Raw genomic sequence first — 59311 nt, forward strand, 5'->3', positions numbered from 1 at the left:
CACACACACACACACACACACACACACACACACACACACACACACACACACACACACACACACACACACACACACACACACACACACACACACACACACACACACACACACACACACACACACACACACACACACACACACACACACACACACACACACACACACACAAGCAGTTACTGGTGCGTATTAATAATGCGTATTAATGAAAAAAATTGAAAATCAATCAAATAAATAACTTTAATGAACAATATGCTCTGAGGACTACAGCTTTCAAAGATCTGCTTCAATATAACATTCACCATATTTAAACACAATAACGTGTGTGAGGAGTGCATGTATGCACATGTCTGTGGGTGCGCCTTTGTATGGATGTTGTTGTTGTTGCAATCTACATTGTATCTAAGTGAATCATTTAAAACAATAACTGTAGGGGTGTACGTGTGTGTGTGTTTGTGTGTGCGTGTGCCTGCATTCGTCTGTGGGTGTGCCTGTGTGCAGTTGTTGCAATCTACATTGTATCTAAGAGAAACATTTAAAACAATAACTGTGAGGGGTGTACAGTCACAGAAGTCTCAGTTGTGAGGACTTATCTTCAATTATTTTCTCCAATTTGCAGAGCTCTTCTTTTTTTTCTTTCCGCCTTCTGCGAAGGGTATTGGACTTGATTATCAGTTCAGCCATTTTGGACCCAGCCTTTCCCTCAGCCTGCTCGGCCAACTTGTCCGCGTCCTTTTCCAGTGAGTGACAAACACGGCGAAGTACCTCTTCCTGTCTTCTGAGGTCCAGAAGCTCCTCCCCCACTGCCTTCCTCCTCAGAGCATGGGCAGCACTCTCTCTCTTTTTCTTTTCACTGTCAAGGTACAGTCTGTACTGGGATCTAGCTGATGAGGCAGAGGCAAGGAGCTCCTTTGTGAGGGGCACTTTCAAAACACCACCACAACTGTTGATCCTGTCACAAACTAGTCTCAGTGATTCCAGTGTGCGGTCATGGAGATTGCATGTCTCCACCTCTTTGTTCACTGAAAATCCTCTTTCCACAGTGGCTTGGCCATGGGAAAGAAGGAGGAGACTCTGGCAAAACTGCAGCAAGTCAGGGTAAGGCCTGCTGAGGGTTGTGTAGAAGAACACATCAAGGCGGTCCTTCAGTGGCTTGAAAGCCAGGAAACGTTCATCCCGTCCTTCCACAGAGGTCAACGATTCGAACTGTTGAATGATAACATCACCTACAATATTGACAAAAACATAATCATTAATGACATTTAAGTACATTTCAAAGTAGAACACCCTTAGAACATGGCCTTCATTTGAATGACCTTCCCTGTCCCTAGACATACTGTATTTTTTCTTACCAGCTGGAATGCCACCTGTCAATCTCTTTCCCTGAAGGAATGTCTGCACTACACTCTTCATTTGCTTGATGCACCACTCCGGTTCTTGGTGGATTTGTGTGGGATCAAGGCATGCAATGTGCCTAACCATTGGAACCTTTAGGGGGGATTTGTCTTGCAATTTCATGACAACCTTAACAAGGCACTGCAAACATTCTTTCCTGAAGGTTAGCAGAGAGAGCTCCCCTATCTTGCCTCCTGGTTTGCTCTGAAGGGCCTAACAAATAGAGAACATTAATGTTCATACAAGGATATTTATTTGTCACATATATAGAGATACTTGTGTAAAACCTGTGGGGAAAAGATGTTGGTTGTCTGCTCTCTGGGTGTGTGTGTGTGTGTGTGTGTGTGTGTGTGTGTGTGTGTGTGTGTGTGTGTGTGTGTGTGTGTGTGTGTGTGTGTGTGTGTGTGTGTGTGTGTGTGTGTGTGTGTGTGTGTGTGTGTGTGTGTGGGTGTGGGTGTGGGTGTGTTTGTGTGTGTGGGTGGGTGGGTGGGGGAGTGATGGGATATGTGAGTATAGTTCAGGATGAGTTCAGGATGCATAAACATTCACTGCTATGATTGGAAATTAAACTATGACAAGTTACACATTTAAAACAATCCTAACAATTTAACCAGAGTGAGAAAGAGGTTTGGTATATCCTCATGGCTGTGGTTCAGTTTAAGCCTCAATGCCAAAGGCCTGGTGGTGAAGACCACTGAAGTTTGAAAGATAACCATTAACAACCACACAATTACGATAGCTATATTGCTTACCACAGAGGTGGTTAAATAATGCCCAATGTTACTCATTCATTTTCTACCCTAATAGTTCGAAGTAACTATTTATTTGTGCCGACAGCACATTTCATGTATGACATTGAAAGTATCTGCAGTAATTACCTTGATGGCAGATTCAGCACCCAGGCCGATGTCCACATTTTTCAGAGCCACCCAGTTCTTCTCCTCAGACACCTGGATTGTGATAAGTTGCAGTGGGCTTCGGTCCTGTATAAGTTCCCTTTTAACAAATCGCCGCAGTAAAGCCTTAAAAGAACAACAAAAACTGTTAGCAATCAAGTCACACCTGTCAACTGATACAGTTTAATCACATTCAAATAAAGACAGTTACTCTACAGGAATTACATTTCTTACCATCAGGAGTTCTTTCAGATCTTTAGCAAAAAAGGGCAGCACAGGCTCGTCGGTCTGATATTTGGTCAGGAAGGGGTTGAAGCTTCGTGCAACTGACAAGAAGAACTGGAGCTTTGGAATTATCAAATTATCATCCCGTGCTGCCAAAATGATATCATATGACGCCGTGTTTGGGTTTGTCACCTTTTTCTTCTGAACAGCATCAACATATGTTAAAAGCACAGGCCAAATGTCGACAGCTCTCTCAGCCACAGGGACATTTTCCACCCATCTGTGGCCACAGAAAGATCGGGGAAAGGTAGAAGATCCTGTGGTGGCGGTGTAATCTTCTCTACGGGCAGGAACATTGTGGAAGATGTAGTGCATAGCTCGCAACAGTTTGTCTACCTGCCATGTTGCGAATCCTGCCTTCATGGCATTGTGGAGGGTGTGCAAGCCACAACTGCCAACACTGATGAGTTGTGCATCCCCATGAAGCTCTGAATGTTCGTTCTGAAGGAGCTTCAGCAGCTTGAAGTTGACATTTGGGCCATCCATACTGACAGACAGCAGGTGTCTCAAGTTGAGTTGTGCAACACATTCCTGTGAATTGTCACAAAAAACAAAGTTTATTGAAAATTTTAATCTGTCCTGTGGTTTTTGGTTATTCATAAAATAGACAATAGATAGACAGTAAATACAGTGCCAGTAAGTATAAGTCAAACGTGTTTCCCCCTTTGTAGTACCAGTATGCATCTTTCAGAAATATTAACCAAATCCTTCATCAAAATGTGACCCTGCAAGGCGAAACCAGTCGCTTTGGTAAAATGTACAAAACGAAGTTATTGTTCTCATATGAACGGCCATAAACTAAGCTTTCCAACGATATGTATATTGAGGCTATTGCTAGAACAATCGTTAAGATAACTGTATCCAAAGTGGCATGGTTCTCCTGTCATGATAATGCTAGAAGAGGAGAAAATCACCTTTTTAAGCGGCGTTGACAAATGGTATGACTGCTAATGTGTTGCATCTTCACCGGGCTTAACAGTCAAAACGTATGTTTTTCCGTGATTTGTCCACGATATGAAATGATATGTAGACTGTATACTGTCAAATTATGCGAAAACATGAAATTCAACATTTTAACCCGGATGTTTGTTTACCGTGGATTTTCTCAAAATAGCATTGAGCGCAAAGCGACTGATATCGCCTTGCAGGGTCACAAAACACACCCGACACACACGTCGTGTAGGCTAAAGCTTAGGCTAACTATGACATAAACATTTTCAAATGGGCATATAACGACAATAAGAAAGAACAAACAAGAAAATATCAACTCACTTTAATGCTTTGCAGCAAGTCTTCAGCCCTTGCATGTCCAAGAAACTGTGACCCAAAATATGAAGACGTCACGCGGTCATCTCTCCAGAACCGAACGTGAATATCCATTTGCTTCTTCTTGGCGGACTGGTTCAGAGACTCGTCAAACATGACAACATATGGCCCAGAAGCATTGATGCTATTTATAAGAAGCTTCTTAAAATGTGGAGCAATGCCAAATCCAAGGATATACGATGTCTTATCTTTGCCACAAACAAAACTTTTGGCTATGTCGGAGTCAGTGAACATGTTTTCGAACAATTCCCCAATGCCCTCATTCGAATTGAATGAATGATGGTTAGCTGCTGTGTTCAGGCACCAGAGAACCTCAGCCCTGAGGGCTGATGTTTGTGGCGGTAACGTCTGCTGTTTGGCTATCGCAGCCGTGGTGGTGCTGGTGGCACTGGTTTGCTGCCGAGGTGGTGCGACTGTTGCTGATAAGTTGGCATGATCTGCCGCGATCTGTGTGGTGCTGCTGCTAGCATCGCAAAACAACGAAATCGGCAGCTGTCCCCCCCTCACCCGAAGCCGCTGCTGGTGTATAGCCGATCCACTGTGGGACTTGATAGCAGTAATGCCGTTCCAGGTAACATTTATAGTTTTTTTGCAGACACTGCAAAATGCTTCACGGTCATTTCCTATGACGGGTTTAAGCCAGTCTTTATATAAGGGGTCATCAACCCATAATTGCGAAAACTTGCACTTCCCCATTTCACACTAAATTTGCTCGAATTTGCTAACATCAGAAAAAGTAGATTGCAACTGTGGCAAAAGGCGGCTCTGCTAACGTCAATTGTTGGAAAAAGGCGGAAAATGTTGTAAGCGTCGCTGATAGGCTATGAAGTCCACACAGGTTACCTCTACGTCATTGCTATCAACTACGCCTCACTCAGGTCCTGTTAGCACCGTATATATTTTTAAACTACGTAGGCTAGATGAAATTCAAACATGCAGACACAAATCATAAGCAAACAATGGAAACTCATTATATATTGAGGCAGAGTTTTAAAAAAATTACTACCAAGTCAAATTGCGTTTGTTACCTTTTACTACCTTTCAAGGGCCTTAATTTGGGTAGATTCTTTTTACTACCTTTTACTACCGCGCGGACACCCTGTATACACACATTGTACATTTTTGTTAAAGAAAACAACCACCCTGCCAGATTAATTATTTTTCCAAATCACACAAAACACTGATTGACATAAATCAAAGACAAATCAGCTAAAATAACTTCTCAGGAAACCACAATTAACATAAAAATCCTTAACATATTTAAAACAAAATTTGAACAAAAACGAGGTATTAGCTTTGTATAAAAATCAATCATTGAAAATGTCTGGTGTCCATCTTTGGTTGTGAATTTCTTCTTCTTGGTCAAAGGCTACATTTCAATATGACAGCCAACAGAAATGTAAATGCGTTCGTCTTGCTGATTTCATTGGTTGATTTCCCAGTCAACCACAGCCTCTGGAACAAAAGCAGTTCTAAGGTAAAAATGAAAGTTAATTATGTCAGCGGAACTGCGGAGGAATTATCATTTTGGATCAGTGCGTCCACACCTCATTGGCCCACAGGTGATTGTGGCGGAGCCAGGAACGAGCGGAGAAAACGTCCAGAGTGAAAACCTGATCCTGAGACGAGTTAACGGCCGTGTAGTGAATGACCAGCTTGGGCAGCGTCCTGCACGCTGCGGAGAGGAGGCGGCTTCCTGCGGAGAGGTACTCGCTCTCACAGTTCTGAGTCCTGGAGGAGGAGGAGGAGGAGGAGGAAGCAGCGTCAGGTACGTACAGATCACATTACATGTCACTTGTAGACACTTTTATCCAAAGCGACTTACATACTTCCATACTGTGGGCAATCCCCACAGGAGCACTTTGGGGTGAAGTGTCTCAGGGACACAACGACATGCTGACTGCAGCGGGGTTTGAACCTGTGCTCCCCTGATCCAAACACCAACGCTCTATCCACTGCGCCACACGCCTCCACATGATGCAACCAGCGACCTCACACACAAACACACTCATTAACTGTTCTTATCTTAAGGCCTGTGTCCACATGACTATTAACATTTGATTGGATGGATGGACGGATATTTTATTTATCGCAAGTTAGGAAATTGTTTTGTCCCCAGCAGCATTTTGACAGTCAACCAGGGGTCGGCAACCTTTTTCATATGAAGTGCCATTTTAAAAATAAATTGTTATCAGCGTGCCAACGATCGAGAATTATCAACGGTGGGGGGGGGGTTGAGGAGCTTGACGCTCGTCAACTATCAGCCTCGCTGCGGGGACGCAGTGTGTGGACCTGTCAGCGCAACTTACATGATGCCGAATTTAACAAACACATTTAAACAATTGGTTTAAACGGCATAATAATAAGGACGATCGTCCGTTCTGTGATTTTCCAGAGCACACATGTTATGATATTAGGGTCATGCAGAGTGAGATGAGGTCGCTGTCCCTTTAAGAGAGAGAGAAAGAGGGGTATGGCTTGTGCATGTGTGTTTGTGGATGGTAGAGCGACAGTGAGGGAACGTGTGTATGTTTCTGGAAGTGAAACGAGGCAGCAGAAAAACAGAGGTCTGTGATGTATTTTGTGAAACAGAAGAACAGCTAAATAAATGCAACGGCCTCCCAAGAAGAGCTCGCCTCTCTCCAGTCATTTAAGCTAAAGTAGGTTATTGAACCTGAAGCTTGTTGCTTCTGCCCTCCTCGACTACGGTCTGGGAGCCGACAGGAAAGTTCAACACACAGATGGCCAGTCCGCCCCTTTGTAGCTTGTTATTTCGATGAGAGATGAGCAGATCGCCACTGGGCTTTCAACTAAATACACAGCCACGCAAAAACTGCGGCATTTGTACAGCTCCTTATGGGTACTGCAATTAGTGAAGTGCTTTCCTCCGTGGTGAAACGATCAGCACTGCACCACGGAGGAAAGCGGCAGAAAGTCACCTGGAGTTAAAGAGAGCGGGGCTGCGTTACGTGCATGGCTTCCTTCTGCAGGTAACGGGGAGACGCGCTCTGGCGGCGGTCTCGTTCAGGATCCGAAAATACAATTTAAATATTTTTGCACACTTATTCCACTTATTCCTAGTGTGCCACTGGTTACGGTGCCGCGTGCGTGCCAGGGGTTGCCGACCCCTGATCTACAAGAATTACATCATTTAAAAAGAATGGAATAAAATGCGATAAATATTACAAAATGCAGCAACAGCTGGCCGATCTGCTCTATCAAACTGGCTTTTCCGTCTGAGAGACACGGCCGAAAACAAGCTTCACCTCCATTTTCTAAAGTGACTTCAACAGCGTGTTTCTGAAAACCATGAGCGCTCAGAAAAGAAGACGCTGGGAGGAGGCGGTGGGTTGCAACGGTATTGGCTCTGTTCTTACTGGTGAAGATGCTGGCGCTCAGAGGAAGTTCTTTGTGCATTTCTTTTGCAATCTGTCTATGCTTTTAATGGTTTTTAAAAAGTACTTTTTGTTGAAATGTGCTATTTAAATAAACCCTTCTCGTCTTACCTTTTGAGGGTGATACTGAGACAGGAAGTGGAGGTCTCTGATAGGTGCAAGATGTCCGTAGCCTTGACCGTGACGAACATCTCCAAGCAGAGAGCCAGCTCCACCTCCCCCAGAGAGCAGGGCACCATCAGGGCCATGAAGCCCGTGGACACCTCCGGGTAGTAGCCCGAAGTCAGGGAGTCTGAAGAATAAACACAGGGATGCAACGGTGAATACAAAAGTTTGAATGTAAAAGTAATTAACTCGGCTAATCATTTCCACATTAGAGATAATAATAATAAAGCTTTATTTATATAGCACTTTTCATTCAACACATGCAGCTCACAAGTTAAAAATAAACAACAAGAAATTCCCCTCAGATTATTTGTTGAGAACTTTACGGGTACATGCAGCAAAATATAAAATTGTATCAGGTTAATAGACACAAGGAGGTCAAATGAATGATAATACAAATAAATAAATAATGGTTTCTCTCCGACAGGTAACACACGACAACTGAATCGACACAACAATATAAAATATACTGTCGGTTTTCCGCCTTGTTGACTGCTATCCTCATACAACATATAAAGACGATATTTATCTGTTATTTTATTTATAATGAAGAGGTCTTTCTTAACCTGGCCCTGAAGGGGGATAAAATAACAAACAATTATAAATAACTACAAAAAACATTGGTATGAGTATCGAAAAAATCTGCCGAATTGTTACTATCAACATCGCTAGAATCAGAGCATCCTGAATCCATAATAATATTTAAACAGAGCAGCCAATAAACCGGAGGGCAGGACTCACGACTGAAGGCTCTCCGCGCGCGGGGCCAGAGGTTCTGCTTTCCCAGTTTGTTCAGGAGCGTTTGCAGCAGAAGAGGATCCACGGACAGTTTCTTAGTGAGCATGAATTCCGCGGTGTCTGAAGCTACGGGGAGAATCTGTCGGTCCACGCACACTTGCAGGTGAGAGTTAAACAGAGGATCATACTTGGTGATGCCGACCATGTCTGAGGAAAAACAAAAAATATAAAAGAATATAATCTTAATTAGGGCTGCAGCCAGAAACACATGGGGATACATCCTTTAGCTTTGCATCAAATCTAACTGCTGCACTTACCTTAGATCAGAGGTCGCGCTAACTGAATATTTCCCGATTTTTTTTTAACAATGACGGAAAAATCTGAAAGCAGTGTTATGCCGTGTTATGCATGCCCGCCAAAAAGGAAATGATACCGTTTCCAAACCAAACTTTGCCGTACAGATCATTGAAATGTCTGCAAGTTTTACGCTGTGCGTGCTCCCGCGAGGTGCAGTGGGCATGCATAACACGGCGCTAACAGTTCACGAGCGCCCCCCCCCCCCGTTGACAGTTCACGAACGTGCTCTCTCTCTACCCCCCCCCCCCTCGTCAGAGTTGTGTAAGGGCCGACGGGTAATGGTGCATTTTGACGGAAATGTAACGATCCTGTCCGTCAAAATGGCGGGCAGCGAAAAAGTCTAGCGCAACCTCTGCCTTAGATACTTTAAAGTCTGCTCAATATATTGTTATATACATATCCTATAGAGAGGCGAAGTCCCTCCCTTTTCGGGGGACCTCCATGGGACCTTATTTCGGTAAAATTATGTATTGAAGTCAATGGGGAGAGAAAGATTATCTTTCGATCCCGTTTGAATTGTGCCACGAATTACACGTATGATGTTTGTCAATTTAAAAACAGAATTTTGCAAGTCAAAAAAATAAAAATGTGTCCTAAAACTGTGAAGTAACACTTTTTTTGTGTGAAACGCTCAATGAACTACATCTCCCGTCTCGCACCACACACCATGACGGCCGTCACGTTGGTACATTTCACTTCTTTCTTTCAGAATGAAGCGAAAAGTATTAAAAGAGGTGAAAATCACTAAGTCTGGGCATGTTGAGAGCTGTACATACACACAAGGGGAGTTAGTCGGTTCCGTAAGAGCCAGGATGCGGGACCGAGATTCTGGGATTTGTAGTCTTTCTAGTTGCGTATTTTTCATAGTGTTATATTTCAACAGTTTTACGACAAACTGTGACTTTTTTTTTTTTTTTTTTTTTTTTTTTAAAAATGGAAATTCTTTTTTAAGATTGACAAACATCAGATGTGTAATTCGTGGCACAATTCAAACAGGATCGAAAGATACGTTTTCTCTCCCCATTGACTTCAATACATAATTTTTCCTAAATAAGGTCCCATGGGTGGACCATCTGTTCATTTCAAAGGTCATAGGACTTGCAAATAATTATAATAGCTATACATTTTTGCTGCCAGCCTGTTTGTCTTTAAATTTATAAAAGGCAAATTAGAATTCAATATTTGAAACACAGGCTAAATTAAGTTAGGAGCAGAAACAATATAACTTTGAAACAACAGAATAAACACAAAGTAAACATATTCGTATCTTACAGGAAACAATTATTATCAGAATTCCTCTAATGTAAATATAGAGACTGACTGTATACCGAGGATGACTGAACATGTGTTTGGGATAGATACATATATTTCTCCCTTGCTGCGTTGTGAACTAAGAATCAGTGTTGAAATCAGCAGGAGAGCTAGCTAACGTTAGCCGTTAGCAACCACTGAGCGGTGGTTCCTGTTAGCTCTGTTATGTTGCTCTCACCGTTTGGCTCTTTGAGTCCAGGCAGATTACAGAGGACCTCCAGCGTGTCTCTGTGAGAGGTTTCCCCGGCCAGACGCATCAACACACGACTTCTACTCTCCAGATCGGCAGGGTCACACGGCCACAACGACGAACACAGGAACCATTTGTTTTCTGAATTCAAAGACGCAGAAGAAATTAATTAAAAAGACTAAATTCTTAACATTTTAAAAACATATTTCTAAGGCTAAAAGCACACAAAATAACAATATACAGTAGGGTTAAAGTGTAGAGCTGTAGTATGCATCTTTTCTTGGCGTAATGTTATATCAGGCTAAGCTACATCCAACTAATTAAATACCTGAACTTTTGAAATAACATTCATCTGGCTGCAACTAACAAATCATTTATCCAATATATCATATTCCAATCACTTCTATATAGACTCTTATTGCACTATTTTTCTTTTTGTATTTACTTGCACTATCTTTTCGGTTTTTATTGTGTTGCACTGTTGGAGGAACCTGTGACCTAAAATGTTCATCGTCATAACTACACTGTAGCTATGTACGTATGACTAATAAAAGCCTTGGACCTTGAACTCAAATTCAGAGTCAAAATAATGTTCAAAAAGGTTTTTATTTTTGCATAGAACAGAATCCATCTCCAAAAAAACCTTTGTGCATGACACTGACTGCTGTTGAGTAGAAACAACGGTTACATTTTGATGCATTATGGGGGGAGCTGGAGCAATCATAGAAAACCTATTAACTCTGGGGTCAGTTACCTCGCAGTGTGTTCAGCGCTCCCTCCACGCTGCCACTCAGGAGGAGCAGCTCAGCCGCCACGGTAACCAGGGAGCAGCGCGAGGCTCCATTCTCGTTCCCGAAAAAACCCTTCAGTTTGGAGTAGTCCACTTTGGAAGAGGACAGCACATCCACCACCCTCCGACCCTACATGAAACCACACAGACATGGCGATACCAAATGGCATTTACAGACAATGGTGCATCTTGAATTATACAAAAATAACAACAATACTATGTTGTGTGATTAGAAAGGTAATCCTGTTTTTGTCAATCGGCAGTATTACTTTAATATCAAACCATAAAGATTGTACTATGATAACAATAAAAAGCTGATTTAATTTATTCAAATGTTTGTTTTGGTGTAGTTTATCGAGCGGTGCAGTGATGATGTATTTTGGTAGGCCAAGGCCCGGACCACTTATTAACACCACTTTGAGATTTTTGAAGCGTACTGTATATGCAAGCCAGAGATGGACTTGTGTCAGCGTGATGACGTTTAGTAGTTTTATTCACTACGATCAGCCGTTTTTATGACACTAGAAGCTTCGGACATTGACGAGTGGAGTATTTACTGAACGTGTAAATCTGTTCAGCTTGTGTTGACCGCAGACCTTATTTCAGGCTTCCAACCACAAACACATACAAAAAAACAATGATTTTGAGACGAGGGAACCGAAAGGGGTGGGATGCTAAGTATTTTCGGGGTTTTAGGACTTATTACTGCAGCACTATATTTAGATCATAGCTAGCTCCATAAGTAAAGACATTCCCTGTAACATGAAGACCGATTTACAGACGCACACATAGGAGATAGGAGGGGGAAACAAACTGTTTATTTACCTTTGACCATTGTTGAGTTTTGTGGTATCTCAACATGAGCGAGACCCCAATTCTGCCCAAAGAATTCCCGACCAGGTCATCTCCCCCCTTACACACTAAAAATCACATAATCAGGATTACTATACAGAAGCATGTTGGGAAACAAATGCATTCAAAGTAAAAGTTTTTACCCGACTCAGCGAAGGTAGCAAAGGGCAGCGAATGCTTGTCTTTGCTCTCAGAGAGCAGCGCGGTGGCGATGCATCCGCTGATTCGCCCCAACTCGTAGGGATGTCTGGACACCTGACAAATGGAGCGGAAAACATTCCCCATCCTCCTCCAGTCCTCCAGCTTGGCACACAGCTGACAGACAGAACAAAACAAGACAAAGGCAGACCTGAATACTAAACCATTTCCTCCTCGGAGAAATTGACAAAAGTAATATCGTGAAGAGAAGCACTGACCTCTATTTCCACAATGGAGTCGTCCACATTCAGGCACTCTGGGAAGGGTGCACTCGGGGGTACCCTTTGTAAATAAGTATAAAGAGGACAAGATGACGGCAAGTCTACAAATGAGAATGGACTCCTTTATCAAAAGGATGCCTAGCTAGTTGAAAAGGGTTGTTTTAACTTAATTGAGTTTCAAAAGAAGACATTATGGAAAACGTCGCTGTGAAAAGTGATCCTGCTCTGCTGAAGATGTCACTCCTCGTGTAAAATGCTTTTATTTATTTGTATTTACTTTACTATTATTAATTTTATATTATTTCCTTATGTTAAACTTGTAACTGTTTGACTTTATTTCATATTCTGTTTCACCATATTATTATTTGTCATTTGAATGGAAAAGTCCTATGTCAGGATATGTCTTGATTTGTAAAAATGAAAATAAACAGTTCAAAAAATATATATATAAGTATAAAGAGTAATTAAGTGACTTATTTGTCAAGAATCAATCAATAAAGAATGGAGAATGGATGATAATTGATTATTCTAGTGCGATACATGTTGAGCTTCCACTTACTTGTGGTTACCAGGCACTGAAACAAGTGAGTTTGGATTGACCGTCTGCTGGAACTCAGGAGTGTTTTTACCGCTGTCGAAGCTGTTGAAATGCAGCACCAAGCCGGCACTGGCCATCTGTCAATCAACAAATATGCACAATTACATCTTCATAGAAAATTTTAAAAAATGGATTTCAGTGCCTTACAGTGAGGTTAGGTGCGTGTGAGCTGAAATACCTTGTTTGTGAGCTGCCTGAGTTCAGGTACAACACCTGTGACACTCTTTTCTTTCACAATGTTGAAGAGGGCCAACAGGAACTCAGAGCCAGGCTAGAAAGAAAACACCCCTAGTTTTTATCAATAATTGGGATTTAACACTTTCAACACAAGGCAATTCAAAGTGCTTTACAAAAATGAAAAACATTAAGAGCATTAAGAAATAGTGCAGCAGAAACAAATGCTAAAATGGCATTTAAAAGAAGCTAAAAGAATACACTTAATAATAACAAGCTAACGTAGAATAACACAGACTAAAAAAAGTGACAGTGCAGTTTAAGATATGAATAGGTTAAATAAAGCGACAGCCAGAAGAAAAATCATCGGCCTGGATTTTAAAATAGTGAGAGTTGCAGCGGACCTGCAGGTGTCTGGGATTATATTATATATTCCAGATATTCTGAACATAATAACAGAAAGCAGGCTGTCGCAGAATACGTGAGAGTTCAGGGTGGTACCATTGAGTTCTTCTCTATATTAAAACAGAACATGCCCTGCCCTCTGGTGGATTACATGCCACACTGCAGGGTGACATTATTGTTAATAACATGGATGAAAACCACACTGACCACGATCTTGTGAGCCAGGCTGACGTTGAGAACCGAGAAGACCTCTGACAGCATGCCGGCTTTGAGCAGAGCCCAGAGGAGGGTGAGGAGCACGGGCTTGGAGAAATACATTCCTGGTGGGTTGTTCCGGAAGTATCCTGTATACACAGCTCCTAGAGACAGAAACACATGGTTTATATATTCAATATTTCCCAATGAGAAGAAGGATTATGATGTTGACGGCTAAACGCTTTGCCATCTTATGAGGCTGCACAGAACGCTTCTAGTCAAGAAAATCGTTCAACTTCTTATAAAAGGGCACTGGTGATGTCACTGTTGAAAGTAGAGGAGCTTGTTTTAGCAGTTTCTGTCTATCGTGGGCTTTATAGGGGTGAGAATCACCAGGCTCCCCACGACACGATACTATCACGATACTTAAGCCACGATACGATAGCAATTCTACAATGTGCTAAGTATTGCAATAAGATATATTGCGCATATATATTGATATATATGTTTAATAATAGGGATGCTTTGATCGCCAATTTTGGGGTCGATCGCCGGAATCAGTATCGGCCGATACCGATCCGATCGAGTGGGCGGGGCCAATGGGGATCTTCCATTTAAAGTGTTGTTTAAAACTCAGTTAATGGGGCTCATTCACTGGAGCTTCCACAAACAACAACCAACATAATTATTACATTCAAATAAAGTACATTATTCCAGATTACATTAACCTTGGATAATAAAATAAAATAGCTACGTGTGATATTCTAACCTGAAGTGTGTGTTTTGTTCGCTCACCGCTGCATGTGATCATGCAGAGCTGTGTGTCGACTCATCAGCGGCAGCTGATCTCTCTCTCCCGTCAGATTAGACTACACTCGAGTTTATGTCCATATCGATCAGATCCAGCTAGTTCTAGCTAATGATAGGACTACCTGCTTATTAAAAGACATCTAAACAATAAGTGTCGCTATGCAACCGGGTGAGGCCACAAAGTATAGCGCAGCATTATGTATTTGTTTACATGCCCACCGGAACCCCGAGGCATTAGCAACAGATCAACGCACAATCAACCCATACAGCACATCTCTTTCTCCACATTAAGTGTTACACATTAGAATTGACTACTCTTGTCTGTCACATACTCTTCTTGTCTGTCACATAAGTGGCGCAACTGAAGCGGTATTGCGCTAAAAGGGAAATTATTTTGACCGAAGAGATTTAGATTTGCTTGCTAACGGGAACACTGACGTCACCATTGTGTGTGCTTCGCGGATGCACTCGGCAGCTCGGGTCTGCTCAGTCAGCTTCTGGATGAGGAGGCATTCTTTCGACCAACTTACAGTAGATAACATTACAAACATTTTTAACAGGGGCCATAATAGTGTAAATAATGTTTGTTTTGGCACTTACAACTGAATGTAATGTTTTCTACTTTTTTACATCTGTTGAAGGCATTTGCCTTCAACAGATGGAAAGTGTCTTGACCAACAACTTAATATTTCTTATAGCTATGCAGGGCATGCAAGCGAGCAAACAAACAAGTGAAATGAAGAATAAAATTGAAATTGTACAATATAATATTGTGGTGGTTCATCTTATAATTCAGTCTAGAGAATGCTCCAGACAGCATCTAAGACCTGCAAAAATCTAAATGTTCTTGGGGGAGGCCCCCCAAACCCTTCGTGCGTCATTTCGTCCGCGCGCATTTGTCAGGGCAATCTCTATTGGGCTCAGGGCCATCTGTAAATTAGCTTAGATGGCCCACTCCCAAAATCCTTAATGTCATGCACTGCTAACTCTTAGTGTGTGCTTCGCTCCGCTCACCGGTCCGTCACAGCAGGTGGAGCTGCAGGATTTCTGCTTCGCACACGTTGCATACCGCTATTTTATTGTCATTTTCGGACACCTTAAAATACTGCCAGACTGGTGAAGCCATTTTGGCGAGCTTGTTTTGCCGCGCACAGAGAGAAGTGCCATGTATTCTACGTCATGCGATCGGCTCTCACGATCTTCATTTTTAGAGAGATCGATCGGCAGAGAGTGAGTATCGGCCGATCGATCGGAGCATCCCTAATTAATAATAATAAATGTTATTTGCAAAGCACCTTTCATTGCCACAATTAATCCCAAAGTGCTACAAGGGGCGTAATAGAAAAAAGAAACACGTTTAATCGAAGGCTTTTAAAAAATTTTTTAAATAAAAAGGTTTTTAGGCCTTTCTTAAAGATTACACGATATATTGGGTTCCAGTGTCTTTAACATGTGACAAAAATAATTCGTTCTCCACAACGCTGTAGGTCTTTGCACATGAAGTAGGTGATGATTGAGTTATTTTCTTAGCTCACTCAGAATTTGAGGGTATCTTTGCCAAGCTAATTTGCGATATGAATAGTTTATATAATAAAATATCGATACTTGGCTTCAGTGTATCGACACTATATAACCACGCAAAGTATCGCGATACTATTCTGTATTGATTATTTCCCCCACCCCTAGAGCTTTACATGTCAGAAGGACTCTTTCATAACAAAGACACTGAATGTTGCTGCTGTTGTGAAGTGTTATACTTTAGTAGCCGTGTGGATCATCCTCTTTGCTCTACAGCTGTCAGATTTAGTGCTAAAAAGCTTTGCATTTTGTATGAGAGCAAGCATCTATCTCATGATGAAACTCATAATACATAGGCAAAATGTAGGAGAGGTAAGGCAGAGTCCTGCATCGGGTCGGGTACCCGACAGGGTGACCCGCAATAAAAGTGATTCGCGGGTGGTACCTTGTCAAACACTTTTTTCCGGGTTCGGTTCTGGGTAAAACAAAGATGATGCGGGTCGTTTTGCGGGTGTTGCATAATAAATATATTAAAATAATAATAATTTAATTTAATTTAATGTTTAAATCCTCAGACCTCTCCCCCGCATAATCATTCATAACCTTTGCACCGCATCAATCTGCTGCTGAGCACGTCACATTCGAAATGGCTGAGGTGAATCTCTCTAGCGGAGAATACAGCATTTTCAATAACACTTCCTCAAGAGCGAAATCCAACGTCTGGGAGGCTTTTGGTGACACCCTAGATGGAGAAAAGAACCAACATCTCACGCTTTTTGAGCCAAATATGCAACTGCGTGTGTTAATAATTGCACGTTTTCACTGCTCATAGGATATGCGGGTTCGGGTCGGTTTGCGGATCTTGTGCCGACGGGTTTGCGGAACTAATTGGCAATATGTGCGGGTGGCGGGTTCGGTATTGCACGTCGCGGGTGCGGGTCTTGAAAATCAGACCCGTGCAGGACTATGAGGTAAGGACATTCAAACAGAGTGACTTGCTTCGAAGTGAATACCGCAAAAACTGCCAATTGGGGTCTAGGTTAGTAGATAGTTTGAAAACTCACCTGCTTTCTGAAGGCACATTGGGTTTTTGGCGAAACGCGTCACAGTTTCAATGCACAACTAAAAAGGGGAAACAAGGGCAGGGATTCAATACTTCTGAAATCAAGTGTAGAAAAAAATACAGCTATGGCTCAGCAGAGGGTGATGTTGCCTCTGTGATCAACACCTAGAGTTTTAACATTTAGCACATAGTCTGTTGTCTTTGTGCATGTCAATGATCTTCAAAGCCTAGTTAACGCCTGCCTTAAATACCTCGATTGGACTTCTGTAACATAGAAATATAACGAAAAGAACTGCAGCAGCACAGGCAGTATGAGAAAAATGAAGACCTTCTTGAATATTAAAGCATGTAAACGTGTCCCAGTAGACACAAAATACAAATATGAGCCTGAAAATAAGCATTCAAGGCCCCCTTGAATTACTCTTACACTTTCCAGTATGTTGCTTTTACCCATCAGCTCCTTTTACCCACCTCATGACTTTCTGCTTAATAGTTGTTTTTTCCATTTCTATTGCATCAGCCATTTAACTGACTCATCATCTACTTTAGTTGATGACAGGAAAGAAAACACTACAGACTTGTACAATCTTCCAGTGTGTTCACAGTTTATCATGATGCTGGGAAGCTGAGAGGATATTATTTTCACTTAGGGCGTACCTTCTCGTCGCCCGCCCTAGGCACATGTTGGAAGTGACAGACCTTGAATCGACAGAACAGCGAATCACTGAAGTACTGTCTGCAGTACTGAGGGTTTAGAGAAAGAGACCAGTCACATATTAACTCAATTACAATTAAAGCTGCGCCAGGGCACTTTACAGGTCTTGATTAAACATCATTAACAAACCAAGCATAATACATCTCCCGTCACAAGGCAATTATTCAACTCATACTTAACGCTACATAATTCATTCCAAATCAGCTGGAAACCATCTTGTGCTACTTTATAATTGAGAAATGTGGCAAAAAAGAAATCTTTAAATCACATCATAAAGAACAGATGTTATACCAGACGTGTGTAATGTATGCAGCCAGATTGTGTCCCCCTGCTATCCCTAGCATTAAGTTAGAGATCCTAAAAACAGCGCAGTTCTTTTTTTTTTAATTTGTACTATTAACATAATTTTTTAACTGAAAATTAAATCACCACCTGGGATTAACGTGTCTAAACAAACTACCCCGCCAACGGAGCCCCCCTGAAATTCAAGGTGTCTAATTTATTTTCTTATTAAATCACCAAATTGCAACTAATCTATCTGCTGTCACTTTTCACATTGAACATGTGCTCATTTATTAAATAAACTAAACACTTTCATTGTAAGTTGTGAGTTTAGTGTTTTTGACCCTAAGAAACACTGATGCATCAATCAATAACAATAATCCTCTCTCTGCTCCATAGGATTTAAATATATATCCCGCCCCCCTCGCACTCAGGCAGCACCCCCTCAACGCAGTAAACCTTGGGGAAACACTGTTGTTTGTGAAGCATAGATTTTTTGGTCAGTTTCTTGGGAATAACACCCATGGTTATTTACCCATGACAATTCCCTGTGTTTTGTCTTTATATTTCTGTTGTAACGGCCCGTCTACACTACAGGCATCAACAAATGCTTTCAACGCTTCACCCATTCACTTGAATGGGGTGACGTAGAAGATTTTTAATCTTCGCCGAACTGCATTGTGGGGAGCATGGCATGGCTTTGCAATCATCACGAGCATCTATCGGCATCAAAAGTTGAACAATGTTCAACTTTTGAGGCTCGATGCTTGGCATCAGCCAATGAAATCCTGTTTATGCAAATCCCGCCAGTGCAAGCGCAGCCAATCAAACCGCGTGCAAGCTGGGAGAGCCAGACCGCAGTTCATTTCCTCATATTCCAAACGAGATATTACGGTAGCAAATCACCCGGTTCTTTACGACCGGAACTATTTACCGGGATACAAACCGGAGGAACCAGGCATGGAGGGAGGTGGCAGAGACAGTGGGTGAAACTGATCGTTTTTTCGCCTGTTTGGAGAGTTTATATCCAGTTTACTTCGTTTTAACATTGCTATTGCTTTGTATGTCGGGGGCGGGAGATTCATGTGATTGGTTGCTCGCAAAAAATCGCCAAGCTTCAGACACGCCCAGCTTCAAGATTTTTTCATGCCTGTAGTGTAGACGGGCCGTAAGTGTCTTGTCTTTTCTTTCATATGTTATTGTGTGCTTTATTACATGTACAGCACTTGGGCTCGACCAAAATTCGTTTTTAAATGTGCTTTATAAATAAAACTTGATTTGATGCTTAGGCCAATAATCATGTGTATAAATGAGGCCTTACTGAGGGAAGATAGTGACCGTTTTTCACGTGATGGAGCACTTACAGACTTAGATTTGTGGCACCTGAACTCTGTCTTGTTGGGTGGGTTTTTGACCAAGGGCCCTGTGAAGAGGAGAGTCAAACACAGCAGCTTTCACTCTGAATCAGCAACACTGGACTGCAGGCCAATGACAAAATGAGGAGTTATCAGTGCAAGCAAGATACACGTTGTCATTCTCTCCTCACCAATTCTTGCAGTCATGAGTGGAGGGAAGTTGTTTTGCAGGGACTTCACCGTCTGGATGGGCTGGCTCCTATTGCAAGACATAGTGACTGTACAAAACAATACAAAATAAAAAGGTGGGCTGAATATGTTGTGTGAGAATGTGTGCAAACCGCTACCTCTCCAAAACTCTGTTTACAAGGTTGTTGTTGTTGTTGTTGTTGTTGTTGTTGTTGGCATCAGGGAGACTCTGTTCGGAAACACAGAAACAGATAGGACGCTTTTAATAGCCAAATCAATTATAACAGTTTCTTAAAAAAGCTGCCCCAGCATAACGCGATGGGGAGACGGGTAAAACATGTTTATTTCATGGAGAAAATCAGAGAAAACACTTTTCCTTTCACATATGAGTTTGCTCTAATGTTCTTTTTTTAAATTTGGATTGTACTACCAACAATAACCACCACCATAAATCTTCCCTGGTTGGTTAAATACATTACGACGTATTTTTGTGTAACAATCTTCCTGAAGAATTTGTTCTCAATTATGCAAATGATATATTTAATATGTGATACATTTCAGTAACACATTTCTTGTTTTTAGTTTGTTGCTGATGATGAATGATGAAGTCAAAGCTTTTCTTTTGAGGGCATTATGGATATAGCTGTTTGTACAACTCCATAAATATGAACATACCATTCCCTAAATATGCAATTAATGCTGAATTATGGTGAATTTTGGAGATATGTACGGATTGAAATAGACAAAAGAGTAGAAAAATAAACACCTAAATATGTCATTTAGATGTTTTTCATTCAGATGCTTTGAAAAAAAGACAAGCAATGGAAGCAGAGCTCTCAAAATTGATCCTGGAACAGGATATTAAAACATCCTGTGAAGTCCCATGTGAATTTAGATACTTCTATATTGAAAATGTGCCCGACACTTTTTGTTATTTATTATTTGTAAATAATGATGGGTCTGCTCCTCTTTTCATTCTGGACTTTTACCTGAGGGAAGGCACAGAGAGCAATTATGCAGGAGAGAAACCCTGTTAATGTTTATGTAGCAATGCCTGATACATTGCAATAAAGTGGTGAACGACAGTGTTTACTTACCACTATAGAACACTACATTAGACAGTACCTTGTTTTCAGTCGAAGGCAATGTGCTGCTTTGCGTGGGGGGCGTGTTTCTGCTACGCTGAGGTCTCCATGTCCTGCTCTCTTGTTCTGTAAAACACAAAAAAAAAACACAACCATAGGATCTGTTTAATACAATTCTACAACCAAAAACTAATTCTTTTTCTTAACATAAGGTTACTCTTTTTTGTTATTTGTATTATCGCATAAGTCCCTGAGCAGAATTCAGAATGAGAAGTATATATATAAAATGTGTATTTTGCTGTGGTAATTGTTTTAAATGTCGTGTTTTGGTTTCAAATGATGGATTATTGCTCTGCATTTTCTGACTGGCGTACTGGTCTTACCTGTGGCATCAGTACTGCCATCGTAGATATCAACTGAGCTCGATCTGAAACATAAAATACATTTTTTATTGAATTTGCAATGAGCAATGCAACTCAGTAAGGATATGCTTTTAAACAAGAGACCTTACTTTTCTTTAAACTCCAGTGATGGTCCATCTATCCTGGGCATCAGTGTTTTCACCACGCCAACAGGTCTGTGTTTAGGGGCCTCTGTGACCCGGGTGGGGCCCAGCTGCAGCGCTCTCTCCTGGGGCAGCTTTTCGAACAGCTCGAAGTCGTCCTGGATAATATCGACAATTAGGATGTCCTGTTCGTAAGCTGTGATATCGTCCAGAACGCTCGGCTGAGTATCCTCTTCCACACTTTTATCCCCATCACTGCCTGCTACTTCAGATGGACTAGATCCTTCTTCTCCAATAGGACTTGGCTGTCCTTCATCACTGAGAGGCCCGTCATCGTCTTCATCACAGCTGCGAGAAGAGCAGGGTTCTGTCAGAGCTCCTGAGGCAATGCTCGCCTTTCTCTTAGCCTCGGAAGGAACTTGATCTGATTTGTTGTTACCCTGTTCCACATCATCTTCATTGTCGGTTTGATCCCGGCTTTCCTCTTCATTACCATCCTCCACCTCTTCATTATTGTATGGCGAAGACTCCACTTCCTTTGGAGTAGTTTTAGAGACTCCTTCCAAGTCTTCCCTATTATGTTCAAGATCATCCTTTGAGTTGTCATTATTGCAATTGACAATTTCTGGCATGTGACATTCAGGTAACACTTGATTGAGTGAGTCCATGTGTTGGTCCTCCTTTGCGTCACCTGGGCAGTCTTGGCTTTGGGGGGGCAAAAGGCTTTGTCGTGATTTTCCTTGGGGGGAATTGATAGGAGAGAGAATCTGTGTAAACATGAACGCATTCGAATCCGTTTCGTGTGTGAGGAGTTCTTCGTCACTCTCTTGCTCGACTTGAGGAAGGAGGAGGGAAGATTGACAGGAATCAAAGAAGTCTGAGTTATGTGAAGGAGCAGAGGGTGAAGTCCATGATTTTATTTGGGTTTCTTCACAGGTGAACAATTCTTTATATCCAGCTTTGACCATACTTTTGATTGAGGACATCCAAGCAGAATAAGCTGATTCAACACCTTCGACTTTGTTCAGTAGGAACGATGAAAGTGGGAGCGAGGAGGTTGTGGCTGGAAGGCTGCTCGGACCACTGTGTGAGAACAGAGATGACACGGGAGATAAAGTATTGGCAGTGTCACAGTCACTCAGGCAAAGAGCTGATGGGGAAGGGGTCAATGTGGAGCTGTCCGGTTCAGGTCTATCAACTGGCGAAGATGCGGCTAAGACTATGTCAGTTTGAGTCTCTATTCCTCTCTGACTTGGGTTGGAAAATGTAGCCTTATCCAAGGAGAGACTGGGTTCTTCGGCTTCCATAAGGTGAAATGCAAACTCCGTAGATAAGGATGACATATTGTCATGTGTTTGCCTATTCTTCTCCTTTAAAATGCTTTCTCCATTCCCTTCTCGCTTGTCTTCCTTTTGAATGGAAACATGATGCGCCGGTATTGAGGAGGCCTCTGAATGTGGGAGTTCATCATTGGTCCATTTGCTGGATGGACCTGGCTCAATTGGATCGGATGGAGCGTTGCTGTTATTTTGAGCCGATAGATCAATAGGCTCTGCTTGACAGTCTGTGGCATGTGGTTTTGGGATCAAGCGACTGGTAGGGAAGGGCCAGGACATAAAAGTGCGTGCACAAGAATATTGTATGTTCCTGATATAGGGCCTCGCTCTCTGGCAGGTAAATGAGTCTAGTTCCTCCGTTTCAACCTCGTTGGTCTCACTGAACACTTCTGATGACATTTCTACTGCATCCGAGTTGGTGGGGTTGTCTTTCTCATCACAAGGTCTATTGTGGACATTGTTTTCTTTCTCAGCGGAGCCAGAACAGCTGCTGTCACAAACTGCACGCTTTACACAGGGCCGACTTTCAACAGACATCTCTTTGTCTACAGAGTCTGTTTCCGCTTGGTCTTCGCAAGTGACATTTTCGAAATCCGGAGTAGATGGCAACGTCCCATCTTTAACACCATGCCCTAGCTTCAGCCTTTTGTCCCTGTGGATTTCCTCTCCTACTAGGTTGGATCGAGAGCTAGGATCCTCTTCAACATCTCTAACATGACTGCGAGTCTTGAACTGCCCGTTTTCTGTGCGTTCACGTAGTGAGGAAAAAGAAAGACTTTTACTCTTCAGGGAACGAAATCTCTTGTGACTGGATACTTTCTTCGCATTTGTGCGATGGCTCTGGTGTTCAGTAGGACTCAAAGCACGACCGACAGACTGAACTTCTTTAGCCGAAATACTTTCCTTGATTTCTTGCTTGTTATGCCCTAAACACCCAGGCTCAAATGAAAATCCAGCTCTCATTTCTCGCTTTTTAGCAACGTCACAAAGCATCACCTTCGGGTACTGGTCTATCCGTATGATAATCTTCTTAGAGGTGGCCGTGGCTTTTTTATTGTTCTCAACCTTAACCGTAGGATGCTCTGGCCCACAGCTACTCCTTTTTTGCCAGTGCTCACCCAAAGTCGTATGATGACGGGACATGTATTCGCAGTCATCACAGAGGCTGCCAACTGAGGATTTGGCAGCCTTTCCCAAAGACCCATCTGAACCAGCAAGTCCGGCAGGGCTTGGGAGCGTAATTTCATCATCATCTGTAAAAAAAAAAAAAACTTGTTAAATTATGCAATGCATCAGTCAACATCTGGAATTATTAAGCACTAAGAAAATCCCCTCTCTCACAATTTAAGTGGGTTTTTTTTTTGTTCCACAGATTTAAACTAGGTCTGAGTGATCTAAATATCATTTTATTTTCTAACAAATACGTCAATTTTGATATTGTAGAGTTGCCCATTGACGGTGAATCAAAATGAGTACTGTAACACAGCTTTTCAAAACACAACATTTAAGATATTCGGATATTAAATATCTAAGAAGATTTCTAGTATGATATGACGATTACGATAACATATCCAAATATATTGCTTAGCCCTTTTATAAACCTACCAATGTTAGCATCATCGGATCATTTGAGCCATTGCCTGCGAGACAGTAGGTGAAACAAAAAGCTTAGGGGAGCTTTACTTTGTTTACTATCTTTTTTAACCCTTCTGTCGTGTTTCTGGTTGTTTCTGGTCACATCTGACCACTTTGCTACTTTCAATCTTAAAAATTGTGTTTTACATTTAATTGCAAGGCACTTTAGTTACACCTGACGTAAATTCACAAGCTACCCTGCAGTATACAACGTCATTCAAACCAGCTGCACCTTTACCAGCTTTGTTAAAACACATTAATAATGCATCAATAATTATAATCAAAACACATAATATATATTATTCTGAAATGGAAAATGTGCATAATGAGTACTTTTACTTTTGGGACTTTAAGTATATTTTTATGCTAGTACTTTTGAGTAACATTTTGATAACAGGACTTGTAACAAACTGAGTATTCCTACACTTTGGTACTTCTACTTAAGTACTTCTCCCACCTCTGGCTAAAACAGACCACCGTGAACACAACAGTAAGGGGGGGAGAAAGAAGCAAGACAGGAGGGTTAAAAATCAGTATAAAAATATGGGTTGATTACCTCAATTTTTTATGTTTTAATATTAGACGTCACTTATCTAATGACAGAAAACACTTATAGGCTAGGCAAGTAGCTCATTTTTAGAGATTTATTTTTTGAAGTAGGTAAAGCTGTTTAATACATTTAGTGGAGTCGAAGAATAAAGTAGCAATACATGGAAATACCTAAGAAAAGTACCTTAAAATTGTACTTAAGTTACTTCCCATCTCTGTACGATGGGATTCACATTAGTCGCCTTTAGCTTAGCATAAAACACGTTCTAAAAAACGCATGCAATTAGCACATTAGCTAACAGCCTTTTCCTGCCAAAACAACCCCAATTAACACACATTTACTAGATCTCAATGCCAGTTTCTGTGCACGCTTAGTGATGGTCAAACAACTCTCTCAAAGTGGCCCTTACTTGACAGTTCCGCGGTAATGGAGGACCGTGTTCCTGTCTGTGCAGCAGCCGGATCTGGATCACACAAGGCGGACTTGGCCTTCTCTTTACACCTGCTGTCCCTGGCTCTTCTACCAACGCGAGTTTTCCCATTAACACCACCTTGTGTAGAGTTGCACCTTCCAGATTTTACTACACCTGACTTTTTACTCTTTGTAGCCTCGTTATTCAATTCCTTTTTGACCGACATTTTGCTTTTTTTGCCTACACTTGTCTTCTTACTCTTTGTAGCGTGGCTAATCAAGTCCTTTCTGCAAGACATGTCCTTTTTGGTTTGACCACCTTTTTCCTGTCTGCAGCCGTGCAAACGCACCAAGTAAACTTCAATCTGAGGTCGCAAAGCTGTTTAAAAGTGTGCACCCCGAGCTTGCTCTTGCTCCTGGTGTTTGGTTTACTCTTTTGAAACTTGCCTCTGGTGCACGGTACCTCTTGATCAATAACGTTCACGCTACCATCCGCTTTGGATCTCCATTTTGACTTTTGCGTTCCTACGCACGGCTCCTCCGGTTCTCCTTCGATCGTTTCAGTCACGATTGCGGGGTTTGTTAAAGACGATGGCACGGATGCATTGTTGTTTTGGAAAGAGTTACTGTCTTTAGGTTCAGGAACAAGTTTGTTTTCCTCTGGTTTCTCAGATGCAAAATTATTCTTTAAGTTTCGTCGACGCCGCGGCCCCACCGTCAGACTGAAGTTTGTCAACGAGGTTCGGTTAAGTTTTTTCCTGCTAGAAGAGGGTGACATGCTTATAAATAAAAAAAAACGACTTATCAAAGGGAGATAAATGATATATCTAGACCTGGTTACTTTGAAGGGTGCGGCGAGTAAACATGCGTGACAACGTCAAACATGCTCCCGTTCATAGCGTCCATTTTCTGTGATGCACACCCAAATTAATTGACCATATACCGCTCATTCTGCGCGTGCGCAAGATTGCTCATGGGAAACGTGAAAAATTGAAGTTACAAGAACATGACATATATTATAGAAGCCATACAAGTGGAAAATGTTCAGAGTTTGTAATTTCATGAATTATTTTAGGTATTGTAGGTTGCTTTGGTGTCATGGGAGTGAAAACACACAACACACAACACTAAGGGAAAACCCCTAAAAAAGAATAATAGGGCCCCTTTAAAGAGGTTTTCTTCTGATTAATTCAAAGAACAAAACCAGTCATATTTAAAAAAAACTTATATTTAATTTCTTTATTTGGGGAAATACTGTTAACTACAAACATATGGTATTATCCATGTTAAATGTGAGTTTAACATTTTTATTTGGTATATTTACTATACTCTTTTGGCAATTCATAATTTGACAGGATACAATGCATAGGAAATATACATCACACAGATTTGGACTAGTACTACAATTAATTAATCATCATTACATACAACATAAGAAAGCATATACAATGAGGAAGTCCTTTGAGACTGAGGTCAATCCTGTGAGGATGTGAGGGGTGAGGGTGGGACCCTGGTGTTGGGAAGTAGCCGGTCCTTGGATTTCGGCGGCCTGATTCACAACACCAGCTGTCCCGCCCCACCAGAACCAGCAGATGGCGCCCCGATGGTGGGAGAAGTTCTCCTTTCGGAAAGCAGAAAAGTGTTTCCATCTCATTGCATCCTCCCCGGGGGAAGAGTCTCCCTTTCCTCCTTATCATCGCTACATCTGGGATAACTGTGAGAAGAGAAAATGCAAATTAGAGTCAGAGGAAACCATCGGAGGTTAGGAGAGAGGCAAGCTTTCTCTAGGCTCCTCACGATGACTTCTCCTCATAAATCCAAAAACATGAGGGATTTTGGGAGTCTGTGCACCACCTCTCTACAACTGACAGGCATTAGACCACCCCCTGCTTCTGCACTCCAACAACATCCTCTATGCAAATGTTATAATCACACCAGAGCAATGAAGGATGTGCGTGTACGTACAGTGAAGAGGGATATAAGCTTTTACTTAGCATATGAAATGAGTTGGGATTAAAAGAGATAAAGAACGAAGTGAGGAGCAGAGGGAGTGTTATGAGAGAGGTCACTCATCATTTTGCGTCTTTGGAGCAATTTAAAATCTTCCTGACTGCTCTCACAGGGCTTGGAAAAGGCTCAACAGGGCCATAAAAGAACGTCGGCAGTTCCACCAATAATCGTGCACTTCAAATGTAAAGTCAGTTGAATGACATACGTTAAAATTACAAGCCTTTCTTTACAGACGAGGAAGAATGACCTATTAACCCGGTGAGCCAAACCAGTGAAGTTTACACTACAAATCATTAAGTCGTTTGATTACAGCCACTTCACTGATGCTCATTTATAAAGCATTGGGACAGACTAACTAACTGGAAGTATGTTAAAGGTTGCAATTAATCACTTTATGTTATTACTTTGATTCTCTTCTCAATAAATCATTAAATATTTAGTCTCCATAATGTCAGCCCATGGAGAATATATCACAGAAGACAAAGACTAACATGACATTTTTGAATTTCAGAAGCTCGAAATACATGATGCGTTTCATTTGTGTTTGAAAAACGACTTCAAAGCATTAATTAATTATCAAAAAGGTGAAATAATAAATGTTATTTCAATCAACTCGCCAGTTTCCAGACGAATCATTTATCTCTTTATTAAAGTGTTTTATTTATGTGATCATGGGCGGTTCTAGGGGGGGGGGGGCACAATAGGCCTGGCCCCCTACATAAGAACATTTAATGATTATACAATTAGGGGTAGAGTCGCAGCAAAGACTGTGCTGATAAAAGGATTTGTTTCCAATAATTTAATTTAAAAAATATTTATATTATAAAGTCATTGGCACAAATTCTGTTACTAAAACACACCATTAATAACACCAATAATGTTATGTTCTTTTTGTGGGCTATGACTCCATACTGAACTAAAAAAGCTCAAATCTTGAACTCTGTCTTTGTCTATTTTGCATTAAATGTGGCCCTATCATAAACCAACCGGCCCCAGTATGCCCCCCCACCCCCCCTGAAAATCGTTCGGGTGGCCACCCTGAATAAGACGTGTTTTTTTTAAAAGTCAGTCTGACTAGCAGTGCCAAGTGGTTACTTAGTGAACAGAAAAGCAGAATAATAGAGAGGAAGCGCTGCCTATCACTTACGGTTAGACGTTGACAGAGACACATGGGGGGGTTAAGTGAGAATACAGAAATGCTCTCAGTAGGTGATAGGAGGTAAATGTCAATTTCCTCCAGGTGTGCGTCCGACAGATAAATATGTGTGTGAGAAACTGTGATTTCCTTTGTCTGCTCTGCTTCTGTTTGGCATGCACAGCGCTGTAGGTGCACAACGTTTTTTCTTCCTCTCTCCATGTGTGACTGTCCGACGAAAAAAACCTCCCTGGAGAAAAAGGTGTGTTTGTTTTTTATATGAATACTTTCAGGCGTTACATTAGAGTGGCCCCCTTCTGCAGATGATTCCAGCAAATGTGCATCAACGTTAAAAAAAAGAATCCCCTAATGTGCAAGCTTTTGCATATATATTGTTTTATATATATTATATTGCAGGGAAATATTTTTTACTTTAGTCGAAAAAGAGGGTACATTTCATACGAATGGGTTCAAAATATGTACATTATTTAAATAACAGGATAGGTGTTTTAAAATGTAAACGCTTCATCTCGAATCGGATCTATTTAACTGGAAGAATACATACTAAGGAGGCATAGAGAAAACATTGAAGGGTAGGAGATTATTACTAAGAAGTTCAAGCAAAAATAAATAAATGTTCAGACTCCATTGTTCGTTTACGTAGAGTAAGCAGCCCTTAATTTATTCTGCTTCTCCGCTGCTTCGAGCCCTAATACCAGACATTAGACTGCAGGGGTGGAACTATAAGTGTCTGTGCATTCACTTCCACTTCTTTGTCTTTCAGTGGACCGGTGTGAAGCTGACGGGAATGCAGCAGCTGAATTCCTTTAAATAGCCCTGGCTGCCTCATCATATGGTTGCTATGGCAGCCAGACCTTAGTTTCAAGATAACGTCCACGAGCGCCTCGAGAAAAAAAAAAAAAACCTCCTCCACCTGAACACTATGGATCCACGCGAGCCGCTCGGCAAAAGAGGAGACTTGCCGAAGCGAGACGGCGACTTAATGGCGCGTATAAATAATGTTATGTGTGTCTACATGTGTGAGAAAACAATCAATATTGGAGACATATGCATTTGTGTGTGGGATCAATCTGCTGTCATTGCAGCTTCCCTTAGTGGGGGAATGAAAGAAAGGAGAACAAAATGTGTTTGAATTTGGTAATTTTAGATTTAAAGAGGTAAATGTAAAAAGGAAGTGCCGTATTAAAAGTCAAACGTATCAAGCTTTCATTAAAAGAAAACATATTGGACTTAAGAAAATCTATACTGCATTAACATTGTGTCAAAATGCACAAATTATAGCGTTAGGATTATCTCATGATTTTATAAGATAACATTTAAAGCAGGTAGAGCTACGGTGGAAAAATCTGAAACGAGATCAAAAGTGAAACAGATGAGTGAACGGCTGTTACAAGAAATGATGTGATACGGGAGAAACGGGAGAGGATGAATGATCCGAGACATTTCTGAGGGAATGAAGGAATTGAAAGAAAGCTAAAGACAGGAGGGTATAATAGGAAATGCCATCTTTTCAAAAGCCATCTCCCTGACTTTTCACCAGCTCTTTCCCATCCCCTCCCCTCAGCCCTGCCATTCCCAGCCCCCCCCATCCTTTGTCCTGCTCCTCTCTTCAGTCTTTTTTTTTTACCCGAGCTCTCTATTAGTCGTATGTTTTGCTGAGGGACAGTCAGGACTTCAAACAGCGAAGGATTGTTGTAAAGCTGGTGCGAGATCTACATGGATCCCTCCAAGTGCACTCAGGAAACTATTGTGAGGCTCAAAGGTTTGAAATCAATTACAGGGGGAGGAGAGGGACACGCAGACTTTTAGAAGGTTTAACAAAGCCACGTTTAAAGAGCTTCATAGTACTACCTGGAACGCAATTGAAGATCAGTTTAACGGCTTGAATATAGAACAAGAACGTGTGAAATGGGGTTTTTCTGACTGAAACAAAGTCATTCAATGTCAAAAAAGGAGGTACATGTAGAAAAGCCTAAAAGTGTGATCATTTGAAAGCACTGCCAATCCTTAATATTGTGTACAATGTGCAAATTGTGGCATTAGCAGAATGTTATATTGTTTTAATGTATGTCAAATTATGCCATTTACTCATTTCTAATGATGCCATCAGTACATTTGAAATTACTTAATACAAAAATGGCACTGTGGGTTAAAAATATAAAACATGACTCCTTAAATGTAATTGATGTAAAAAAAAATTAAGACATTGCACACAGTAGGAGAACATGCAATATATTGGAAAGCATTAAAGGCGCAAGATTTCAAGTGAATAGTATTTCAATCAGATATATTTATAACTTACCTTAGGAAATCTGAGTCTATCTAAATCTTTATGGGATGAGTTTATTCTTCACAAGCATCGTCTTTGTCTGTTTTTCCCCGAACCCTAAAAAGGGAGACAAATCAAATCAGTACAAGGTAGCCATGTGAAAAATCCATACACAGCTATTAATGTTTTTTTAATTATTTACTGAGACATTATGTCTGGGAAAGAGCGAGGAGAAGTCAGAAAGAAGACGGCACCCTCCATTTCCTCTTAAAACACAGAGGTAGGCTGATTACATTTGAGAGAGTTGGGCGCGCCTCAGCATCTCCTAATGCGTCTGTAAATCGAGTTGGAAAAATGACGACGTCTGTTGTCTGCACTTGGGATGGAAGCCAGGGAGGCAAAAAAGCTTTGACGTGGAGCACTCCCTCCCATACTCTGTGTTTCATACCCGCACTATTAACCAGCAGACGTGCACTTGTGTCAATCATTACTCTCCTTTCATTGCATTTGCGGCGAGCAAAGACAGAAACGTACAATACTTTCCTTTCCTCTTTTCACTTTTGTGCCGCATCGCCTTTTAATCAGCTGATGAATGCCTGTGTTAATAGATACGAGCAGACTTGTACATTATTATGTTCATTACCATTATCTGGAGCAACACAGTGGAGGCTGAGAGGTGTTAGTGAGTGCATTAATAGAAATGACTCTGTGTTTTGTTTCCATTATTAAAGGAGCAGGGGTGGTCGGCTTGGAGAGCAGCAGCGATAAGGACGCCGGCTGAGCATTTGCCAAGCATCCATTTGCTCTACACTCGGGTCTAAAAGGCCCTCTGCCAAAAACAGGTACACACACACACACACACACACACACACACACACACACACACACACACACACACACACACACACACACACACACACACACACACACACACACACACACACACACACACACACACACACACACACACACACACACACACACACACACACACACACACACACACACACACACACTGCTGTCCTCATTTTCCCTTTACTCAAAAGGTGGACATCAATATCTATCCAATTAAATGGGTTAACAAAACAAGATTACTTCTCTACTCCTGCCTTTTTAACTTCATCGCTTTTAGGGTCTTATTTCTAAAGTGACGTTAGCATATCGGTTTATAACAGAAGCTCTTTTTAAATGGGACCCAATAACAATAAATGGGCCCCTGGTCGCTCTGCTTACTGTGAGCTTTCTGCGATGATTACCCAGAACAAATGTAGGGATATAAAACCACACATAATTGAAATCAAAATACATTTATTAAGATCATATTCTGTACTTTGTTGAATTGTCTAGACTTTTTAATGTCTTTTTTTCTAGTTTTTATGGGGGAAATGCCTGCCTATAGCTGTGCAGTTGGCCCTAGTCCACTGTGTTTATAGACATTGAAGAAATGGCTCAAATCTATCATAAAGGATTATTTGAAAGTGAGAAAGAGAAAAGAGTGAAGCATTATCCTACCCAATCAATAGCAAGAGGTACATACACATACGTGCCCTTTTCACTGTCTCTCACACAAACACACACCTACATGTACACATCCTTAGACGCGGCCATTAGGATCCGCTGTGTAAACGTCTTTCCTCCCTGCCGTATCTCCACCATTCGGAGAAACGGTGTGACCACGCTGCTGCAAATGCATTCGAAACAGCGGCTGAGATTTTAATGTGTAAGCCTGACACACACACACACACACACACACACACACACACACACACACACACACACACACACACACACACACACACACACACACACACACACACACACACACACACACACACACACACACACACACACACACACACACACACACACACACACACACACACACACACACACACACACACACACACACACACACACACACACACACACACACACACACACAGACACTCACTCCCGCTCTCTTACATGTGCATTCGAGCCGCACACCCACACAGCTGAGATAAGGCCTGAGCGCTGGTAGTCATTTAGTTCAGCTTTGTCTTTTTCAAAGCGTCTCCCCGATGAACTGCTTAAAATGCTAACACTTGCAGTATTTGAATTATTAGCAAAATGGCAGTTTTTACTTAATCCAGGGATGCCTATAATCTGTGTGAGTGTGTAGTCTAATGTGAATGGGAGAAAAAAGGGTATGTAAATGGCAGAATGCTGTTTGTGTTTCTGTTTGTGTGTGTGTTTAAAAAGGTACGATGCTAAACTATTTTATCGTACGAGTGACCTTAAAAAGAGTCATTGATCTCTTTGTGTCAACGCGAAAAAACATTTTAAATCAAACAAACTAAATGGCCATCACTCGATATCTACTCTAAGATTACAATGAAACTTTGGCTTTTGTGCAACGACATAAAATGTCTCTTGACTTGTCCTATCGATCGTGATAAATCAGGAACAGGAGCAGTGTTTTAACCCCCCCTTCTCTCCCCCTCTCTTTCCCTAATGTAAGTATATTATTTGATTGTCTGGCCTTTGGTTTGAGTGCAGATCTATACACTTACAAGTTCCTGCCTGATGCTTGCAGACGATTCTGGCACAGCGGCTTGCCAAAGGCGCACTAACCCTGATGATTCCTGCAGGTTGCCAGTTCTGTGCAGGGCAGGGCCGGATTCGCAGGCTGGGCAGAGGGATGGATGTGAAGATATCTGGATGGCTGGCCGGGCAGAGAGCTGTAAAGAAAACACAAGGTCAGCTGTTTGGTGAAACACATTCAGCACCTTCATGCTGGTGTGTGAAAACGCTCTGAAGATGGTGGACGTGAAGCTGAGAGGGGCGACTCCCTGACGGCGCCATCTCTTCAGAGGTTTTTCAAAGCAGTATTTCCCAAGAAACACAATCTTAAACAGTTCGACACAATGGCTCCTACAGAAGAGGTATATTGAGGTTGGTAATTATGGATTAGCAGAGATCTCCTGTGAGCGGAGAGACTTCCCTCGACACAAAGCAGTCGGTGAAAAGCAAAAAGCAGGATTATTCTCACACAGGCGAAACACACACACATCCAGACGAACAGGTGTACACACAGACACGTAGACACAGCGCTGCTATACATGCACACACCTTAGACCTACACACTCCTGTCGGCCATCACAGACAGAGTGCCGGCACGGCAGCCATTTTGCAGGGCTGCTCTGGAATGTTCAATTAGGGTAATTGTTGCTTACGCCGCCATTTCCCGGTGTTACAAACATCATATATGCAGAAAACCAAAGTGCCATGTCACCTCACCTCGTAGTATTGGAGTTATAGAAAAAGAAGAATACTGATTCTGTGTCCGATTTCTTTTGTCAGCGCGGAGGCCCCCACAGTGTAAACCAGGACATGTATGACGGGGGCAGCCGTGTGTGAACTGCACATGGTTCTGAATGTATGTACGCCGCACGGCTCGGTGTAACGTATGTGGCGATGGGATGGGGGGGGGGCACGCCCTACAGCTTGTCAGTGCTCACATTAGGAGGAGGGGATGAGTGTGCACAGAGAAAAGAGAGAGAAAATGGGAAGATTGAGGAAAGAGTAAAATGGAAGAGGAGAGAGAGGAGGGCATTGAAAGAGAAAATGTACAGCTTGTTCTCGTCGCCTCCATTTCTACACGCAGACTGTGCATTTTGGTCACCGTACAGATTACCCCGCCGTCATGATACATACAACACTTAGTGAGCAGATGATGACAGCCCTCACCTGTCACGCACACCTTCACAATATTAAACATTTCTTTAAGACCAAGGGGTGCCGACTCCGTCAAATATGGAATTTTCCAGGTTATTGCACATTGATTGATGTCGTAGTAGTTGAACGCATGACCTGTGCATGTGCAGTTGGAGCCCTATACCTACCTGACTATTGTCTCACTTACACGGTACTCGCCAATAATTTCACAGAAGAAATCTGAAAAAATATGGAATCAGCACTTCTTTGACCAAATGAAATGGATCTTGAAGAATGTTCTCTCTTGCTTGAATACAGAATGAGACAGTTTAAGAGTTTACTTATCTGATAAAGGATTTGTTAATCCTCAACTCGTCTTAAAATCTAGAAACTAGACTAGACTGCACCCCCGCGACAAAGATCTGCAACCACACCGGCAGGATTTAACAAAGGCCACGTAAGGATACGAAGCACATTTATTGCAGTAGTTGACACAAAGAGCGGATTGATGATTCGGTGTCATGTGAACAGGGCTGGACCGGGTGAGACGGGTTCTGCTGCTGCAAGACGGCGGAGGGTCGGGGGGAGATGACGGCCGGCTGTCAAAAGGGGACAGGTTGGATAAGGGCGTCAGGGGGGGAGGGGGGGGGGGGGGGGGTAGAGAGGACGGAGAACACGGCAGCGCAATGCGCACGTGTGTGGAGAACGCTCAGACATGATGATCAGACATACTGTACATGGAGATGCCCCTGCGTTTACGTGACCGTTCAACCCTCCCCCAACTTCCCCACACACACACACACACACACTCAGCATGACACAAGGCTGCACATATGATCCGCCGCCCTTTGTCTGGGTTTATCGGTCAGTAATGGCTGGCACATTGCGCTCTCTCTCACACACACCATCAGTCATGTGAATGGCAGATGACCCCTCCTCGTGTTTTAACCCCATACTTTATGGTATGTCTAGCACACATTACAGTAGTGTCATGACCGACAACTCCCCAACCCCCCCCCCTATCAACCTCCCATCAATCCTCATCTGAGCCTCCGTGTCCTCAGAGCACACCCCCCCCCAAACACCCCCCCCCCCCCCGCCCCCCCGGTGATCATCTGCTGTGACCGCGTCCTCCTATCACCGTGAGTCAGGAGTGTTCGACAGCGATGGGTGGGTGGGAAATTGGAAGTGGAGGGGGGGGGGGGGGGGGGGGCACCCTATTTTACTTTTTTTTTTAGATCAGACATGATTGCTGACAGAAAAAACTTTCCCACCCGTCGGCGGCTGTGTGACAGCGCCAGACATAGGGGACCCTTTGTCTCCCACCACCCTTACGGGGAGGGACGGCGTATGTTACATGCACGTACACTGTACATTCTGGCATGGCTTACAAAACACACACACACACACACATACACACACACACACACACACACACACACACACACACACACACACACAGACAGAAACACACTCGCTGACAGTAACCACGCACAAGAAACACACACTGTTAGTATGTTGCAGAAGTGACAATACCCTCATCCTGGAGCATGTCGGCGCCTGCACACCTGTGTATGTAAATCCCTTCAATTCAACACCTACCTATGTGGAAACAATGTAAATTCATTGTTCACATATGTGTTAAAGTGTGTGAGTGTGTGTGAGAGTGTGTGCGTGTCCTCAGACTCACCTGGCAGCAATCCTGGAGCTGGTTGTCTTGGTAATGCAGCCTCAACTGGGGTTGCAGAGCAGTGACACCTGATGTCCCTCCTCCTTCACGCTCTCACCCTCTCTGCTGTAGTATAGGATCAGTAGCTACACCCTAGCACTGACAGAGGAGGGGGAGACGGAGAGGAGGGGGTTCTTATCCAGCCGGGCGGATCGTACCACCGGCCGGGCGCAGACGAGGGGACGCCAGGGGGCAGAGCTGGTTGGGTCGACCCTGATAACGCTCAGCGGAGCTGCCTCCGAACCCCCCTGCTGTCTGCGCCGAGATGGTCTCTCCCTGCTGCGGCTGCTCCGATTGGACGGCAAGCTTCCTCCTTCATCAAAATGTAAAATTCCAAGACAGAGAGTAGTGCAGCGTTTGTGTGTGTGTGTGTGTGTGTGTGTGTGTGTGTGTGTGTGTGTGTGTGTGTGTGTGTGTGTGTGTGTGTGTGTGTGTGTGTGTGTGTGTGTGTGTGTGTGTGTGTGTGTGTGTGTGTGTGTGTGTGTGTGTGTGTGTGTGTGTGTGTGTGTGTGTGTGTGTGTGTGAGAAAAAGAGAAAGTGTGTGTGCCTAAGAGACAATGCAAGAGAAAAAAACGCGTATACGTTCAGTGTGTATTTGAGAAATATTCTTCATGCAGACTAGTATGACTGCATGTATGAATGTGACTGTGTGTGTGTGCAAATGTCTGCGTGTGTGTGTTTGTTCATGTAAATGTGTGTGTTTGCGCCTTTGTGTCAGGCAGACGATATACAGGATGCCATTGTCTGTGTGGGCGTGTGATAGAGGAAGAGGTAGCCGAGGGAGAGACACAAGACAAAGAGAGCGAGAGATTGGAAGACATGGTGTGTGTGTGTGTGTGTGTGTGTGTGTGTGTGTGTGTGTGTGTGTGTGTGTGTGTGTGTGTGTGTGTGTGTGTGTGTGTGTGTGTGTGTGTGTGTGTGTGTGTGTGTGTGTGTGTGTCTGTGTGTGTGTGTGTGTGTGTGTGTGTGTGTGTGTGTGTGTGTGTGTGTGTGAGATAGAGAAAAAGAGAGCAGTGTGTGCGGCCTGAGAGCTGTCATCATTAGTCTCTCTGCAGCGGCTGGTGTTGGGCTGCGAAGGGGCTTGTCAGTCAGTTTCTGTCACAACATGTCACACCGGACATACACACACACACTCACACACACATACACACACACACTCACACACACATACACACAAACACACTTTCCCAGAGGAGATCATGTCAAGATAGGAGCCAGTTGCTTTGCCAAGCTGATCCAACCCCCCCAATAACCTTTCACCCCGCTCCTCGTCGACGGTGTCACACTCAGGATCAATCCCCGATCCTTCTGCCTCTCTATGTGCTTCACATGTTTGACAAAAAGGTAGAATAAATCAAGAAGTAACAACACGCAGAATAAAAGAGCGAAAGATTGTCAAGAGGCAGATGGCTTTGAAGGCTCACCAGAGCCTCGTCGAGTCTACTGTGAAATAATGCTGACTCACTGCTCTGTGGCAGGCCCTAAAACACACACATCCTCTACAGCCAGTTTTCACTCAAGAAGACCAAAAAAAAAGTTGATTACTGATAATATCAACATGAAAGGTGTGGGAATAAGACGCTACAACAAACAGCATTTTGTTCCCGTCCAATCGATGGCTGCAGAGGAGACTTTTATCCTCACACATGAAAGAGACCATTCTTTTTTTCCTGTCTTTTCCTCTGTCTCTTCTCCTGCTGCCGATTTAATTACCTTCTATATTTATCGGAGCTCAAGATGCTATTTTGGTTTCGAGACTCTTGTCACTGATATCGGGAGGCTACATTATTCAGAGTGAGAGCACCAGGGGCCGTCAGACACAGAAACAAGAGCGCTGCTGTTAACCCCACGGGGAAGGACGGAGGATATGTCACAGTAACAATATGGCTGATCATCGTGTATGAGAGTATTGTCTTACGTCCTTATTTAATACAGCTGCGTAGACACACTGATCTAAGGTGTGGTCTGTCTTTCTCGTGTCTCCATTTTCTGCTCCAATCTCAGATCGGTGGCAGAGAGTATTTCACTCACAGATGGCCACATATTCAGATATATGTTACAAAAAGTGTGCACAGCATGCCCGCGTGCACACAAAGCCGGTATAGATCGTGTCCTCCATATTTGGTTGTGATTTATGATGGCTCTTCAGTAGAGGCCACACTCATCTGGGAGATGATGACCATATCGATCAGATAAACAGTTTCATTTACTGCCAAAAGCTCACCATTCATACTCACACTCGCACAAACACACACACGCAGCTAAGGCACATAGATTCACAGCAGGAATAACCCAGCTTTCTGCTTCATCAATTCCCCACCTCCTCCACGTCTGCTTTTCTGTTTCTCTGCTTTTTCTCTTCTCCTCCCCCCCAGGCCACCTCACCCTCTCCGCCGCTCTCGACGCTTTAACCCGTTCCTCTCGTTCCCTCGTTCTCGTTCTTTCTGCCGTTCCTCTAACAATATTCTCCCCTACGCACCGTGGCCTTCTTTTGTTTCTCCATTTAGCTCCACGTGGCTTTACACTAAGGGTATATCTCAGTTTGCCAACGTTTCCCAGCATGCTTTAGTGAGTGCAGGAGATGAGTTTAACATGTACAATATAACATTCCCTCTTGTTTAGCCGTCGATAATAGTTTCAGATTTGTCAAGTCTGTTCATTTTACCTTGAAATGTTTGCTGTAATCCGTCCATACCGGCCTTGACGCGATGATGAGATGGGGAACATCTCAGGTTCTGTGGAGACACAAAAAAAATAAAAATAAAATAATGTTCAAAATCACGTTCCAGAAAACCACTTGACTGCTAAACCTCTTTTTTTTTTTTTATCAATATGTTTATCGATTTTCAGCTTACAAAAAACCACATACATAGGACGAAGACATAGAGCCAAAAGCAATACATATATACACAGGACAACTACTTTACTTTAAAAAAAAATAACAACACTAAATTAAATTGGTACATACAACAATCTTAACTTGGGAATGCATTTTTCGGCAGAGCAGGGACAGCGATCCACCATTTTTGACAGTAAGAAGTCAGTTCGACCAATATAAGGACACACTATGTTATTAAGTATTTTACTATTTTAAGGGTTAGGTTCCAATGGTGCCGATTGGGACTGTGTCAGACTGGTATGATCCAAACATTTATAATAACTCCAGAGCAAATTAAGTCTAAAAATCACAATTTGTGACCATTTTCTAGGCAATTAAATAATCTGCTACAATGCATATATGTTGGCAATTAGTCGTTCAAATACAACGAGAAATAGTTTGCTCTCCTACTTACTGCCCATAAAAGAAAGCTGTATTAACGGCTGTCTATCAGTAAGCTAACAGCACAATAAACTATCAAAAATGTCTTTCTGTATCTGTATTTTTACCTGGCCCAAGTCCTCACTTTCATACAAACAGTAGAAAGATTTTTGATGAATTCACAAGTTTGAAAGCATTCAAAGATAACTGAACTAATACAGACTAAGACTAATATAATCCAATAATTGACTATATTCAAATGAAGTATGTTGTTCATGGATTACTGTATTTTTTAGGCTGACACAAAGTATGACAACCTATAATGGAAGCATCAATAAAAACATAAATAGTGGGCCATGGCAGTTACCCAATGGCCAGTGTATCAATAGTCAAGGTCATGATTATGCAGCATAATGCCAGGATTTGTGTTGCAACATAACGCTCCTCTACAGTATGCACAAATCAGAAATGTTGAAATGTTAACCCCCAGGCAGTTTAGAGTCATAAAAGAGTTGTTTCATGAGGGAAATATCACACAATGTCAGTGATGTCTGCGGCAGCAATGAAACAGTCAGACTAAAACAGCGTTTACTTTGTGAGTCCATTAGATTCTATACTTTAATCTTTTAATATAATTAATCTGGCATTAGAAGGACAAATGGTTTTTCTAGAGTTTCAGGATGATTAATTGGTGTGATGGGTCAAACTGCCTTAATTAGCCCTGCTCTTAACTCGAAATTTAGTGCGAGAGTTTAAGACGACGGTCATAATGTTCATTTGAAATACTTTCCAGTCTAATTCCAGAAACTTTCTAAAACTGAGCCTTTTTTTACAGTAAAAAATTCCAAATGTGAAGACATATTGAATGTCAAAGTCAAAAAACCTCCTTCTCATGTGTCTTTCTCTATGTGTGTTAGTGTGTTTTGCATTTTTTTGTGAGTAAACAGATAATGTCAGAGGAGTGAAAAAACAAACAGACACACACACACACACACACACACACACACACACACACACACACACACACACACACACACACACACTCACGCACACACACACTAGAAGGCTTTCAGATTCTAAATCAATCCCACATCCGTAGCTAATGCAGTGCTGGGCCCTCTTCAGGAAGCATTAGGCCTATTAGTCAAAGTGCGTACGCATTCTTGTATTTGTGTGTGTGTGTGTGTGTGTGTGTGTGTGTGTGTGTGTGTGTGTGTGTGTGTGTGTGTGTGTGTTTGCGTAGAAGCCGTACACTCAGCAGTAGCCGATCTCAGTGGATCCTGTGAGGTCAGCAGGTGCAACTGGGAATGAGGGACCATCTTAGTGTGTGTGTGTGTGTGTGTGTGTGTGTGTGTGTGTGTGTGTGTGTGTGTGTGTGTGTGTGTGTGTGTGTGTGTGTGTGTGTGTGTGTGTGTGTGTGTGTGTGTGTGTGTGTGTGTGTGTGTGTGTGTGTGTGTGTGTGTGTGTGTGTGTGTGTTCCCTTCCCTCGATATCCTCTGGGCTCTTTATCGCTCTAAAATTATCCTCCATTTACTGGAAGACACTGGGCAGAGTGAGAGGGAGAGAGAAATATGGACACTCTAGTTTGAATGCCTTCCTGGATCACTTATGGATGTGGAACCGAGAGACAAACAGACTTCTTGCTTTGTCAAATAATCTAATTAAATAAGTGCGTCGGATAAGTTAAGAAGTCTGAGAGATAGTGAGACTGATGGGGAGGAGACTTTTAGGCTTTACACTAAATATCTAGGATAGATCGTTTGATGTGAGCACTAAAGCTGGAATTTGAGTGGTGTGTTAAGAAGTGGGATTATTGATAGTGAATACAACATAAAGTCAGTCCTAACACTGACATGCCATACATTGTTTGCTATAGTTGACCTTTCTGTCCATACAGACCTTAATGTTCCCCTCACTGCAACTCATGTAAACAATAACTATGCGTACCTATGTAACCTGATAAATACATTATTCTTCCAATCATTTATATAGAAAAAATGAAATAATTGTCCACTAATATTCCTCTTAACTGACAGCAGTGCATACTCTGACTAACATAAAACACACCAATGATATCTTACAGTTACTTCCTTTAAAAATGTCCAATCTCTTTTCTTCTTAAACTGAAGTGATGGTTATTTTTACTTTATTATAAGCTCTCCAAATTCTGCTAAATGGTGTCCTAAAAGCTGAGAGGACTCAGTCAGGCTTAAATCGAGAGGTTGTGGTTTGCAACCTGTGTGAAAAACCTCAATTGAAACGCATGAATACTCCTAAAACCTCAAGACTAGCATATCAGCATATCTCACTTCTTAATTGGAACATTCTGTGATTTTTAAAAGCCCAAATTCTGCATATTGAAATCCAATATCCAACATGCCCTAAATCGAATTGTGTGCAATTGCTATCTCTATCTGCTTAGCTCATGTCATCACTTTCATAACAACTGTAGAAAGATGTAAAATCCCAAGTTTGAAAGCATTCAAAGATGATTTGATTAAAAAAAAAGGCATAGTGCCAGGATTTGTGTTTCAACATAATGCTCTACTACAGTACCCAAAAGTCAGAAATGGTGATATGACACCCTCGGATATCCAACAGGGCCAAAATGAAGTTCTGAATCTTGTCATATTTGGAATAACAGCATCATTTTAGTGTGTGTTCCCGGTCTCTTATTGCCAGTGCTTTAGTATCTCCTCTCAGCCAGTGTGGGCAGGAGGAACGATGAACAGTGACCTGCTGGATTGTGAGTGTTCTTTAAAGATGGAGTGACCTTTAAGGCAGGTGAAGAAAGACTCCACAGTCCTTTCAGTGACACGCATCAAACAAAGCCATGCACACTGCAAACACTGTGCACGTCCAGCTAGGAACGAAATAAAGTAAAAATGGCCGTGGCACAGAAGTATTTTATGATACATGCTTAAATAGAAGTTAGCAGGATGTAACCTTACCCATTGTTGCTCTCAAAGTATATCAAATTATACAAACACAATTACAGTGGAGAACATAATAAACGCACACACAAACGCCTGATCATGTGCGATACATCTGTGAGTAACGGTGGTTCTATCAGCAGGTGAAATCCATCGTTGGTCTATAAATCCAAACCTCCGCTGTCTGTGTCTACGACCGGCATCCCACTAACCCATTATGTCAACTATAAATCCAGTTATGGTCTTACAACATAAACCATATTGGCTGGCAGATACAGACACGTTTCGATGTCCTTGTTTAACCCAAATGCACGTTTCCCTCACTCCTCTAGTGGTATCTAGCTACGCAAATAGTTTGGCCCAGTTTTTTTGAGATATAAATCCACAGACTTCACTGTACATCGTTTTATAAAGGGACTATTTCCTCAGTTGAAAGCATCTGTTAAAAACTGTTATGGGATTCATTGGGACACTGATTCCAGAAAAAACCCTGGTGAGTGTTGGAAATAATGAAGAACAATTACACATTTGCAATTGCTGCGATCTGGTAAACCCACAAACACTTGACCAACAAATATGTCACTCCTTTAAGAGCCAATGATACGGTCTTGATAAATAACAAGTTTAAAACACTGGTAATTTACAGTGAGATAAAACAAATACACATGTGGAGAAAACAATGCCTAGCTGCTCAGAGAGATCAGAGGGTATTGTACTTTAATATTATAATATGATTTCTGAATTATAAGAATTAAGTTTTCCAAGACTAAGCTATGATCACCCTCGGTTTAATGGGCGCTACACAAATGTTCGTATGTTATGTCCTGATATTGCGAGCACTATCTAAACTGGAGCATGATTCTGCAAAATGCCTTTCCTCAACGAGTGCAGAATATTTGTCATGGTTCGGGTAACACGGAGGAAGTTGCTTAGTGCTTACTGATGTCCAGCGTACGGTGGCCTACAAGTGCTACAACGGCTTCAATTAGGAGAAACGCACTGCACTTTCAAAAACGATGGAGATACAAAACGAAAATTCAACATCTTCACCATCTTGACAAACATGCGCAGCGTTTACTAAAAGCGCTGAATAAACGAAAGTCTGCAAATTTACAAAACGCTGCAAGAATCTCAAAACACAACAGGAACGGGGTCACGACACATTTGCACCTGACGACCGCCGTACCGATGCTCCTCGGTCAGTGCAAAAAAAGGCTCTAGTGACAATTTCTCCGCTTTTTCACGTCCATGCAATTTGTCGTAAAAATCCACACTGGAGTTACCGGAAGAAGTTTAGGTCGAACTTGGGAATGTGATTCATTTGCGTTCATTCTAACAAGTTAAGGTTTTCAAATAAACGTCGAATCAAGCACATCTGTTTCAAAAACGACATTTTGCATTTCTACATCCTTCTTAGTCATCCTCATATGGCCCTCCATCTCCTCTTTATCTCCTTTTCTCACATGGTCTCATGCCTCTTCCTCTTCCTCCTCCTCTTCCTCCTCACACTGAATCTTTCCCTGAGGATTTTCACATCCCGAGGTGGATCAAGTCTCTGCAAATCAATATCATCTATTCATGTGGGTGCAGCTCATGCATGATCATGTGCACATGCAGGCTTAAACAGCACATACGAGCACAGAAGTTGCTGCATCTATATGACCCCCCCCCCCCCCCCCCCCCCCCTCTGTGTATCTAAAACTCACAAAAGAGATGGATTCATAATGGGTGGGTCGTGTTGGCTAAATCAACTTCCTTTCACATTCATCTCCGCATGCTTATGATGGACGCTGGAGAGAATATCAGGAACAGCCTTATAAATAATAGCCTTGTAAGTACTCAGATCAGGCAGACAGAGCTGGTTAATAGACCCGTGGAGATGCTCAGGATAGAAATGAGGGTAAGGGATGGAGAGAGTCGGTGGAAAAGTGAGAGGGAGGAGAGGAAGGAGGAAGCCAGCGGAGAAAGCGAGACAGTGAGACTGGCCATTATAAATCATATCCGCTGTTGGCGCCGGCCTCGTATCCTAGCAACCAGACATACCCTCCTCCGCCTCTCCTCCATCCCCTCTCCATCTTCCGCTAACAGATTGGTCACTCTTATTACCCATAATGCACTGAGTCATGCCCCAAAAACTCATGGCAGAGTGCAGTTTTTCGCTCACAGCTAACTGGCTAATCAACAGTGGTTTTGTATTAACCTTAAGCTAATCACACCTAATAGCATCTGACCCCAGAACAGTGCGCTGCCAGAAGAAACTGCGTGCTGCACACACAATATAACTGGTTCCAGATCTGATAGCTTTTCTAACACTATTGGCTAGACGTCTGAATCTACGATGTATTAAAAGGATCTTCAAGGAAGTTTAAAAAGAGATAACCTTATAAAAAATATCCTGTTTCCTGACCTGACCTTTTTTTTAAAAATGTATTTTCTTTTTCTCTGACCTGAAAGGTGGGGTTTTTATGTTTTCTGTAAATGTGAAAAATGACCGAGCTGACTGTTTGTGTTGTTGTCCCTGTAGCTGACCGGTTCGATGACATTACATAACTTTATTGCCAACTTCTTTTAAACTGTTAAATTGTGTTAAAAGGATGAGCATGTGTGGTTGGGTTTCTAAAGTTGACGTGCTTGCTAGCTTGTTCTTAAAGAAAGAGAACGTATTCTTTAATGGTAAGATACATGTGTGCCCTTTATCACTAAAGACATTTTGACATGTCACAGTAGGAACAGCAGAAGAGTAAAAATAACGACGCCTAATTTCCATTCAGCTGCTTCAGTTTCAGCGTCCTGATAGGGTGCCTGCTGGCTCACTGTCATGGCTTTCTGGGATGCTTGAATAGCATGGAGCATAAATTAATGGTACCTGTGGTTTTCCTAATGTGACAAGTCAAAAGTCTGCTATGACAAAAGTTTGCACAAACAGGAAATTATGCAATATTTTTCACAGACTGACATCAATCAAACTGCAACATGTGAAAGTCACTGCCAATGAAACGTGAAGAGAAATCAAAATACTCTTCTCTCGTACTACACACAATTTATTTCATTTTTTTTCTGTAAGCATCCCTTCCTTTCCCTTATCATTGTGCTATAAGAGTGTTGTGAAAAGCACACACGCACTGAACCTTTTTAGTATGCATACCGGGTTTTAAAAGTATATTTAATATTGTCACCTCGTGTTAATGCACTCCACTCAAAGCCTGCTTAAATCTAGTTTGAAGCATGGAATTTAGATCGTTTTAATTAATTCCTGTAATCACTTGAAATCCAAGCACGCTTCCTTTTTTCTTCTTCTAGTCACCCATGCTTTGTTCATTTTAATGACATTGGGGAGCAGGGACTATATGTGTGAACTTTAGCGGGGTTACAAATGTAGTCAGACAGGATCATATTAAAATGAAAAGACACAATTTTTAAAGATTTTTTAAAGTATTATTATTATTATGAATGTAAGTGCGCCACAGGATAATGGTCAGCACTACAGTGAAGTGCTATTCCTCCAGTTGACACCATAAACACGCCCAAGAACAACCAGACAATTTAGAACAGGCACTATATTTGTGTAAACTTTAGCAAGGTTTCAAATGTACTTGGAATGAATTTAAGGCACTTTTTTAAAAAACGTTTTAAGTATTATTATCACTGAACTGTATTTAATGTTGTCTTAATGTACATTATTTAATTTCATATTCTGTTCTTGTACATATCATATTCTATTTACATGTATATAGATTTCTTGCACTATTTTGTATTCTTTATTTTATTATATATAATAAATATATAAATATAAATATAAATATACATTGTTGGAGGAGCTCAGGTCAGAAGAATTTCATTGCCATTTCTACACTGTATGTGCATATGACAATAACACCTTTGAATCTTTGAATTAAAGCCTTATTCTCCACGGCATAGCATTTGTAATATGTCAACAGAAATCTGAATGTAAGTGCGCCACAGGAAAATGGATCGCGTTACAGTGAAGTGCTTTTCTTCCAGTTGACACCATAAACACGCCCAAGAACAATCAGACAATTTAGACCCAATTGTAATGGCTTTGTCGATTATGTGAAATGTCCTCATGATGGTCCCAGGACTGATGACACTTAACAGACCCATTGTTAAGCCAATGTACTGCCAGACCACGGGTTAGTGATTTTGAGCCTCTGATAAACACGAGGAAGTAGATGCATGATGTAAGCTTCAGTTAGCATGATTAGTGGTGAGACTTTCTGCAGCTTTATGCCGTCTCCTCACTAAAGCTTCACCCAGTTAGCGCTCTCCAGACAGCCACACTACTGCTGCCCCTTTACGGGCTTCACCACAGCCTCATTGTCTACCGACTTATGAAATGTTGAGTGCTCAGCAGAGTGAACGGACAGTAACACACGGAGGGAAAGAGTGTGTGTGAGAGCGAAGGAAACGAACCACTCATGAACCACTCTGCCAGCCCATCGTCAAGTGGGTGGTATGAGAGGCAAATTGTGTTATAGGAATGAAGGACAAAGTAGCTAGTGTGCGTGCGTGTGTGTGTGTGTGTGTGTGTGTGTGTGTGTGTGTGTGTGTGTGTGTGTGTGTGTGTGTGTGTGTGTGTGTGTGTATTAATAAAACACAAGTACGCCACCTTGTGGACCAGGACTGCTTGGGCTGTCCTCAAATTGTCCTTGACCTGAGAGAGGAACAAAATGAAAAATCATCAGAGGTGGGAGAAGTACTCAGATCTTTTACTTAAGTAAAAGTAGCGGTACCAGAGTGTAGGAATACTCTGTTATAAGTTAAAGTCCTGCAATCAAAATGTTAATCATTTTAAATTACTAAAGTATTAGCATCAACATATAGTTAAAGTACCAAAAGTACTCATTCTGCATTTCAAAAAAAAAATATGATATGTTTTATAATTATTGATGCATTAAAGTGTTCTCAAAGCTGGTAAAGGTGCAGCTAGTTTGAATGACTTTGTATACTGCAGGGTAGCTTGTGAATTTACTCCAGGTGGAACTAAAGTCTGATGTAAGTGTTGATTATATTTCACATCATTCATCCAAATCTGCAAAGTAACTAAAGGTATTAAATACATTTAGTGGGGTACAAGTACATGATTTACCTCTGAAATGTAGTAGAAGTACAAAGTAGCAAAAAATGCCCTGAAGATTTTACTTAAGTACAGTATTTGAGTAAATCTACTTAGTTACTTTACACCACTGCAAATTAATGATGAGACATTGGAGAGGAAATCTTGTCAAATGTTGATTATCTCTGTCGAGTAATGTACATAAGTATATATTGTATTCTGTTTCGTCTAAATCCTGAGTTGGTGCTCTATCTCCCAGGTCTCCAAAAGACTAAATTAAACTCTAGTCAGCAAACACCGACGACAGAATAATTCCTTGAAGGGTGCTCCTGACAATTTCAAGGGTAATACCTAGTCTGTACATCTAGAAGATAAACCCCCTTTTAAGATTTAATGAGATTCACAGTTTGAATAAAAGTTAAAAAGGGAGAAAATGGAGATAGTAAACTCCTACAGCAGCAGGATCATACCGAACCACTCAATCCTCGAGGATAATGAATTAAATTAACTTCTCCTTTAATCTCCTTTACCTTATCTTAAATTAAAGTATGAAATGTACGCAGATAAGCACAGGTTTAATCTCTTTGCAGTAATTGTGTTTTCCTGTCTATTATTAGAAGAGATATTAGTGTGAGGAAAAGCCAAACACATCTTCCTGGTTTGACATTGAACGAGAAACACAAGATATTTATTTTTCAGCTTTACCAGGCAAATGTACACCATTTTCTGTAAGTGTTTTCATTTCTCATTCTCAAAACAGCTTTTTCCATCTTTCCATTTTTCTCATCAACAAGGCCCGAGACCCGATTGGCAGTGACTATTATCCACCCCATAATAACATTATGCATTACATTAATGCACATCCTGCAAACAGTATATATTTATTTGATTTGAGTATTGCCAGGTCTGCACAACCCTCCAAATACTTGTACATCTGTACACAAGTTACAGCTCATACACATTCCATATATTTTAGTTTATTTTATTATTGTAACTACTTGGCAATTGTACACTGCACGTAGTCTTTTTTTTGTATATCCAGATTACATGCAAATAATTGGTCTATATCTTTACGTATAATAGTTTGGGTGTAACCCTTTGAAAAAAGTAAAGACTAAACTGGTAAATTGTTACTCTTTACTGTATGTATTATATAGGCTATCTATATTCTTTAATGTTTATCTGCAAGAAGTGGAGTGACAGTATTATACACAGTAATTTTTATATATATATACATATATATATATATATATATATATATATATATATACACACTTAATACTTACTATACACTAATGTATATTTTATTTTATTTTTGTACTATTAAATCAGTTTAAGCCTCTGATTGGCTGAGTGACATCATGTGACTGAAACCTTCATTGGAACATGGTGTGCTAATTGACGTGCTAACATGCTAGCCCAATAAAAACACACCTGTTTTCTTATGCACTCGAGTGTAAGTGTTTTACTTCTATGTCTTTCATGTTAAATGTTAAATACGCAGCTTTTGTATTAAGGTGTTAGGCGGTCATGTATTTTCATTTTTTATTTCCTTATTTTTACTGGTAATTTACCTGTGTTGTATGAAACCACTGGTGGTCCGCTGTGCAACTTTGGCCCATTGATTATGTTTTGTGGCAGGAAAGGAAACAAAACTGCAAAAACGCCTCTTAACGAATTAATTTAAAGTAACACTTCTTAAAGTTAGCATAGACTTTTTCTAGTAAACTATAGCAAGATAAAGATTTGAAAACACGATGAACAAGCCCACCTGTACTCGGTACCATAAAAGTACTAAAAAAAAAGTGCTAAATCAAGAACACGATGCTGCCTTCACGTGTAGTTGGACATGAGCACTCTGAGTCCGTCCACAATAGATTATGATTTTTGATGATTTAAAAAAAAGAAAAAGATCTGTGGACTAAACTGTCAGCTAGGTTCGCACATACTAGGAATTTGACTTGATAAAATATAAAAAAACAAGAAATCTTCTTGTGTATCTTCGTACTAAATTATGAGCAGAAAACACACCAAATATACAAATACAAATAAAACGGTGGTCAAGTGGTGTGTAGAAATTGGTAAAATTGTTGGGCTTTTGTACTTTTGCAAAATGTCATTCCATTTCATTGAGACAACCAATACTTACTGGAAATGTTTTGAGGAAGTGACATTTGTGGATTAAATATTTTTCTAAAATAATCAAACTATTAAAACACGGTACTTTGGTTGATTTAATTATTTACGGTATGCACTTGAACGCAGCATAACAAAGTCTGACAGTACCTTTTCTCATGTTTCGCGAGAACATCACAAACTAAAACACCATGCGAAGGATGGCAGAGGAAATACAACCTGCCAAGCAGAGAAGGTGAGTTTAAAACCTTTAACACTATTTTATGTTAGTTGCCTTCAAACCGTGGTAGCTTATGTAAGTTTACCTGTTGCGTTTCCTGTCCGTTTTGTGATAAAAAAAAATACCCAACTACATTGTTTTATTGAACAAGCACTGACCCCCTCAGGAGTAATTTAAAAAAAAATGTAAAACCTACTCTTAAATATCAAAATTACGTTAAATATGAGTAAAAATGTACCAATATCTTCTAGGGTACAAAGTGTTCTACTAGGCAGATCGGTAGGATATAGGAAATAAACACTACTTTTTTTTTTACTCTTTCATGAATTCTCGTGTAATGTATTTGTGTTGGTATGACTGTCTGTTAATTCATTTGATGCATGCCGAATTAAACAGTGGCTACTAAAGATGTCTGTAAGTTATTAAGTCATCTTTTACCAAGTAAACATGTCTGTAGGGAGGCAAGTCAGCATTAAATTGACCTATTCTTAATTGACATCTGGAATTAAGATGTCAAAAGAGTGCAAACATAACAACTGGACGTCACTCTGTTTTACTGTGAAGTTTTTCTGGGGACTCAGGGAGCTGCTTTACAGATTGCATATCAACAACAGCCAATCTCATATGGTCAAAGTTCAGTGTTTGCCTTTGCCTGTTTGCATGTCCCACACATGTTCTGTCTTCCTGCTTGTTACATTATATTACATTTCTTTTGGCTGACGCTATATCCAAAGCAACTTACAATAAACGCAAAAAAACATTAAGATTCAAATTCCTAACAACAAAGAAAGTGCAGATATATTCACATCAAGCAAGTCATACCGTTTTAAGTGCCTATGAGTTAGTTACAAGTACTCAATTAACTTTTTTAAGTGCTTTTCTGTGCTTGTGTTGTTGTCTGAATCACAGCTCCTGGATGTTAAGCTGGCTTCCCACTTGGTGCCCCACTTCTGGCTCTCAGCTGAAAGATGCAGAGGAGAAAATGCTCAAGAGTAAGTGTCCAACCACTGATTAGAACATGAGCTGGTTTCAGTCACAAGTTTTTCTGTGAGGATTTGGTGTCTTACAACTTTTATCTTTTGAAAAGGTTTTAAAAAGCCACACACTATCCTCGTGATTCACTAAACTCATGAATCTGAAGTACTTTTTTCCTCCTCCCTCCTTTCCTCTGTCCCATATTTATTTCCTTTACTTCAGGTGTGAAGCGGCCTTTCTCCAGGCAACACGTCCGGATATCCAACAGCAACTATCTGTGGACCATAGCTTTCTCCACACAGCCATGCTCTCCCCCCCCTGCCCACCCAAGGACTCCTCTGGTCCTGCTGCATGGTTTCGGAGGCGGGGTTGCCCTTTGGGCCCAAAACCTTGACTCTCTCTCCAGCAGCGGACCGGTCTACTGCCTGGATCTGCTGGGCTTCGGCAGGAGCAGCCGCCCCGAGTTCAGCAGCGACCCAGAGGGCGCGGAGGATCAGTTTCTGTCCGCCCTGGAGGAGTGGAGGGAGAAGGTGGGACTGGAGGAAATGGTGCTGCTGGGACATAACCTCGGAGGATACCTGTCTGCTGCCTACACACTCAGATACCCCAACAGGTACTTTGGCGTGTGTTTGTGTTTGTGATGTGGGTGAAAGGGCACAAGTAGGGCACGTTTTTGGACAATTCTTAAGACATCTTATAACTCTCCCGTGACAGCAGCTAATCCTCCTTATTTAAGACACATTTTCCCCAACTTACAAACCAATCAAGTTTCATTTATGGATGCCAGGCTGAAATGAATGCTCATGATGTGTTAACAAACAGAAAGCAGATCAGAACAGTGATGTCTGAAGTTGCAGTAAAAAGGATTTAACTCACTGATAAAACACCAAGAGCAATAGACCTGCTAATCACATACATTTAGAAAAATAACGCCCTGTATAAGCTTTTAATATTATATATATATAAGTGTTCTTGTTCAGTGTATTTTAAATATAGGACGTTTTTTGGTGCACTTCATTTAGCAGGGAAAACTAGTAGCCTCACATTTTGTTCAGAATTATGTTCAAACTACATTTATGTTCAGTTTGAATCAACTTGTGCCAATTGTGAACTTAGATCTGCTATTTAAAATCTCAAAGGCTTTGAAATCAAAGACTATCGCACTTTGTTACCATCTGCTGAATGAGATGGAATTCTTTCAACAAGCAATGTAGAGATTTTTTATTTAAAGTTATAGCGATGTCTTTGACTGAAACATTCTTAGGCAACTCTAATTTAACTTTATACCAATGGATTAGTTGATCTAACGTAGAAGCACCACTTTAAATCTGTTCACTACAGATCTGCCCATAAGTCTCTTAAATGTGGAAAATAATATTTAGACCAAAACGACCAAAGTTAGTGGATTCATCAGAGGAGGCAACCCTAGAAACTTAACGTCGTGTGTGTGTGTGTGTGTGTGTGTGTGTGTGTGTGTGTGTGTGTGTGTGTGTGTGTGTGTGTGTGTGTGTGTGTGTGTGTGTGTGTGTGTGTGTGTGTGTGTGTGTGTGTGTGTGTGTGTGTGTGTGTGTGTGTGTGTGTGTGTGTGTGTGTGTGTGTGTGTGTGTGTGTGTGTGTGTGTGTGTGTGTGTGTGTGTGTGTGTGTGTGTGTGTGTGTGTGTGTGTGTGTGTGTGTGTGTGTGTGTGTGTGTGTGTGTGTGTGTGTGTGTGTGTGTGTGCAGGGTAAAACATCTGCTGCTAGTGGAACCATGGGGGTTCCCAGCACGTCCGGAGAACCCAAACCACAGCTCCATCCCAGTGTGGATCAGAGCCATGGGGGCCGCAATGAGCCCCTTTAACCCTATGGCTGGACTCAGACTGGCTGGGCCTCTAGGTCAGCAAACACACACACACACACACACACACACACACACACACACACACACACACACACACACACACACACACACACACACACACACACACACACACACGTACGTCAGAAGAAGTTTTATTTTCCTGATATCTCTCAGGTCCGAAGCTGGTCCAGACGATCAGGTCCGATTTTAAGCAGAAATACTCGACAGTGTTTGACGACAACACAGTATCCGACTACATCTACCACCTGAATGCCCAGAGTCCAAGGTGAGGAACTTTTGAAGCCTTAATGTGATGTTGTTTTACTCCTCTCCAACGTTTTTTACTCTGTGTTTCAGTGGAGAAACGGCCTTCAGCTACATGACCATTCCCTACGGCTGGGCTAAGAGGCCCATGCAGGAGAGGATCGGACAAATCCAGGCGGACATTCCCATTTCCTTCATCTACGGATCCCGCTCCAGCATCGACAGCGACTCTGGATATGAGCTGAAGAAAACCAGACCAGATGTGCAGATCACGGTAAGTTCTTTAAACTGTCGTCCTATCAAGTCTCGATATATCAACATCATTTTCACATTTTGATACATACGAGACATTGTGTTTTTAATTTAGGTTTTAATACTTTCTAGTTGTTTTATCTGAGTTTGATAAATGAGTGTGATGCTGCATTACAATAAAGTCATGTTATTTTCTGAACTTACCAGACTTGTCCTGCTGTTTCATTATTTGCCTAATCATCATATCCATGTTACTGATGATTAATTATCAGGATTTTCTTTCATTTATAAATATTATGTTGAAGCATTAATGGTACAAACCCTACAACATCGTCACAATACCCACGTATTTGGTCACAAAAATTGTGATATTTGATTTTCTACATATACACCCCTGCCCTAGTCTCAAGTAAGCTAACCTGTGCACCCGACCTCTGACCTCTGACTCTTTCTACGTGTTTATGTTTTGTCAGATGATCAGAGGAGCAGGCCATTACGTTTTTGCCGACCAGCCTGATGACTTCAACCAGACAGTCCTCCAGATCCTAGCTACGATGGAGAGGAAAAGCAAAGAGGAGTAAACGAAGCAGAGATAGCTTTCTGACCCAGGCGACCAGCTGGAGGTCAAAGGGTTCAACTAACCGAAACTCACAACGCCACCTCAGCTGTACGCCTCTTATCATACACTTGACTCTTAAAGAGAAAGCAATCACTGACTCAGAACAATTTATTCATCATTTCACCGTCTAACACTCCCTTAGGGTTAAAGGTCAGATGATGACATGTTTCTTTATCCAAAGTCCATAATGTTTTGTAAATAAATGTGAGATGCACTCTGAGTTGCTCACTTGGTATCAATCACAACAGAGCCAATCAGAGCAGACTGGGCTGTGGTTTCAGACAGAGGGTGAAAAGAGGTGCTGCAGCACAGGCAGTATGAGAACAAAAAGGCCTAGTGAACATTAAAGCATGGAGACATGTCCATAGACGTCGGAACTAGGGGTGCGGGGGGTGCGGCAGCACCCCCTCCCGTCAGCCTCAGGAATCACAGGATTAGCCTACGTTAAAAAAAATAAAAATAAAGATTCTGAATTTAAACTCAATTTGTCTGACTTACATGTATTTCTTAATACAGATCTTTTGATGTGATATGCACCCTGCCTGGCTCAATACAGCAGCCTGGCTGGCATGGCATAGCTGTTGCTATGCAGACTGCATCTGACAGCTCACTGTGACGTTGGCCTATGTGTAAAAAAAAAAAGAAAAAAGTAGCGGGAATTTTTTTTATGTTTGCTGTGTTCGCGGCTCTCATTTGTTTTTAGCATATGCATAGGCTACATGATTTGAGTTCAACTACGCCAGCTAGAACTAGCCTATGTCTCAAAAACGAATTTCAGATTTTTTTACAAATCCGCCCGACCCAGCTAAACGTCCGAGAGAGACACCTAGAGGCTGTGTGCCAGCAACCGGACAGCAGCAGCAGGCAGCCGAAGGGCCCGGCGGCCCTCGGCCTCGTCCTCCCTCCCCAGCGCCACCGCCAGCACCCGGTGCTAGCCAAGAAGAGGCAATATCATGCAAACCACCACAGGATTACAATTTTCCTTCCAAGAAGTTGGGTGAGAACTTCACTCGTTCCTGCAAGGCCGCCTGGTTCAGAGAGTGGCCGTGGCTGGAATACATCGCGGTCAGTGATGGCATTGTGTGTGGTGTGTGCAGGTCAGCTGTCAAGCGCAAGTTGGTCGGGTCAGAACAAGCTGACAGTCCGTTTTTGAAAGATACGGGCTTTTCAAACTGGAGAAAAGCAAAGGAGAAAATCAGAGACCACGAGAAAACACGCATTCATTTAGATGCGACTCAAATATTGGCTGCATTGAAAACTACGCCAATTAATGCGCTTTTGTCTGAGGCTGCTGCTAAAGAACAAATAACAGTCCGGAAAATGCTGGAGCTCGTTTTCAGCAGCGTGAGATTCCTGGGGCGCCAGGGACTCCCTCTGAGAGGAGCTGCAAATCGGGATGGGGTGTTGTGGCAGCTAGTGGTCGAGAGGGTACGCGCTGATCCTGACCTGCAAAACTGGATGAAGAGGAGGGACAATTGGATGTCGGGCAGCATCCAGAATGAAGTTCTGGAGCTGTTTGCCCATGACATCCAGAGGAAAATCGGAGCCAAAGCATCCGAAAGTCCTTTTTTCGGCTTAACTGCTGATGGGACCACCGACGTCAGTGGAAAAGAACAGTTCTCATGCAGTATACAATTTGCAGATGACAATCTTGAAGTCCAGAATTTCTTTCTGGGCTTTTACAACGCTCCAGACACAACCGCCGAGATGCTTTTTCTGTGCATTAAAGATGTCCTTGTTCGGCTAAATCTGCCGCTGGAGAAGCTGAAAGGCTACTGTTTTGATGGAGCCAGCAACATGTCAGGGAGGTTCAAGGGAGTGCAGGCAAGATTAAAGGAAACATGTCCTGACTCCTTGTTTGTCCACTGCGCAAACCACTCTCTGGATTTAGTGTTGCAAGAAGTGGCAAAAGAAGTGCGCCTTGTTGCCGATACACTGAACTTTGTTCGGGAAGTTACAGTTGTGATTAATGATTCAGCAAAGAGAAAAACGTTATACCAGTCTCTTTTTGGATGTGGAGAAGTGATCAACCTGCTTGCCCTGTGCCCAACTCGGTGGTGCGTCAGAGTTGTGGCACTGTCACGGTTGCTGGCATGCTATGGAGAGATGCTGCAGACATTTAGGACCTTGGAGAGTGACAGGATTGTCAAGGGGGAGACGCGTGCCAAAGTGGCAGGATTGCTCAAAAAGGGCACCACTACGCGCACAGTCTTTGGTTTGTTTGCCTGCGTTACCATGTTTACGCCATGTGAATCCGTGGCTCGGTCACTGCAAGGCACCAAAGTCACAGCCCTTGGATCAATGGAAGCTGCCAAACTTCTTTGCCAGCGACTGAACACACTCAGACAAGATGACACCTTCGCTGACCTTGTGGCCAAGACCAAACAATACACAGAGCGCTACAACTTGAAGCCTCCTCATCCAGTGCGCACCAGCAAGACCCCAGCGCGTTTTCGCCATACAGCGGAGGAGGAGGAACGGGAGTTGGAGAACGAGGGTAAATAAATAGGCCTAAATAAATAAATAAATAATGCCAACAGTATTTTAAAATTAATCATAAAGCTCATCGGTCTGTAATGTTGAAAGAATGCAACAAATACGCACACAGAGCGTGCTCTCCAGCATTTGTGGACAGATTTGATCTATCCATAGAAAACGATATCATAGTTCATAATAATGTACTACATCCATGTACGCTTATTTGCGAAATTAGCCTGCAATTAATAATTCATTACAACGGTATCAACTGACTAAATAACGTATAGGCCTACTTTCATAACAAACCATATTCATAATTTGAATTTAAATTGAAAATTTAAGGTTGACCCACCCAGCTTAAATAGGCAGCCCATATGGAAACTATTTGTTGGTTGTTGTTTAACTGTTATATTTAACTATTAAAGAATATCCAAGCCTGTGGAAGAGGAAATTGTTTGAGGCCCTGGACTTGGTGCGCACAGAGGTGGAGCGGCGCTTTGACCAGGAAGGACTCCGCGTAGCTGCAGGGCGAGAGCAGGCAGTTCTACAGGCGGCCCAAGGGAAACGAGTGGATGTGGGTTCCCTGGAACTGACTTCCTTTTCAAGAGAGCAGCTAAGCCTTGAGCTGGACATCCTGAGCGACGTGTGTAGGGGGCGAGAAGTGAAAACCATTCAGGATGTATTGGCCATTCTGCACACCTTGCAGCCCCAATCCCGCTCCATGCTGTCGGAAGCGGAGAGGCTCATAAAGCTCTGTCTGGCTCTGCCCATTTCTGTCGCGGCATCCGAGCGCTCGTTCTCGGCGTTGCGCAGGTTGAAAACGTGGCTGCGCAATACTATTAAGCAGGAGAGACTCACTCATTTGGCCATTATGAATGCGCATAGCGACCTTCTCGATGAATGCGATGTCTCGACCCTGCTTAAAGAATTTATCAGCAGAACAACGGAGAGAAGGTCTACTTTTGGAACAGTTTAAAAGCCCTTACGAGCGCAAAGTAAACCGTTATTTTTCTGAATGTTCCATTAGGCCTATGTTCGTAAAGGCTTTATTATTCTGTTGATTTTCTGAATGCTGTAGGCCTATGTTATCGCCTATTAGGCTACAGTATGTTCCTTAATAAAGGCTTGATTAATTCATTAATTCATTTTATTTCATACATTTTCGTAACAATTAAGATGCTGCGTGTGTTTATGTAGCCTATATCTGTTATGTATAGGCCTAGGCTATTAGGCCTACGTGTCGAGTTCGTTAATCATTGATAGTGTGAGTTTCCCCCCCGACCCTCCCAGCAAAAATCCCGCACCCCCCCCCCAGAAAATAGTTCCGACGTCCCTGGACATGTCACAGTAGAGACACAACATACAGATGTGAATCTGAAATGATGGCAATAGGGCGCCTTTATGCAGGCGGGGCAAACTGTTGGGAAATCATCTCTCAAGGGAATATCTTGTTTTTGGGTTGAGGTCTAAGCGATGTACACAGGATGTTCCCGTCTCTGACCGCTCACCCACTCTGTGAGAGATATGAGGCAGAAGTGTTTGGGTCAAAGGGCTGCCGTGTTGTTCAAGAAACTCCCTGTGATTGTTAGAGGCCAGCAGGTGGCAGCACAGTGACAGCACAGTGACAGCATGCTAGATGCACGTTACCTCTCCTCTCCTTTATGCAGAGGGGTGACAGTGAATCCCATTCAAAGCGCCCTCACATGCATATTGAGTGGAGTGACCCACTCAGGAGACCTGGACAGCCAAGCATCAAGAGCTGCACGACACTCGGCTCTCTGCTCGGTCACAGCTGCTGTGACAGAATAGGGTCAGAGATGTGTTGGACTAAAAATAGGCCTTCTACTTCAAAGGGGGTCGACATGAGTTAGACAATTTGATCCCTCACTGGGAGACATACACTTTGTAAATATGTGAGTCTGCAGAAATTAGCTTTTTTTTTTAAATATATGGACATGTGTCTGTTTATGAGACATTTTGTAGAAACGCACATAAAACCCCTAAATTCATATCTACAGGTAACACTTTTTGCTACAACATGCGATTATCCCCCAGTCTTGATTGTCACGAGGGAAAACCTTATTCATCATAAAATACTTACTAGGTGTGAGAAGTGTCTTAATTGCAAAGTAAAAGGTAGTTTCCCCCTTGGTTTTCAAAGTGCCGCAACTTTAAGAGTACTCTACTACTATTTAGAATTTCACTTCTATATCGTCAGACTCATAACAGACATTATCAAAAAAGATCACAATCGATTCAGCAAAAACACATTATGGTTTTCTTATTTTTACATCATGAATTATTTTTTCCTTTTAAAAACGGGTGCCTACATTAACCACAATGCAACTTAACCACCAACAGTGCTGTCAGTGATGAATGTGTTTTTATGCAGCTTCATGCAGAGATGAGGAGCGGGCTGCAGAATTTCCATAACCCTCAGATTGATTTCCTTTTCAAACTTATAGTCCTGGGGCCCTAACAGATGCTGACTCAAGTGACTTCATTCAACTTCTTTACATATGCAGTAGTAATCCACTGTCAGGTAAACAGACTTGTACATTGGATACAAAAAGATGAACAATTCCAGCTCTCGGTTTCACTTTATTCTACGGTTTGATTTGATTTGATTTGATTTGTTAAAAAAGGTTTGGACCACTTGCTTGATATAAAAAATTCAAAAAAGTGTTTTATTTGGAAGGAAATACTCCCTATTGTACACACATTCAACACATTAGACTTTGGGAATGCATACAATATGTTTCCTGGAGAAAACCAAAATGCAAACATAACTACAAGTCTGTTAACAGGAACGCTCAACAAGACACCTTTTTTACATTTGATTCCCAAAACATGTCATCTTTATGCAGAAGGTACAAAATGGTATTAAAGGCTCTGGGTTTGAAACGTTAAGAAGGAGAGACTTGATAGCAGGAGATGTGTTATTTCTGAGCACCAAGACCTGTTACCTCTGCCCGTCTGTCATTTCTAAGACATCCACGCGGCCCACCCGAACTGTCTCCTGGCAACAGGGTAGCCACGGAGACAAGTCTTTTGGATCCCTGACTTGCAGGAAGTGATGCTGTGGTGGGAAGAGGTAATTATGGGCTGCTTGTTTCCCTGAAGATGCAGGCTGGCTGCTTGTCAGAGAGGAGGATCAGCAGCAGCTACATGTGTGCAGCTTCTCTGTTGAGACATGCACACATACTGTGCCCTGGCCTCTGTCCATAAAACTCACTTAATAAGCCTGCAGGTTATTTCATCAGGTCTCAGTCTCCCACCCAGTCACATGGGCATGAAATCATTTCATTACGGAAAGTGAGAAAAGTGACAGGAGCTTTCATACTGGGTTTGGATATAATTGAAAGCTTGACGGCCTGATATAACTGTGGATAAAAGAGGTGTGCACACAGAAACACACACTGCTCGCTCGGCTGCTGGCCACCTCTCAGCTCGCTATTTT

The 59311-nt window shown here is 42.0% G+C and overlaps 4 protein-coding genes and 1 long non-coding RNA gene across 7 annotated transcripts; 2 read left to right on the top strand and 3 right to left on the bottom strand.

Annotated features, from left to right (window-relative positions):
* Nucleotides 1-223: 223 nt before the first annotated feature.
* Nucleotides 224-4633, bottom strand: LOC307021160 (uncharacterized protein). The gene is made up of 5 exons (XM_079653006.1): nucleotides 3846-4633; nucleotides 2523-3104; nucleotides 2271-2414; nucleotides 1350-1605; nucleotides 224-1223 (listed from the first exon to the last, which is right to left on the bottom strand). Exons 1-5 carry the CDS (start codon nucleotides 4593-4595, stop codon nucleotides 562-564), a joined length of 2394 nt encoding a protein of 797 aa, XP_079509132.1. The 5' UTR covers nucleotides 4596-4633; the 3' UTR covers nucleotides 224-561.
* Nucleotides 4634-5007: 374 nt separating this feature from the next.
* topaz1 (testis and ovary specific TOPAZ 1) lies at nucleotides 5008-25866 on the bottom strand. Of its 3 annotated transcripts, none has more exons than XM_079654691.1 (20): nucleotides 25391-25866; nucleotides 21017-23600; nucleotides 20889-20932; nucleotides 20546-20631; nucleotides 19579-19649; nucleotides 19423-19490; nucleotides 19241-19299; nucleotides 17537-17623; nucleotides 16881-16938; nucleotides 13501-13652; nucleotides 12893-12985; nucleotides 12676-12791; nucleotides 12114-12177; nucleotides 11841-12012; nucleotides 11671-11765; nucleotides 10810-10975; nucleotides 10044-10196; nucleotides 8201-8404; nucleotides 7406-7586; nucleotides 5008-5630 (listed from the first exon to the last, which is right to left on the bottom strand). In XM_079654691.1, the coding sequence occupies exons 1-20, from the start codon at nucleotides 25719-25721 to the stop codon at nucleotides 5432-5434; spliced, it is 4983 nt and encodes a 1660-aa protein (XP_079510817.1). In that variant the 5' UTR covers nucleotides 25722-25866; the 3' UTR covers nucleotides 5008-5431. The 3 variants fall into 3 exon arrangements, with proteins under 3 accessions (XP_079510817.1, XP_079510818.1, XP_079510819.1); XM_079654692.1 differs by having other exon boundaries at nucleotides 24942-25528; XM_079654693.1 differs by lacking the exon at nucleotides 17537-17623.
* A 284-nt stretch (nucleotides 25867-26150) lies between these two features.
* Nucleotides 26151-35881, bottom strand: LOC307022410. The gene is made up of 4 exons (XR_013803381.1): nucleotides 35765-35881; nucleotides 32931-33098; nucleotides 30412-30495; nucleotides 26151-26657 (listed from the first exon to the last, which is right to left on the bottom strand). It is a non-coding gene; the product is annotated as an uncharacterized lncRNA (long non-coding RNA).
* Nucleotides 35882-48564: 12683 nt separating this feature from the next.
* On the top strand, nucleotides 48565-53593 carry abhd5b (abhydrolase domain containing 5, lysophosphatidic acid acyltransferase b). The gene is made up of 7 exons (XM_079655020.1): nucleotides 48565-49440; nucleotides 50335-50417; nucleotides 50623-51013; nucleotides 52122-52273; nucleotides 52413-52524; nucleotides 52596-52776; nucleotides 53228-53593. Exons 1-7 carry the CDS (start codon nucleotides 49397-49399, stop codon nucleotides 53333-53335), a joined length of 1071 nt encoding a protein of 356 aa, XP_079511146.1. The 5' UTR covers nucleotides 48565-49396; the 3' UTR covers nucleotides 53336-53593.
* A 1100-nt stretch (nucleotides 53594-54693) lies between these two features.
* On the top strand, nucleotides 54694-56827 carry LOC307022068 (zinc finger MYM-type protein 1-like; the record flags this gene model as incomplete). Its single annotated transcript, XM_079654641.1, has 2 exons — nucleotides 54694-55870; nucleotides 56277-56827. The coding sequence occupies 2 exons, from the start codon at nucleotides 54694-54696 to the stop codon at nucleotides 56825-56827; spliced, it is 1728 nt and encodes a 575-aa protein (XP_079510767.1).
* Between the last annotated feature and the right edge of the window lie 2484 nt (nucleotides 56828-59311).

Source organism: Notothenia rossii (genome assembly GCF_949606895.1).
Source record: "Notothenia rossii genome assembly, chromosome: 10".
Lineage (NCBI taxonomy): Eukaryota > Metazoa > Chordata > Actinopteri > Perciformes > Nototheniidae > Notothenia > Notothenia rossii.

What these genes read in the sequence shown, in the direction of transcription:
- LOC307021160 (XM_079653006.1), bottom strand. Translation starts at nt 4,595, where the DNA reads ATGGGGAAGTGCAAGTTTTCGCAATTATGGGTTGATGACCCCTTATAT. An exon ending in ACTTGCTGCAAAGCATTAAA is followed by an intron (nt 3,105 to 3,845) that starts GTGAGTTGATAT and finishes GACAATTCACAG; the next exon opens with GAATGTGTTGCACAACTCAA. An exon ending in GTGCTGAATCTGCCATCAAG is followed by an intron (nt 1,606 to 2,270) that starts GTAATTACTGCA and finishes TCTATTTGTTAG; the next exon opens with GCCCTTCAGAGCAAACCAGG.
- topaz1 (XM_079654691.1), bottom strand. Translation starts at nt 25,721, where the DNA reads ATGTCACCCTCTTCTAGCAGGAAAAAACTTAACCGAACCTCGTTGACA. An exon ending in AGAGGTACCGTGCACCAGAG is followed by an intron (nt 23,601 to 25,390) that starts GCAAGTTTCAAA and finishes TTTTTTTTACAG; the next exon opens with ATGATGATGAAATTACGCTC. An exon ending in AGCGCTGAACACACTGCGAG is followed by an intron (nt 10,197 to 10,809) that starts GTAACTGACCCC and finishes CTTTGAATTCAG; the next exon opens with AAAACAAATGGTTCCTGTGT.
- abhd5b (XM_079655020.1), top strand. Translation starts at nt 49,397, where the DNA reads ATGCGAAGGATGGCAGAGGAAATACAACCTGCCAAGCAGAGAAG. An exon ending in ACACTCAGATACCCCAACAG is followed by an intron (nt 51,014 to 52,121) that starts GTACTTTGGCGT and finishes GTGTGTGTGCAG; the next exon opens with GGTAAAACATCTGCTGCTAG. An exon ending in GACCAGATGTGCAGATCACG is followed by an intron (nt 52,777 to 53,227) that starts GTAAGTTCTTTA and finishes ATGTTTTGTCAG; the next exon opens with ATGATCAGAGGAGCAGGCCA.